Genomic DNA, 59,720 nt, shown 5'->3' with positions numbered 1-59,720 from the left:
TTTTCAAAAATAATAACAATAATATTCAACCTGTGCAAAACAAAATGAGTGCAGATATGTGAGCATCAACTTGTATCAGTATTAGTGGCTGCAGTGAGCTCTACAAATCTTGCACTACAGGAATAGACTCTAGAAAATGACAATAAAGACAAATGGAGCCAATTAACAAAATGTGTTTGTCTCTCTGTTTGATTTTATTATGTGTGAAGAGAGGGCATGTGAGCTCTTTTCACTGTGATTGGTCTACTTTGATTAGAGGCTGCTGCCCAACTACGTGATTTGCATCATTCTACTTTGAGTAAAAAAAACAACCTGCAGCCAGATCCTCTAGTGTGCCAGTTTAACATTAACCAGTGACTGGTGAACTGAACCAGACCGGGGGGTGACGGCATGTTTCATCACATTACGTTTTTCACAAGCAAGTCTGAACTGTAACGGAACATAAGGTAACTTTAACGACAATACACAACCCAAACACGTTAGCTAACATGATAGCAAGCTGACTAGCTTCCATTAAAAATAAGTTTGAGGGAAATGAAGACACTGTCGACATCTTAACGCTGATTGGCCAAGACTCGACACGTCACATCAAAGATGTTCTATTGTGAAGATCACAACCTCAGCTTTTCTCCGTGTCTCCCTCTAATCTCAGAAACACACGCACATGCACAGATAAAGTGAATTAGACAGTGAACTTCAAAAAGAAACTCATATTATTCATTTCCCTGTTACACAAAAGCCCAAATTAGAGAAAGTAAATCACTTTTAGCGGAAATGTTGAACGATTAATAGAAAAAGAGCTGCGATGTCATGAGAATGCAGTGAACAACCACGTTCAGAGAAAAGGAGACTGAAGACATATTGAAGGAAATAATTGTCTTGGCAAAATTAAAATAAAAACAATACAGCAAACAAAGCTTTCTAGCTGATCTAATTCAATTGAATTAGATCCATGGCAGGGATCGTGGCTGTGTTGTCACTTAGGCAACAACAAAACAACAAACAGAAGATAAACATTCAACTTCAACGTTCATTTGTCCCTGAAGGGGGTCCCTGAGGTTTTGGTAGCAACACAATAAATAAATAAAGATCCTGTATAGAGTAGTATTTACGGACTCGGGGTCCCAGCTGGACCTTCTCATCATACAAATTGCACACATAAATAAAGAGCTGAATTTCGGGACATTAATTCCAAGATCAACATCACAGAGACAACCCCCTAACAAGGACGAGTTCAACCACTTTATGAGAACAACTTCGCCGACACCGTCATCATAAACATAGAACATCGTCAGACCGCATCCATGGCCTGAGTTCAGGAGGGAGGTGGTGGTGGGAATCTGACCCAGGAGCTAGAAGCTGAAACATCTCAATGTGATACGTGAACACGGTGTACTTTCTCATTCCGACAGGGTGGTGCCGTCTCAAATCAAACACAACTGCTGTACCGGAAATGACGATCGCAGCGCTGAACCACTTCTCGTTCTCTTTTAATGCCAAATTGCGACCGGACGGAGCTTTACCGCGAAAATGTCTGCCGTTTTCCTCGGCCGCCATTTCCCCCAGATTGTCTCTCCTCTTTCGCTACGTAGCCAGGATGGCGACCACTGAGGGTGAGACGTGTCCATTGGAGTGAAGGAGATGGCCGATGACCGGGAGGGCTGGGAATCACCAGAGGTCCCACGATTCAAGTTGATCACGATACTTGGGTCTCGATTCGATACATTAAGACATAAATTAGACATTACAGTCTACATATTCACTTCATTATTACAGTCTATATAGTGACTTCATTATTACAGTCTACATAGTCACTTCATTATTACAGTCTACATAGTCACTTCATCACTACAGTCTACATAGTCACTTCATTATTACAGTCTACATAGTCACTTCATTATCACAGTCTACATAGTCAGTTCATCACTACAGTCTACATAGTCACTTCATTATCACAGTCTACATAGTCACTTCATAACTACAGTCTACATAGTCACTTCATTATCACAGTCTACATAGTCACTTCATCACTAGTCTACATAGTCACTTCATTATTACAGTCTACATAGTCACTTCATCACTACAGTCTACATAGTCACTTCATCACTACAGTCTACATAGTCACTTCATTACTACAGTCTACATAGTCACTTCATCACTAGTCTACATAGTCACTTCATTATTACATTCTACATAGTCACTTCATCACTACAGTCTACATAGTCACTTAGTCACTACAGTCTACATAGTCACTTCATTATTACAGTCTACATAGTCACTTCATCACTACAGTCTATATAGTTACTTCATTATAACAGTCTACATAGTCACTTCATAACTACAGTCTACATAGTCACTTCATTATTACAGTCTACATAGTCACTTCATTATTACAGTCTACATAGTCTCTTCATCACTACAGTCTACATAGTCACTTCATTATTACAGTCTACATAGTCACTTCATAACTACAGTCTACATAGTCACTTCATTATTACAGTCTACATAGTCACTTCACTACTACAGTCTACATAGTCACTTCATCACTACAGTCTACATAGTCACTTCATCATTACAGTCTACATAGTCACTTCATCATTACATAGTACATAGTCACTTCATTACTACAGTCTACATAGTCACTTCATCATTACAGTCTACATAGTCACTTCATCATTACATAGTACATAGTCACTTCATTACTACAGTCTACATAGTCACTTCATCACTACAGTCTACATAGTCACTTCATTATTATAGTCTACATAGTCACTTCATCATTACAGTCTACATAGTCACTTCATCACTACAGTCTACATAGTCACTTCATCAATACAGTCTACATAGTCATTTCATTATTACAGTCTACATAGTCACTTCATCATTACAGTCTACATAGTCACTTCATCACTACAGTCTACATAGTCACTTCATCAATACAGTCTACATAGTCACTTCATTATTACAGTCTACATAGTCACTTCATCACTACAGTTTACATAGTCACTTCATTACTACAGTCTACATAGTCACTTCATCATTACAGTCTACATAGTCACTTCATCATTACATAGTACATAGTCACTTCATTATTACAGTCTACATAGTCACTTCATTACTACAGTCTACATAGTCACTTCATCAATACAGTCTACATAGTCACTTCATCAATACAGTCTACATAGTCACTTCATTACTACAGTCTACATAGTCACTTCATCAATACAGTCTACATAGTCACTTCATCAATACAGTCTACATAGTCACTTCATTATTACAGTCTACATAGTCACTTCATCATTACAGTCTACATAGTCACTTCATTATTACAGTCTACATAGTCACTTCATCACTACAGTCTACATAGTCACTTCATCAATACAGTCTACATAGTCACTTCATTATTACAGTCTACATAGTCACTTCATCACTACAGTTTACATAGTCACTTCATTACTACAGTCTACATAGTCACTTCATCATTACAGTCTACATAGTCACTTCATCATTACATATTACATAGTCACTTCATTATTACAGTCTACATAGTCACTTCATTACTACAGTCTACATAGTCACTTCATCACTACAGTCTACATTGTCACTTCATTATTACAGTCTACATAGTCACTTCATCATTACAGTCTACATAGTCACTTCATCATTACAGTCTACATAGTCACTTCATCATTACAGTCTACATAGTCACTTCATCATTACAGTCTACATAGTCACTTCATCATTACAGTCTACATAGTCACTTCATCATTACAGTCTACATAGTCACTTCATTATTACAGTCTACATAGTCACTTCATCATTACATAGTACATAGTCACTTCATTATTACAGTCTACATAGTCACTTCATTACTACAGTCTACATAGTCACTTCATCACTACAGTCTACATTGTCACTTCATTATTACAGTCTACATAGTCACTTCATTATTACAGTCTACATTGTCACTTCATTATTACAGTCTACATAGTCACTTCATCATTACATAGTACATAGTCACTTCATCACTACATAGTACATAGTCACTTCATCATTACAGTCTACATAGTCACTTCATTATTACAGTCTACATAGTCACTTCATCATTACATAGTACATAGTCACTTCATTATTACAGTCTACATAGTCACTTCATTACTACAGTCTACATAGTCACTTCATCACTACAGTCTACATTGTCACTTCATTATTACAGTCTACATAGTCACGTCATTATTACAGTCTACATAGTCACTTCATTACTACAGTCTACATAGTCGCGTCATTCGAGCTGGATGTGCCGGAGAGGGGGCGGGGCTTGTCTCTGTGCAAGCAGTTCATTCTTCTTCTTTCTGCTTCATACTTGTTGTGGAAATGGAACAGCAAATGCCCTTGTGTCTATGGGTTCATAATGTATCCGTAGCCGCACACAGCTCGGTGGATTTCACGCGAGGAAGTGCATCTGAGTGATGGTCGCTTCCAGCCGGCGCTACGAGTGACAGGAAGTCAAGACATTTGATTTAAACGCGGACGGCGCAAGGTGCAATATTCTATTCTAACTGTGCAATATCCCCACATAACTTTCTTCCACCTCTCAAAATGTGCAATATTCCCATATAACTCCCCTTTTCCCTCTTTTCACAATCCAGGAACAGCACTCAGGACTAGCCTATTTATTACTGTTATTTCACATGTGCCCTCTTCTTTGTTGAGAACTTGTTTTTAAAACTGTATCTAAAAGTGTACATATTACCACCTTATGTATAGTGTTTTTATATTTTATATTTTTCTCTTTCTTATTATATTGTGTTTTTATTTCCTAAACTGTTGACTCTGAGCCCTGCACAATAATTCCAATGTGTCTGGACTGTTGGTCTATGAACAAATGGCAAATAAAAAACCATGAACCTTTGGAAAGAGTACTTTAAACCTTGATACTGAGATCGCCATATCAGCAGATTTCAGAAAATGTTACGACAGACCCAATGTAGGCTTGAGAAACAGAAACAGGGGAAGTCAGTGATTGGCAGCTGGTGTGGGCGGGTGGAGAGCCTCAGGATGACTCCCTGGCTGCTGCCAGCAGCAGGATCAGCACCTTGGAGAGCGCCGCGGCACACAGCCCTGACACCCTGTATCATGCTCACAATAAATCAGTGCTCATGTTTGATCCCAATATTGCAATAACATCTTCACTGAAAGTGGTCATGATGAGAAGAATAAACAAACCCACCACAGGCCACGTTAACATGTACATCACGCTACAGGTGCAGGTGTGCGCAGACTTTGGAAGGGCCGGTCCCAGCACTGGGTCCCGCTGCAGTGCGACTGACCCTTCGCTAAGTCCCGCCCTCGAACGCAGACTGGCCAATCATAGCGGAGCATCAGCCAGCTCCGACTGGGGTCTGGCAACTCTCCGGTCGGAGGACGTCCAGAGACTCTCATGTCAGGGTTTCACATGTTCTTCATGTTCAGCTGCTTTAGTGGATTTGGAGCTAGTCAAGTTTAACCCTAGAACACGTTAAAAATAGTAACACCATCACCAACGTTGGGTATATTTCCCCTGATATAATGTACCTGATAAAATATACTTCTCATAAAAATATATTAAAATACAACAATACAAGGCAAGTTCAAGTACTCTTCTTTTATTGTACCCTGTAGAACTTCTCATGAAACCATAAACCTTATGGGGTATCATCGGGGATCCTGAAAAAAGACTCAAAATCGGGTGAAAAATTATGGAATCGTCAATAAAACATGATTAAAAAGATAAATAAAGGAGCTATGAACTTGTTATTTGGTCCACATGTTCCTGGACATGTGAGTCTTGTCCTGTGAGGGAAACGTTTCCTTCAATGTTAAAACACATCCGGAATGTTTTCACTCTCTATCACTAACGTCGGGTGAAAATCACCAGAACACGTATACCTGTTAGTAAAAACAGGGATTGGAGCAGAGAGACACGCCCACCTTCAATAAGACACATCTACCTTCAGTAAGCCACGCCCACCTTCACTAATATACGCCCACCTTCAATAAGACACGCCTACCTTCACTAAGACACGACCACCTTCAATAAGACACTGCTACCATCACTAAGACACGCCCACCTTCAGTAAGACACGCCCACATTCAATAAGACACGCCTACCTTCACGAAGACACGCCCAACTCCACTAAGACACGCCCACCGCCAGTGAGACACGCCCACATTCAGTAAGACACGCCCACTTCCAATAAGACACAGCTACCTTCACTAAGACACGCCCACCTTCAATAAGACACTGCTACCATCACGAAGACACGCCCACCTTCAGTAAGACATGCCCACCTTCAATGAGACACGCCCACATGCAGTAAGACACGCCCACCTCTAATAAGACACAGCTACCTTCACTAAGACATGCCCACATTCAATGAGACACGCCCACATTCACTAAGACACGCACACCTCCAACAAGACACACCCCTTCAGTAAACCACGCCCACCTTCAATAAGACACGCCCCTTCAATAAGGCACGCCCCTTTCAATAAGGTGAGCAGCATGAAGCTACACAAGGACTCCGCAACTCAGACAAAAGCAACACAATGAAAATAACAGAACCACCATCGCTGGGGGGGCAAATCACTGATTGGTTGGTAATGTTGTCGTGTAAAGGTCTTACGGCGCCTCATGCTCATGTTGAAGCTGGAACAGATTCCCTCTGTGTGCAGTCTGTGATACACAGCCGCGCTGGAGAATCTGCAGGTGCTTCTGTATGTGAAGCTGACAGGCACCAGTGTGGAGATGCACATGGTGTCCCTGAAGGGGCCAGCAAACATAGTTAAGTATGATTTAGATCTGTAAGACAGTCTGCTTTAGTTTGAAGAGTCTAATATTTTGGGCTGCCTGAGATCAAATGTATGAACTCTGTTTTACATTCTTGTCCTGAAGCTAAACATAGTGATGAGTTGCTGCAGCCTTCTGATTACCGGTTTTAACCTGTTCAGGTCACTTTTTTGGGGCCTCCCCCAATAACAGAAATAGGAAAATATTAGCAACTGCTCTGGAATTTAGAAATATTGTTTCCCAAAAACTAGGACTGTTACATTTGGCTGCAACAATGTTGCAGTTATTGTATTTTGTACTTAGCTTAGTGCCAAACACTGTGAATGAATGAATGTCTGACAGTGAAACAATCACTCCTTCACCTGCGTGGCTGGCTTGGAGAACAGCTGCCGTCATCCATAACGTGACTACAGGCCGAGACGTATCGAATGTTCACGAATCAGACTTCAAGGCTTCAGGTCTCTTTTGTCCTCTGGTCCAGCTGAGGTGCCACTTGTCGGAGGACATCCTCAATTGCGTGGAACATAAACTAAAATCCATTCTCTACGATGCTGTACAGACGAGGATCTTTTTAAAAATGATTTATGTATTTCTGTTAGCTTACATGACTTCCAGGTGAACATTTAAATATGATACCAAACACCGACAGTAGTTGCTTAGAGAGGAGTGATCTCTGTACAGTCTGATTCTGTTGAGGCCTGAACTGGAAATGCAAACTAAAAACTAATATGTTTTGCCGTTCTGCCTATATCTGTCGTACTTTGCACCTTTTAAGAATAGTGCTGCAGTCGTGCTGCCGACGAGAACCATGTCAACTTTCCAGGAGGCCCTGACCGCAGTAACCCTGTTGTTGTGTCCCACTAGCACAGCTGTGTCTTGAGGTCTAAGGACAGAGGGTGTCCCATGCTGAACTCTCAGTAAAGCCCCTTGGGGCACATTTGTGTCTAAAAGAAATTCACCTGATTGTTACTCAATGAAATTGTTGCTTGGTAGTTCAGCCCAGTGCCTCGGTACGATGAGGCCAGAGCACTGAAGAGGTGTCAGAACTGACTGGTGAGATCCAGATTGGTCTTAGTCCACTTCATTTGACTAGTGTACACATACTGTTGTGGTAAAAGCTGAGTTACAGTATGTGAACACAAACACCACTTCCTTCTGTTTCCTGTGAGAAGCGACCTCTGACCCCTACATCTTGCTCCCAGCATCGAGTCGGACACATGGCGTCCCCTGGGAGCCCGGCGGCCTGTGCTCTACAAGGTCCGCGCTTTCCTTTTGCTCGATTCTCTGTATATTGTTTTTAACTCTGAAAGTCTAAAAATACGCTTGAGTGCGGATGTTGCTGCTGCTGTTACATAAGCATTTGAGATTGAAGTGTCAGGAATAAGAGGTTGTACAGAATAGTTTCTGGGTCTCAGTTCTCGTAAAGTAAACAACCGCGGAAGAAGGGACAGTTTCCTGGAACAGCTTCACAGAGGAATATCTACTCAGAATTCACTCGGAGCGTCGTGTTTTGGTCACTTTTTAATATGCTTGAGTAAAAAATGTCATAGGTTTCCCGGACTCCACTTTAAAAGCTAACACTAACATCAATAAAGTAAATTACTAAAACTGGACGGTATTTAATCTATAATCTACAGTTTTATGTATCAGGGGAAGAAAATGTCCCTTTGTCCCGACAACTGTATCCTGCACTCCGTCAAGCTTTCTTTCTTCTGCATTCCTGATGTAACTGCAGGGTTGAGGACAAAAGAACAGTGGCGGGCCGTGCGTTTTCGAGCTAGGCCTTCAGTGCCGTATAGTCCACATCAGGGGCGGACTGGAGGAAAAAAGTGTCCCGGGAGGTACTGTCACAGACCGACCCACTCAATACACGGCGCGTTCATACAGTCCACCATGTGTGGCCAGCAGACACCCAGGTGGACCGACCCACGAAGCTTCAACCACCATGGCGATGTTGTGCATCCTGACTGACACACCTGATCAGCCCGACCCGTAAAAACAGCACCATAGACACAGCAACACAACGCCACCGCAGATGAAAAAACACAAAAAGCAGGAAACTTGCCAGATGCTGTTCATTAAAGACAAATCCATCCGCTCTCCGTAAAAAAAAGTTCAGGTTGTACAGTTTATTGGTGCGCTTCAGTTCCAGAGTGTGTATATGAGACACACTGACCAATCACAGCGCACGTCACGCGGGCCTGTGGCAAAACAGATGCTAGAAAGCCTTCTCATATAGTTTAATCAGCTCTCGAGTCCATAGAGAAACAGAAGTGAAATGTGATTGGATGAGCTCTGTTAACCAGATCATTAAACAGCGGCCTGCAGCAGGCTGAAGGCTGAAGGAAGAGCAACAGAGGAACACAGGAGCTGTGCAATGAGAAAATAAGCTAATAGGGAAAAAAAATTATAATACATGTAGTGCATTTGTGAAAAACAATTAAATTTAAATTTAAACTTTGTGATTCTGTTTAGGCCAGCAGAGAAGGCTTAGCAGGCCCTGACGGCCCGCCGCTGCAAAAGAAGGACAGTTGGCTGCATGTCATTCTCCTGTTCTCTTGCCACAAATTTCCTCTCTCTCTACACTGTCACTGTCAAATAAAATCAAATTGCCCAAAAACCCCCACAACTATTCATCATATGTGTTAATATACATATTGTTCCGCCTGGGGGAAATGGCAGTCTTAGAAATGCAACAATGTTTGACAGGCTAATGGTTACAGGAGCTGTGAACCTTTTAGAAACCCTTCCCCCTGAGCGATTGTTAAATAAAACTATAAATCATAGCTTGCTTTATGAAAAAAAAGGCCCACATTGCTGTATTTCGATGTATCGAACACCATTAGTAATACACAAGTGAAATACATGGTTTGGTACATGAGAAAATTCAAATGTCACAGATGTGCGCAAATGTGACCCAATGCAAATGTTTTGTTTTCTCTGTTCTAAACCCTCTCTAACTTTGTTCTGCTTCACTTTATCAAAGTCAACCTTTGCAGAGAAAATGTTCATGTATTGAGTTATGATTTGGGTTAGAGAATGTTCACATATTGAGTTATGATTTGGGTTAGAGAATGTTCACATATTGAGTTATGATTTGGGTTAGAGAATGTTCACATATTGAGCTATGATTTGGGTTAGAGAATGTTCACATATTGAGCTATGATTTGGGTTAGAGAATGTTCACATATTGAGCTATGATTTGGGTTAGAGAATGTTCACATATTGTGTTATGATTTGGGTTAGAGAATGTTCACATATTGTGTTATGATTTGGGTTAGAGAATGTTCACATATTGTGTTATGATTTGGGTTAGAGAATGTTCACATAGTGTGCTATGATTTGGGTTAGAGAATGTTCACATATTGAGCTATGATTTGGGTTAGAGAATGTTCACATATTGAGTTATGATTTGGGTTAGAGAATGTTCACATATTGTGTTATGATTTGGGTTAGAGAATGTTCACATATTGAGTTATGATTTGGGTTAGAGAATGTTCACATATTGTGTTATGATTTGGGTTAGAGAATGTTCACATATTGTGTTATGATTTGGGTTAGAGAATGTTCACATATTGTGTTATGATTTGGGTTAGAGAATGTTCACATATTGAGTTATGATTTGGGTTAGAGAATGTTCACATATTGTGTTATGATTTGGGTTAGAGAATGTTCACATATTGTGTTATGATTTGGGTTAGAGAATGTTCACAAATTGAGCTATGATTTGGGTTAGAGAATGTTCACATATTGAGCTATGATTTGGGTTAGAGAATGTTCACATATTGTGTTATGATTTGGGTTAGAGAATGATCAATGATGGTTAGAGTTGGACCTTACAGCTGCATCATTTCAAAGAAATAATCATCCTGAAAGTGATTTTTTTATAGGTGGTCCTGAAACCTTTTCATTTTTTTCTGTGTGTCATCTTCATTTACTCTGAACCAGTAACATATAGACTGATATTTACACATCTGAACAAAATCTCACATGTGTACCTTTTATTATCACCAACATTATTAAAATAGCCCTAGTGGTTGCAGAGATACTCCCTTTTTAGTTTGGGTATGCAGTTTTTGAGGAAAGGGCCTACAAATAGGTTGGTTTCCAAAAGGTTGATGCAGTCAGCGCCACACAGTGTACAGGACAAGTTAAACAGTTAAACACTGCAGCACACTGCTACAGTCCGGACCGGTGGAGGCACAGGGATGGATGGATTACTGAACGGGCCAACGGGGCCCAGGAGCCCAAAGGGCCCCCCGGTCTTCACCTACAAAATGTTGTTCAAAGAGACACGTAGCAACCAGGAAGAGACTCAAATTTGCCAAAACGAAACAAAAAGGACTCCAAAGGGACAGAAAAGGACTACAATGACACCAAAACAGCTGCAAAGATACACAGAAAAAAAAAGAAACGACTATGAAAATGAGCAAAACAACCAAAAAGAGACACAAATCAACTGAAAAGGGACAAATAAGATCACAATTACTATGAAAAGGGGGGGGGGAACAACCACAAAGAGACACACAATGACTACAAGCTACAAGCAAGTTCAGCTTTTCAGCTTTTCTGCTCCACATATCTGGAACAAGGTCCCTGAGAGCTGCAGGTCTGCTGAGACCCTCAGCTCCTTTAAGTCCACATTGAAGACTTTTCTGTTTGCTGCAGCCTTTAACTGAACCAGATTCAATTGCTGCATCTCACTACTGCATTTTATTTCTTAAACTGCACTGCAACTTTTATTCAATTTTCATTTTTTATTTAGCTTTTTGACTGTTTTAATGTTTTCTTAACTGTTTTAAATCCTGTTTTCTCTGCATTATGTTTTGTTGCTTTTAATAGTTTCATGTGAAGCCCTTTGAATCGCCTTGTTGTTGAAATGTGCTGTACAAATAAACTTGTCTTGCCTTACAAAAAGACTTTAAACAGAGAATAAATGACTACAAAAAGACTGACACAGTTACTAAGAGACATCAAATGACCACAAAGAGACACAAAACAACTACAAGGACACACACAACCACAGAAATATGCGTAACCTTTACAAAGTGACACAAAACAACTATTATAGGCCATACAAAGCTGAGGAAATCTCTGTGATTTTGCACGTACAACTATTTGATGTGTTCTTTCACTTCTATAAGTCAGCAACTTAATGTGGTTGGAATGAAAAGGAATCAGGATGTGAGGCCCCAGGACATTACAACACAGATGTGTGGGGGAAAGAAAAAGAAAACTGTCACATTGCCCAGAACATTGTTTTGTCCCTGGAAACTCAGGCAGGAGCTTCTCATCCTCTCTTCATTCTGAGAGTCAATGGGGAGCTCATTCCAGCATCGAGGAGCCAGGACAGCAAACAGTCGTGACTTTATTGAGTGTTTAGCTCGGTGACGGAGCTACAAGCCGATTGGCCGATTTTTATGAAATCGTTTGTTTTCAAAAAGCGTGAATCACTGACTTCACGAGGGGTCCTTCGAGCACAGTCATAAAAAAACATAAGGCTGAAGGGTCCAGCGGTCTGCGAGATTATCCGTGGACAGACAAGGACAGACACAGCACCCCGACGACTGAATACATAATCTCCTGGCGGAGATACAAGATAGTTTTGATGTTGTGACTTTCAAAGATAGCGGAGTGGAGGAAAGAGCTGCGGGACGGGTGAAGAGTAACGGGCCGGCAGAAGTTGTCCTCAGATCTGAGCATTATCATATCATATCATATCATATCATATAGAGCAGTGTTTTTCAACCTTCTTTGAGCCACGGCACATTTTCTACAATAAAAAAATCCCGCGGGACATCAACAACCAAAAAAGGACAAAATGCACATTGTAGCATAATACAGCATACATGGTCATTATTAATGTCACATTGTAGCATAATACAGCATACATGGTTATTTTTATTAATGTCACATTGTAGCATAATACAGCATATATGGTCATTATTAATGTCACATTGTAGCATAATACAGCATACATGGTTATTATTATTAATGTAACATTGTAATATGATACAGCATATATGGTCATTATTATTAATGTCACATTGTAGCATAATACAGCATATATGGTCATTATTATTAATAATGTCACATTGTAGCATAATACAACATGTATGGTCATTATTATTATTAATGTCGCATTGTAGCATAATACAGCATATATGGTCATTATTATTAATGTCACATTGTAGCATAATACAGCATATATGGTCATTATTATTATTAATGTCACATTGTAGCATAATACAGCATATATGGTCATTATTATTATTAATGTCACATTGTAGCATAATACAGCATATATGGTCATTATTATTATTAATGTCACATTGTAGCATAATACAGCATATATGGTCATTATTAGTAATGTCACATTGTAGCATAATACAGCATATATGGTCATTATTATTATTAATGTCACATTGTAGCATAATACAGCATATATGGTCATTATTATTAATGTCACATTGTAGCATAATACAGCATATATGGTCATTGTTATTATTAATGTCACATTGTAGCATAATACAGCATACATGGTCATTATCATTAATGTCACATTGTAGCATAATACAGCATATATGGTCATTATTATTATTAATGTCACATTGTAGCATAATACAGCATATATGGTCATTATTAGTAATGTCACATTGTAGCATAAAACAGCATATATGGTCATTATTATTAATGTCACATTGCAGCATAATACAGCATATATGGTCATTATTATTATTGATGTCACATTGTAGCATAAAACAGCATATATGGTCATTATTATTATTAATGTCACATTGTAGCATAAAACAGCATATATGGTCATTATTATTATTAATGTCACATTGTAGCATAAAACAGCATATATGGTCATTATTATTATTGTCACATTGTAGCATAATACAGCATATATGGTCATGATTAGTAATGTCACATTGTAGCATAATACAGCATATATGGTCATTATTATTATTAATGTCACATTGCAGCATAATACAGCATATATGGTCACTATTATTATTAATGTCACATTGTAGCATAATACAGCATATATGGTCATTATTATTATTAATGTTACATTGTAGCACAATACAGCATATATGGTCATTATTATTATTAATGTCACATTGTAGCATAATACAGCATATATGGTCATTATTATTAATGTCACATTGTAGCATAATACAGCATATATGGTCATTATTATTATTAATGTTACATTTTAGCACAATACAGCATATATGGTCATTATTATTAATGTCACATTGTAGCACAATACAGCATATATGGTCATTATTATTAATAATGTTACATTGTAGCACAATACAGCATATATGGTCATTATTATTAATAATGTCACATTGTAGCATAATACAGCATATATGGTCATTATTATTAATGTCACATTGTAGCATAATACAGCATACATGGTCATTATTATTAATGTCACATTGTAGCATAATACATTATATATGGTCATTATTATTGTTAATGTCACATTGTAGCATAATACAGCATATATGGTCATTATTAGTAATGTCACATTGTTGCATAATACAGCATATATGGTCATCATTATTATTGTCACATTGTAGCATAATACAGCATATATGGTCATTATTATTATTAATGTCACATTGTAGCATAATACATTATATATGGTCATTATTAGTAATGTCACATTGTAGCATAATACAGCATATATGGTCATTATTAGTAATGTCACATTGTAGCATAATACAGCATATATGGTCATTATTATTATTAATGTCACATTGTAGCATAATACAGCATATATGGTCATTTTTAGTAATGTCACATTGTAGCATAATACAGCATATATGGTCATCATTGTTATTGTCACATTGTAGCATAATACAGCATATATGGTCATTATTATAATTAATGTCACATTGTAGCATAATACAGCATATATGGTCATTATTATTATTAATGTCACATTGTAGCATAATACAGCATATATGGTCATTATTATTATTAATGTCACATTGTAGCATAATACAGCATATATGGTCATTATTATTAATAATGTCACATTGTAGCATAATACAGCATATATGGTCATTATTGCGCTCCCTACTGGCATGGAAGAGTATTTCATTACTAGACCAGACACTATATTGCAGCTCAGACGCTCAACAATGGAACATTATTATTTGCGGCAACTAAATCATATTTTTTGGGACCGATTAAGTGAAATTGGACATTTTCCCACGACACACTGATGATCTCTCACGGCTCACTGGTTGAACACCACTGGTGTAGCACACACACACACACACACACACACACACACACACACACACACACACACACACACACACACACGCTTCTGTTGACATATGGGGCAGTTGTTTGGGAATGTATGCGCCATGTAGTCATTTCTTGTACACGCATCACATCTGCAGTGATTTGTAGCCCTTGGCAGAGAGAGGAGATGTCGGGTGTGGACCGGGGCGGCGGATCCTGTAGCGATTACAGTTGAGGAGAGACTGAGGGAGCGAGGGAGGGCACCTCGCGTTCATCAGAGTTTTATCGTTGTCTAAGTTTAGATCTTGGCTCACAGGCGGCTTCTCGAGTAACAAGGCCGCCTCCAGCCGCTGCACACTGAGACAGAAAACACACGGAGCTTTAAAGGGAGGCGAGCAAAGCCACGGAAAAGTGGAAAGTCGCAAGAGAATCAGAGGAGGAGAGGAGAGGGGGCCTGTTCACGCCAGATGCTATCAGAGAACGTCTGTCTGTGACAGGAGATACAGACTGGGAGAGGAAGAGGAGGAGAAGGAGGAGCACAAAGCGGACTATTCTGTTAGGAAACATCTCCTCGCCACACCAGGCTCTCTCTGCTTTCTACCTGGACGATGGCAGAGGAAGCAGAAGCGGGAGTCGACCCCTCTCCGACCTCCGGGTCTGAGCCACAGGCCCCGCACTTTCTCCAGGATGTCATCTTCCACGGCAAGTTGAAGGTGAGTGTCCACAAGAGACAGAGACGCAGTTAGGAGAGGCAGAAGTGTGAGTTGTAGTATAGACCGTCCACAAATACTTGGAAGACAGGAAGTATATTGGGAATTTGGATATTAGGGTAGAAAACACACACAATGTCCAACATATGTAGGTTATTTTAGGTAAGAGCTAAATTATGAGGGTTTTTTTGTGACAGAATGTTTGCATTTGATGGAACTGAAACTTTTCCAAAAGAACTAATATTTTCTAGTTTACATTTAGTGGATTTAGATGAAGTCCATGACACAGGCAGTACAAAACAACGAGTATTAAACAATGCAGCACCAAGCAGGAATTAAGTGAAATATAAAAACAAATGCAAATATTCCTCAGCAACTGATTTTCTTGCCAGTTGTTCTGGTTTGTCTCGACCCAAACGCTCAGTTATCGCCTGTGTTTGGGATAAAAAAAACACAGCACGATAATCTAATCACTTCCAGCATTTTAGGTCTTGTATGTCTTCAGGATTCCTGCAGCCTTTTAACTCACAAACACAGAGCTGCAGACGTAAAGTACGTGACCTCCTGGTCAGCGTTGATGATACATTGATGACCCCGGACAATCCAAGAGGGAGATCCAAAGAAAAGGTCATTCTGCTCACTGACGGGAGAAGTCCCCCTGCACTTAGCTGCAGTTAATGCATGAGTCTCCTCTGGTGGTCTGGGCAGCAAGGGGCTCATAAAAGAAGAGCTGGAAAAGAGCGCCGAGAAAATGTAAGGGACCTCACAGTGTGTACGAACAAACTACGGCTACGGATGCCCTGAGAGGGAAGTGAGAAAATAACTATGGGGATCCATTTTATAAGTCAGATATGTTCTCTCCTGTGACTTAAAAACACGGGGGGGGAAGTTTAGCCAGGATAATTTTTCTAAGTTCCTTTTTTATCTGTAAAAGCGGGTGAAAAAGACGTTTTTGTTTGTTGTTGTAATACTAATAATGGCCACAAGAGGCTGAAGTGCACCAATACACCGTGTTCTAAATAAGACAAGGTGAGCTTAATTTCACTATGCGCTCTCAACAAAAGGTGTGTGTGATTATATATATATATATATATATATATATATATATATATATATATATATATACGTTACTCCTCGTGATACACTTTCGCAGTACTATTATATAACGTGTTACTGGGTAACATTTAACACCTAATGATTAGCAAGTTATGTACCATTACAGTCTCGTCTTTCTTTTGACAAGAAATGTATTTTAATTGCTTTTACTTTTGGAACGTCAACAAAATACAAAATAATTTCTGCTGTTTCCACGGATGAAGGAGGGGTGGGAGGAGGGGTCTTCAGTTGGTTGCAATCCCCAATATCACGACTAGATGCTACAAAATATGTTGTAGTGCGTATACTGTCCCTTTAAGTCATAAAAACAGGAAATGGCAATGGGCTGTACTTGTATAGCGCTTTTCCAGTTTTCCAACCACTCAAATGACTGTGTCATTTATACACTGATGGCATGGGTATGCATGAAGCACTTCAAGGGCTTGTTGTCCTGGTCATGAACTCAATCTGGTTCATAACTGCAGTGGAGCTGAATGTAAATTACTGTAAGTGTTCAGAACAATACATTTTGACCTTGTGGTGAGGTTGTTTTGTCTCTTTCTCCCAAATGGCTTCTTCTTTCCTTCATAAAAAAACGGTCTGTTGGCTTATGTGACATTAGAAGATAGCGCATGGCATGACACAAGTCTCTATTTTTGGCACACTTGAATATATCATTTGAGTTGTTAAATACCCGACTCTGCCTGGTATTTACAGTGGAGGGTTCTCCGGCGCTGCAGGTGTGTCCACAGTGTCTCCAATGATCAGTGTCCTGTACTCTGTCCGACAGCTGGCAGGTTTTTTTGGGGTTGCTAATTTTAAGCAACACTGCTATTTACACTTCCAAACATGTGAAACACAAGGCTGTTGCCCTACTGCTTAATTATCCACACATCCAAGGAGTTTACCTCGGTCAGGGTTGGATGAAGATCTTATCTTATCTTATTCTTTAATGAAATTAATACTACTTTTTATTGCTAATCTCAAAAGTTGGAGCAGACAACAGAGAATGCATCAAAGCTACAGAATAAAAAAAAGAAAGGTCAGAATTGGAGCCCCCATATCTGGATTTTTAGTCCCTATTATGGGTCAACGTCTAAGAACACTGGATCCTACAATACCCATAAAACAACTAATTGCATATTTTAATTAGACAGTCCCAACCTGGTGAATATCTGAGTCTTTCGTTCTTTGTAAAAGCAAACATTCCGCGAGCTAACATAGCTAACATGGCTAAGCCAGTGTATTACGGGGAGTAAGCAGTTCTCTTGGTAAGAATTCACATCTTTTAGCTGAGTTGTGTGTTTTCTTGATAAGTAATTAACTAAATATATATACGTTTTAAGTAAGTATGACTTCAGTTGTATAAACTAAAGCATACATATAAGGAATTAAGGAAATGCTGGTTGCGTTGCTGTGTGGTTTGCTAGCGCCAGGGTTTTACATGTGAGGCAGCTAAGAGGAATTACTGTAGTAATATCAAAGTTACTGCAAAGTCGCTCATTTTGAGTTGAAAAAGACACACACTATCCGAGCAGATGAACGTGGATTTTAATGGATTTTTGTTCTTATTTACTCAGAGCTCTGAAATGTTTTGTTCTCCTCAACCTGAGGTGGTTGAAGTAGCAAGAACAAGGGTTTTCCCAATTTAAGGGACATCATAAGGGGAAGAAAGAACTGAGAACTGTACGAGATTTAGTGTAACTGTTAAATTAATGTCAGTTTTATGTTCTGAGAAATCTAAGCAGGTGTTCTGGTGTTTTCATTCCTTTTTTTTCCCTTTAAAAAGTGCTGAAGTTATGCGCTTTTTGCACCCTCTGAATGTTTATGGCCGAGAACTGGATCCAACATGGGAACCAGCAAGGACCCAGCCCTACCCGGCACCAGTAAACTGATCTTCAAGTGTAAAATGGGTGGAGTTCCCTTTCAGATGTTGTTGCATGCTCTCTGTGTAGTTTGATCCACAGACACCTTCCCTAAGATCTGCAGCCAGACCGTTATAAGTAGACGTCATAGAGAGAAATACTGTAGGCTCAGGTCAGTTCACAGCTCAGAATTCACACACTATTTATGTCTCACATAGAGTTTATGAGGAAGCGCCACAGACTGATAGCATAGATCCAAATCATCATTTGGATCTATGCTATCTAAATTATGGAAAGGTTTTGGAAATTCAGAAGTCATACAGCTGTTTTAATTTTACACAAGCAGAAGCTGGACTGAAAGTAAAACAGGTAAACTTAACAAGCGTGTGCTTAGGAAGTCTGAATCCACAATTCATCAGGTCCACAAAGGGCCTCACGTTGACTTACTGAGCTTCTAGGGTTCTTCACTTGGAAAATGTCCCATAATCCATTGTAATGGAGCAAGTATTTCTGAAAAGTTTCTTTGTAAAAGAATGTATGGAATCAGGTTTGACGATGGACATTGAGAATATGCACAAATTGATGGTTTGGATTAGGTTGTTATAATCTGCAAAGAAGAAAAAAAGAAAGTGGAGCATTTAGAAGCTTTTTCTCAGGGGTTACTGACTTATATTCTAACCCATTCTTATTTACAACTGACTATTTAACCACCCAGTGGCCAGAAACGACTCTAAATGAATGCTAATGTTGCTCTGTGTCAATAGACAACTGTTTGCTAACAAGTTCTAGTAGCCTGTTAGCAGATTAGCACAATGACTGACTATGATTTGCCTGTTTCAGAGATGCCAATTTAGGACTGAAATAGTTCTTTTCCAAGGTCATATCAGGGTCACCCTGAACAGGATTACATCTAAACATTTCAGCAAACCACCAAATGAGAAGATTTTATGAGAGTTTGAACACAAGGACATTTTTAAGCAGCTGCTGTCTTGATCTGTTTTTTGAAAATAATTTGAACATTCAAAATAACTCATGGACCACAAAAAGTAAGGTGCACATGACCTGCAGAGTGTATTAAACCAAATACATTCAAACTTAATGTTAACTAAAATGTTTTAATTGTGGGCTGTGACAGCATCTCTATAGATTTTGCTGCAGAATATTGCGCCTCGATAACTGAAGGAGAATAAAATAGACTTGAAGCCTTCTCAGTGAATGACAGCATCTCTGGTTTGAGTCTGGCTTTGTATAATTCCCCATCTCCCAACTGTCAACTCTATTAAAGCAAAACACATTACAAAAAATGTATAAATTACATTTTATGTTGTATTGATAATCACCCAAATTGTACTACATTTTACAATATAAATAACTCGTGAAGTTTGCCTGTTCTCCCATGGCAGCCTGGGTTCCCTCTGGGTTCTCCGGCTTCCTCCCAGAGTCCAAAGTCCATGCAGCTCAGGTTAATTAGAGACTCTAAATAGCCCATATAGGTGTGAATGTGAGTGTGAATGGTTGTCTCTATATGTCCCTGTGATAATCTGAGACCTGTCCAGGTCAAGGTCAGCTGGGATCGGCTCCAGCCTCCCCGTCACTCTGAATAGGATAAGTTTGGAGAATGGAATAACTTGTGAGGTTATGGATATTTTCTGCTCAGCCAGGTGGAAAGATGTACTTTGCTAGAACACATCTGGATGTTTTTGATCATAACAACATGTCTCCCTGTCTGTCCCCGCGCCGCCAGCTGCTGAAGGCTCTAACCCCCCAGGAGAGCACCCAGTGCCAACACGGCCTCTTCTTCCTGGACGGTCAGCGGCGCGTGGACTACACCCTCACCTACCCCGTGAAGAAGCCGACCACGGGCCGCTCCGGCCGACAGGCGGCGCACCTGCTCACCGAAAACGCCGTCGCCCGCAGCCTGCGGCGTGGCCCCCAGAGTCGCCCCGAACACTCCCGACATCACCAAGCTCAAAAGGCGAGCGACGCGTCGACCTCGCTGTCGTCAGCGGGGGGCGACGTGGAGATGGGCTGTCCGACAGAGACCCTCAACGGCCAAGAGGATCACAAGATTCTCAGGAGGGAGGAGTTTGAAGAGAAGCTGAGGGACATGGGGCTGGAGCTGGAGAAAGACGAGGACGTGAGTTTACTTCTTTACTCATTCATACTTTACAGAAACACTCTGGCCTCCACATAATAGCTGTACCCGATACTTCAATCCAATTCAATTCAATTCAGTTTATTTTGTATAGCCCAAAATCACAAGTACAAATTTGCCTCGAGGCCTTTACAATTTCTACACATAACATTCTGTCCCGGGACCTCACATCGGATCAGGAACAACTCCCCAAATAAAGATAGTAAAAACCCTTTCACAGGGAAACAGGAAGAACCTTCAGGAGAGCAACAGAGGAGGATCCCTCTCCCCGGATGGACAGAAGAATAGATGTCATGTGACCAGAATGAACAACGTAACAGAGTTACAGCACATTACATGAATATGACAGACATTATTCATATAATGAGTAGTATACGCATGGACTGCGATTCAGATAACCCGATCCATGAAGCAGAAGGAGGGAGAAAGGATGGTGTTGGGGATGGTGTCTGTAATCTTCTTTACAGACATATTTCTTTAAACATTTTTAATTTGCAAAGGACAAGTGAGCACAAGTCAAGGTACCAAAGTAGGATAAACTGTTGAAGAGTAAACTAAGGATTTGGGAAGGAGGAAAAAACAAAGCTGAACTGGCCTCTCAGGGTTACAGCAGCTGTGAAGGTGGGGATGTGATCTGTTGTACTGTGACGGGGCCGGTCCTGTGGGGAATAAAAAGCATGTTGTCTCCACTGGTTGGCAGTGCAAGCCAAATGATGACCACCAGCTCAGTTAGAGATGCAGAGAAGCAACACAAGGCTTTTTGGATGTGATATAAAGTACCAAATTATCAGTTTTGCAGATTCAGATATGCAACAAATAAATCAATGAATAAACTATGATGTATTATTATGTACATAAAGTATTTATAATGAGCTCCACCTTTACCCGCTGCAACATAAGGTGGAGGAAGACCCCTTGGTCTTGAAGGTGCCGTCACTCTATCCTGCGCTTAGCCCTGTCAAGACAATTGTCATTTGTTTTCACGAAAATACAAACAAACCAGAGCGTTTATTTCTCCCCCTACACCAGAATGAGCCAGAACTTGGCTTGACTGTGGCTCAGTGGTGAGCAAGGTTGTCCTACAATCAGAGGATCGGCGGTTCGATCCCCGGCTCCGCTAGTCCATGTCCATGTGTCCTTGGGCAAGACACTTAACCCTAAATTGCTCTTGCAGCTGTGCCTCTGGTGTGTGAATGTGTGTGAGTGTTAGTTAGTCCTGATGGGAGGTGGTACCTCGCATGGTAGCTCCTCCCATCATGGGTGTGAATGGGTGAATGTGTCATGTAGTGTTAAAGCGCTATACAAGTACAGTCATATTTAAAGGTCCAGCTTTCTTTAGCACCGGTCTGGAGACAGGTCTCATGGAGATAGGTGGTCTGGAGACAATTCTCCTGGAGGCAGGTCTCATGGAGATAGGTGGTCTGGTTACAGGTCTCCTGGAGATAGGTGGTCTGGTTACAGGTCTCCTGGAGATAGGTGGTCTGGTTACAGGTCTCCTGGAGGCAGGTCTAGAGACAATTCTCCTGGAGGCAGGTCTCATGGAGATAGGTGGTCTGGTTACAGGTCTCCTGGAGAGAGGTCTCATGGAGATAGGTGGTCTGGAGACAATTCTCCTGGAGACAGGTCTGGAGACAATTCTCCTGGAGGCAGGTCTCATGGAGATAGGTGGTCTGGTTACAGGTCTCCTGGAGATAGGTGGTCTGGTTACAGGTCTCCTGGAGATAGGTGGTCTGGAGACAGGTCTGGAGACAATTCTCCTGGAGGCAGGTCTCATGGAGATAGGTGGTCTGGTTACAGGTCTCCTGGAGACAGGTCTGGAGACAATTCTCCTGGAGGCAGGTCTCATGGAGATAGGAGGTCTGGAGACAGGTCTGGAGACAATTCTCCTGGAGGCAGGTCTCATGGAGATAGGAGGTCTGGAGACGGGTCTCCTGGAGGCAGGTCTGGCCTGATGTGAGACGAGAGCACAGACATGATTTTAGCACAAATGGAACCATATTTAAAGAGGATGTAGAGAAAAGTGGAGATACTGAAAGAAGATAGAGTTCATAAACAGAGGTTTTGTGTGGGGTTATGCATCACAGGTCAAAGTCCCTGCAGTCCTGCATGCTCAGGCCACAGCTGTGTATAACGTTATACACATGTACAGTATGTTATAACTCTCTCTCTTACACTGATAAGTAAACTCAGTCTCTTCTTAGGTGGTTCCCTTTGTCATAAACACAACAACACACACAGACCACAGCTTCTCTGGTGGTCTTTCACATTTATATTTGTGAGTAAATGTTCTGCAGTCTGAATAATGAAAACGGCAAGGCATCAGTAAGCTTGTCAAATATATTTGAGTGATAATTGCAAGTGACAAATATTTGTCTTATGGTTTTAGATAATCATTTTCCAAGATGTTTTACTGGCAAAAACAAGAGGGAGTTTTAAAGCGTGAAAATCATTTGAAGCATAGTACCAATACAGCTTGACCCTGGCTAGTTCAGACACATTTGGGTTCCCTCCAGACTTCCTGTGTTTGTAGGAACAGGTGATGGACAGTGTGCAGGCCTTCAGGATGTGACAGTGATCTGGTATCTCCCTGCAAAGGTTCAATAAAGGGACATGGAAACCAAACCTCTCCTGCTCTCCTCTCCTCCTCTCCTCACTTGACTTTCACTCTTCCATCCTCTTGTCTTATTTCTGTCTATCAAGGTCAACAAACACTCAGTAGTAGTGTTATAGTTATTTTTTTAGTGACAACAATCTAGGTTTGGGGGATCTGGCTTTGCAGCTAGAGTGAGAAACATATGTAGACAGGAAGTTGATGTCTGCAAAGCAGTGCCAGAGGAAAATGTGAAGTACTTTTCACAAGTAGACTTCTTTAGTACCAACACTTTGACTGTAGGCGTGGCTTCAGCTTTGAAGTCTGAGACGTCCACTTCTAAATGTCTTCAACCGTTTAGGACGGAGACAATTTTTGCTAAAGTATTTGCAGGGTTGCAGCTTAGATATATCTGTGTATCAGGCGTGTAAAAGTGTCAAGTGATATTCTGCCTATGTATAAGATGTCCTGATGCCAGCATATAAATAGAAAATAAGGCTCTCCACCGCGGGCACTTGAAATGGCTGACCTGAGCTGGCCTGTTCATAGAAGGCCTGGATTTATATATTTCCGGAAACTGGGCACGAGGGCAACCCCAAACTCACATTGTAATCACACACACACACACACACACACACACACACACACACACACACACACACACACACACACACACACACACACACACACCCCTTTTCTGACCTTCGTGTACTATTTTCGAAATACATTTCAGTAAAAAATAAGTCATTTCTGGTTCATTTCTGCTCTTTCACATTTTGCAATATGGCGTGAGAATTTCCAACATGTGATGGAATACAATTAAGACTGTTGAGTGATGATCGCCCTCCAGCCAGAGAGCTGTTGAGCTCTTGAGCCTCCTCGAACATGATGCTCTCCTGTCGAGACATTGCAAAGGATGTGTCTGCGACAATGTTGGCAGTGAACTGGCTTCCTGGTCCCACAGAAGGCTGAACAGAGTGATGGTCCACATTGCTCAGTGGCTTGTTTTGCTTGTCTCACCTCGAATGTCATCTCTTAGATTTTTGACATGTTGTATTTATTTTGGAAAGTTTCTATGTTGTATTCCTGATGACATCAAACCATGTATGAGTTGTTTACAACGGAGTGGTATTTGTTTGCTGTGTGTCTCTTAGACCAAGATCCCAGGAGTGGGCTTTGTGAAGATTCATGCTCCGTGGAACATTCTCTGCCGAGAGGCCGAGTTGATGAAGCTGAAGATGCCCACCAAGAAGGTAAGACTCGGGGTCTCGTCCCACTTTCTGTCGGGTAAAGAATGATGAAGCCACTTTTCTTTTAACACTATTCAACAACCCATCTTTGCTATTGTCTGAGCTCAGAGTTGTGGATGTTTAAGTGAAAACGTGTTTTCCTCCATGAGTTCTGATATGTGTCTGTATATATTTTGTGTGCAATGTAAAAAAGAAAAAACGTGCTGGTTGCAAAGTCATAATTTTCCCACTTAGTAAGTGAACCCATGTTGGAATTTTCTCTTGAAAAGACACATGCATGTATTGTCCAGAACCAGTGCTCGAGGGGTACGTAGAGAATTGTAGTGTGAAGCGTGGGGCCACATTGGCAGAGTTGGGAGTCTCTGGTTTGGTGGAAAGAAAAGCTACGGGAGGGTGTTTCCCACCTCTGAAATAGTTTGTGCAGCTGACATAAAGGAGAGACCCGCTTCTGAAATGTGTGTGTATTTTTGCTGAAGAGGGAGGCTGCTGAACAAACACTGACCCAAATATAATCAAATAGCTGTTGCTGCAGTGTAATCGGAAGGCTCACAACGGCCAAAGGCAATATATAATCAAACGTAACACATACATTTAAAGAAGTGCCAAATATAGCTTTAGAAACAGAAGAACCTCCATGTTTTCAATGGATTGTGGATGAGAGCAATGTAAGAACAATTTTAATTCTGTAAATCGTTTAATCTGGAAAACACTTTGTATGCTGGAAAGGTGCTATGTAAATATTTGTAATATTATTATGTGTCTAGGAATAGGGTTCTATGCTCTGATCTCAGGGTTTTATTCTCTGACCTTAATGGTTCTATGCTCTGTTCTGGGGGGTGGGGATCTTGTTGGTGAGGAACTTCTATAAATCCAGTTGTTTGAAGGAGATGTTGTCCCAGCAATATAAAAATAGATATTAGAGATGAATTATGAGCTGTTTAACTTCCCAACACTAGCTCTGAGCAGCACATAATAAATACTTCATTGAAACTAATGACACGATATAAAAAAAGGAACAAAATTCGTAATTAGTTTTCTACCAATCTATTTGGTGTTTTTAAAATACCACACAGAAGTTAACCTTGATTAAAAAGTGTTTAATTTTGTGTGTGTGTGTGTGTGTGTGTGTGTGTGTGTGTGTGTGTGTGTGTGTGTGTGTGTGTGTGTGTGTGTGTGTGTGTTCTGTGGGTCATTTCTAGGTGTATGAAGTCAAGCAGTTGCGCGGTGTGGTGGAGAAGATCAGCTCCCTGATCAGTAAAGTCGTGGAACCTCTCCACCCTCAAGTTGAGGAACATCAACCCAAGAACATCAAACACCTGTCGCACACGTTCTCTAGAGAGAAACAGCACCTGTAAGTCAATCTCTTACTCTGATGGCAAGAGGTTGGATCCTTGTAGCCTGAAGTTGATCCTTGTAGCCTGAAGTTGGATCCTTGTAGCCTGAAGTTGATCCTTGTAGCCTGAAGTTGGATCGTTGTAGCCTGAAGTTGATCCATGTAGCCTGAAGTTGGATCCTTGTAGCCTGAAGTTGGATCGTTGTAGCCTGAAGTTGATCCTTGTAGCCTGAAGTTGATCCTTGTAGCCTGAAGTTGGATCGTTGTAGCCTGAAGTTGGATCCTTGTAGCCTGAAGTTGGATCCTTGTAGCCTGAAGTTGGATCCTTGTAGCCTGAAGTTGGATCCTTGTAGCCTGAAGTTGGATCGTTGTAGCCTGAAGTTGATCCATGTAGCCTGAAGTTGGATCCTTGTAGCCTGAAGTTGGATCGTTGTAGCCTGAAGTTGGATCCTTGTAGCCTGAAGTTGGATCCTTGTAGCCTGAAGTTGATCCACATAGCCTGAAGTTGGATCGTTGTAGCCTGAAGTTGGATCCTTGTAGCCTGAAGTTGGATCGTTGTAGCCTGAAGTTGGATGCTTGTAGCCTGAAGTTGATCGTTGTAGCCTGAAGTTGATCCTTGTAGCCTGAAGTTGTATCCTTGTAGCCTGAAGTTGATCCGTGTAGCCTGAAGTTGATCCTTGTAGCCTGAAGTTGATCCTTGTAGCTTGAAGTTGATCCGTGTAGCCTGAAGTTGGATCCTTGTAGCCTGAAGTTGATCCTTGTAGCCTGAAGTTGGATCCTTGTAGCCTGAAGTTGGATCGTTGTAGCCTGAAGTTGGATCCTTGTAGCCTGAAGTTGGATCGTTGTAGCCTGAAGTTGGATGCTTGTAGCCTGAAGTTGATCGTTGTAGCCTGAAGTTGATCCTTGTAGCCTGAAGTTGTATCCTTGTAGCCTGAAGTTGATCCGTGTAGCCTGAAGTTGATCCTTGTAGCCTGAAGTTGATCCTTGTAGCTTGAAGTTGATCCGTGTAGCCTGAAGTTGGATCCTTGTAGCCTGAAGTTGATCCTTGTAGCCTGAAGTTGGATCCTTGTAGCCTGAAGTTGGATCGTTGTAGCCTGAAGTTGGATCCTTGTAGCCTGAAGTTGATCCTTGTAGCCTGAAGTTGGATCGTTGTAGCCTGAAGTTGATCCATGTAGCCTGAAGTTGGATCCTTGTAGCCTGAAGTTGGATCCTTGTAGCCTGAAGTTGGATCCTTGTAGCCTGAAGTTGATCCACATTAGCCTGAAGTTGGATCGTTGTAGCCTGAAGTTGGATCGTTGTAGCCTGAAGTTGGATCCTTGTAGCCTGAAGTTGATCCTTGTAGCCTGAAGTTGGATCGTTGTAGCCTGAAGTTGATCCATGTAGCCTGAAGTTGGATCCTTGTAGCCTGAAGTTGGATCCTTGTAGCCTGAAGTTGGATCCTTGTAGCCTGAAGTTGGATCCTTGTAGCCTGAAGTTGATCCACATAGCCTGAAGTTGGATCGTTGTAGCCTGAAGTTGGATACTTGTAGCCTGAAGTTGGATCCTTGTAGCCTGAAGTTGGATCCATGTAGCCTGAAGTTGATCCTTGTAGCCTGAAGTTGATCGTTGTAGCCTGAAGTTGGATCCTTGTAGCCTGAAGTTGGATCGTTGTAGCCTGAAGTTGGATCCTTGTAGCCTGAAGTTGGATCGTTGTAGCCTGAAGTTGGATCCTTGTAGCCTGAAGTTGGATCCTTGTAGCTTGAAGTTGGATCCTTGTAGCCTGAAGTTGGATCCTTGTAGCCTGAAGTTGGATCCTTGTAGCCTGAAGTTGGATCCTTGTAGCCTGAAGTTGGATCGTTGTAGCCTGAAGTTGATCCATGTAGCCTGAAGTTGGATCCTTGTAGCCTGAAGTTGGATCGTTGTAGCCTGAAGTTGGATCCTTGTAGCCTGAAGTTGGATCCTTGTAGCCTGAAGTTGATCCACATAGCCTGAAGTTGGATCGTTGTAGCCTGAAGTTGGATCCTTGTAGCCTGAAGTTGGATCGTTGTAGCCTGAAGTTGGATGCTTGTAGCCTGAAGTTGATCGTTGTAGCCTGAAGTTGATCCTTGTAGCCTGAAGTTGTATCCTTGTAGCCTGAAGTTGATCCGTGTAGCCTGAAGTTGATCCTTGTAGCCTGAAGTTGATCCTTGTAGCTTGAAGTTGATCCGTGTAGCCTGAAGTTGGATCCTTGTAGCCTGAAGTTGATCCTTGTAGCCTGAAGTTGGATCCTTGTAGCCTGAAGTTGGATCGTTGTAGCCTGAAGTTGGATCCTTGTAGCCTGAAGTTGGATCGTTGTAGCCTGAAGTTGGATGCTTGTAGCCTGAAGTTGATCGTTGTAGCCTGAAGTTGATCCTTGTAGCCTGAAGTTGTATCCTTGTAGCCTGAAGTTGATCCGTGTAGCCTGAAGTTGATCCTTGTAGCCTGAAGTTGATCCTTGTAGCTTGAAGTTGATCCGTGTAGCCTGAAGTTGGATCCTTGTAGCCTGAAGTTGATCCTTGTAGCCTGAAGTTGGATCCTTGTAGCCTGAAGTTGGATCGTTGTAGCCTGAAGTTGGATCCTTGTAGCCTGAAGTTGATCCTTGTAGCCTGAAGTTGGATCGTTGTAGCCTGAAGTTGATCCATGTAGCCTGAAGTTGGATCCTTGTAGCCTGAAGTTGGATCCTTGTAGCCTGAAGTTGGATCCTTGTAGCCTGAAGTTGATCCACATTAGCCTGAAGTTGGATCGTTGTAGCCTGAAGTTGGATCGTTGTAGCCTGAAGTTGGATCCTTGTAGCCTGAAGTTGATCCTTGTAGCCTGAAGTTGGATCGTTGTAGCCTGAAGTTGATCCATGTAGCCTGAAGTTGGATCCTTGTAGCCTGAAGTTGGATCCTTGTAGCCTGAAGTTGGATCCTTGTAGCCTGAAGTTGGATCCTTGTAGCCTGAAGTTGATCCACATAGCCTGAAGTTGGATCGTTGTAGCCTGAAGTTGGATACTTGTAGCCTGAAGTTGGATCCTTGTAGCCTGAAGTTGGATCCATGTAGCCTGAAGTTGATCCTTGTAGCCTGAAGTTGATCGTTGTAGCCTGAAGTTGGATCCTTGTAGCCTGAAGTTGGATCGTTGTAGCCTGAAGTTGGATCCTTGTAGCCTGAAGTTGGATCGTTGTAGCCTGAAGTTGGATCCTTGTAGCCTGAAGTTGGATCCTTGTAGCTTGAAGTTGGATCCTTGTAGCCTGAAGTTGGATCCTTGTAGCACACACCACAGTAAGATGCCCAAGCTTTAACAGTAACGAGTGTGTGCTTTTGTGTGTTTTTAACAAACAGGTTTGACCTCTCAGACAAAGAGTACTTCTTCGACAGCAAAACCAGGAGTTCAATAGTAAGTCCACTGAAGTTTGTCTGCGATGTATCTACCAAGACCAAAATATCCTTCCTGTGGTTTTTAGCCAACACATTTTTCTGACAGATTTCATATCATTTTTAACATATCAAGTGAAACCTTGTTAGGTATATATATATATATAGGTATGTATTTTCTTCTACCGATTGGTTCACGCTTAAAACATCTGGAAAGTGATGTTCATTTGTGACGAATATCTTGCTGAACAAAACGTGTTGTAAATGTTTGCTTGACAATGACAATTTCTTCACAAGAATCCTAAATCCCTTTGCTTTTTGTCGAGGGAACCAGAGTGATGCTAACTTCTGGGGTTTGCCTCCACAAATAGGTCATCCCTGCAGCACTCTATGTTAACTTTAATTTATGTCCGTAACTTAAATAAAGTAGCAAACATAATTGTTTTAAGCTAAACCATGATGGTTTTCTAAACCCAAGTTGTTTTGTTGAGCTTTTGTTTTAATTTACTACGTTAACCACGTTAACAGCGACCGTAATCCAGAGGAAAAAAAAAAAATAAAGTTCAGTTCTTCTGTTTTTCATTTCCTTTCAGGTTTTTGAAATACTAAAACGAACAAAATGCAAGGCCAAGTACAGCATGGGTGAGTCTGGATGTCTCTCTCAGGCCTCCTTGTGTAGACTGGCTCACTGCAACCCGTCTTTGCTCTTTCCTGTGTATAGCAGCCATGTCACTTCAGTAGCCAGCTAGTGGGGAAAAGTAGCTACGGGGTCCTGGGAGCTTGAACGCACCATAATTGACAAAAATGCAACCTCCGTGGACGTGAGCTGTTAGCTATGTAATACGCAGGGCTGTGAGCAGAACAGCTGATCTCTGGGGTTACTGCATATACTGCATGCATGTGAATGAAGTACAATTTAATAGGCCTACGTTTTTGATGAAGTTAGGTGGTACAAATGTTGCTCTGCTGTTAGCTGTGTTATGTAGCCAAGCAAGACTGTTCTGCCAACCGGCTAACGTCACCTGGCTATCTCTGCTCCTGCGTCTTTCAACGGCTATACAAAATAAACTGAATTGAATTGACTCTTCAGTGTGGTGAAGCGTCATTCTATGTAGAATAACTGGTAGCTTAGCTTACCACACTGTACAGGTAGCTTGCCCAACACTGCTTATTATCAGTAATATAATTCAGAGGTGTGCAAGCCTAAATGAGGTAACAAACTATGCAGCATCGTGTTGTTGTTTTATTAATAAAGTGAAGTGTAGGCGCAAGATAAACCCTCGGCTACATAACTACATGTGACTGGTTCTTGTTGACGTGAACTACATGCATTGTCCATTAATGAGGCAGCATCCCGTCATGCACGTATTTATGTAAACAATAGGCCTAGGCCTAGGTCTAAAATGCACGGCCCGCCACTGGGTAACAATGACTGTAAGAAATGTACAACCCACACTAACTCCTGTGTTTGTTTTCTCTGGGCAGGGATCACCAGCCTCCTGGCTAGTGCTGTCTATTCAGCAGCTTATCCTCTCCATGATGTGAGTATCAGCACCAGGACTGTAGAGTCCTGGTGCTGATCGTTCAATATCATCGGCTGTACTAGTAAATCAGGTTCATATAATTGTGTTGAAGCCGCTGTAATCAGTTAGATTTTTGTCATCAGTAGAAGATGAGGTGAAAAGAAGTCAGTGTGCACGGTAACTAGCTGCCATGTGTCTCTTTCCTTCTCCAGGGAGATATTAATGAGGAGAGCGCGGTGCCCAATGACCGAAAGGTGAGAACATCGTTTCTAAACTTATAGAAAGGCTCAGTACAGTGTTAGCCCTTCTATGCTACGCTAGCTGCTGAAGGTATACTGAATGTCTACACACGCTGCTTTTGCTTTTTAATGACTGTAACAGTGAATAAAGATCTACCGGCTTCACAGGAACACAGTTGTTCTTCAGTCTCGAGCTCCAGCTGGTTCACCTTTCACTCACAGGAAAAGAAAACTCTGTCCAAAGACAAACATGGCAGCAGGAAGTCTAAAGGCATGATACAAATAATGCAACAGAGTACTTTCCATTGTCTTCCTCAGCTCTTATATGAAGAGTGGGCGAACTACAGTGTCTTCTACAAGTACCAGCCCATCGGACTTGTGCGGTAAGGAAATGTATTTAGATATTTAATTTACTGGCAATGACGTCCATGACAGACGCCCATGTCCTGAGAGCATCATTAGCTTTATCTAAGTAATCAAATGATTTGACTCTTTCCTGGTTCGTGTCCTTTAGGAAGTATTTCGGTGAGAAGATCGGTCTGTACTTCGCCTGGCTGGGTCTGTACACCCAGATGCTGATCCCTGCCTCTCTAGTGGGGGTCATTGTGTTTCTGTATGGATGTGCAACAGTCGATGACAACATACCGAGGTGAACACACACACACACACACACACACACACACACAGCCTCTGAACTCTTTAACCACTCACTCTCTGCTACTGTTCGTCTCCCTGAAGCTATTTTGGAACGCTTTGCCTTTGGGCGTCAATCTCATTCGTTGTGACAATATTTGACTTTGTAAACCCAGAGATCTGAGGGTCTGCAGAGGAATCTCTCATCTGACATCCAGAGACTTCTCTAGAATAGTTCAACACATATTGTAAATAACCCTTAATGTGACGGCTTCAAGGGACACTTCCACATCTTGGGAAGTCCTCAAAGATGGAGTCTGTAAATCATTTTTTGGTGGGCGGGTAAATTAAATATTTTGAGTCAACAATGACGAAACGGCTGTAAATGACAGTAAAAAGGACTCTTTTGACTCTTTAGTGGAGAATATTCCATGTTTCCGTTTCGTCCCTGATGTGTAGGGCTGAGTATCGGTACTCTATACCTTTAGGGAAGCCGGTCCCAAGTAGGATCAACACATCCCAGCAAGCCTCCTTGGGTTTAAAATGACGTGTAATTGGTCCATTGGCCTCCAGAGAGGACCTGGTCTGGCAGGGACCCTCCAGGGGTCAGAAGGTCGGGTTCAATGCTTCCTGGTACATGAAGCACTTCCTGCCCGGCTCAGCTTTCATCAGCGCAGCACACGGAGGACTGATGGCTTCAAACCTTTACCGTCGACTGATTAGACAGCCACAAGAAAAAGAAGAAAATCCGTGGATGGAGATTTAAATAGAGAGGGAGACAGAAGGAAGAGATTCGATGACTGAGGAGGGGAGCTGGGGCCTCTTCCCCTTCCTCCACCTGCTTCTCATCATCCACAGGATATTATGACACCCGCCGACGGCACACCTTGACACTCCACACAGTGACAGACACACACACACACACACACACACACCACACACACGCTCAGCACAAGTGAAGTGTGGGAGTCTCACCCGGACACCGAACCCCACAGAGACAATCCAGACCCCCGCCTGTCACTCTGTGGGACTCAGGAGGCCCGTTGTGTCGTTGTGTTCTGCCGGATGGACATTCACATGGAAACTAACATTGCAGGAGGAATAATAGCCGATATTAATCTTTTATTTTTTCACATCTTGAAGACACCAACTAAATGGATATAACCGTTTTATTGAATGAGATTTTAAAGGTTTTACATACAACTAAAACTCTTTTTTTCTGTTAGACCGAGGACGTTTTCTCTCCTTGAGAGACCCTTAGCTCATACGCTCACTGCTAAAACGTTACTGCATGCTTCGTCCTCATCAGTTCTTCAATGCTCTCTCTCTCTCTCTCTCTCTCTCTCTCTCTCTCTCTCTCTCTCTCTGTCTCTTCATTTCCAAACATATGACATTGTTTCATGACTAATAGGACTTCCCTTTGTGTGGCGGCCTCACACACGTCTACGCTAAAAGACATTCTCATCACTCTGACTCCTCTGTCTTCATGGGATGTAGCGCCCTCTGCAGGCCAATGGATCACAGTGCAGACCAGGGATGACGCACGATTATATAGTGGATCGCGCTGAAAATCAGTTTATCGTTATTATGATGCATGTCTGTTATCGGAAATCGTAAATATTGTCAGGAGTGACTTTTTTTAGAAGATGGAAAAAAAAATAGTTTTTAGGAAAATGCTGAATAAAATACTGGATTGATTATGTAAGTATAACAGTATCACAAAATGTTGTATTTATCCTTTATTCATACATGGACACTGATGTGCAATTGTTAGTTTTTAATTTTTTTTTCTTTTTTGATTTTTTCAGTTAACAAAAAACGCAACAAAATGACAAAAAAACTGAAATAAAAAGGAAGTTCTCTACAACACAAATATTTAGTTACTAAATGTAAAGTCACGTGATTGCTGTATATTTCCATGCCATTTTAGGAGTTTTGAGCATATTTCGATAATTATCTGGATAATATTGTTAATCTCAATTATTTTGGCAGTGAATATTCACATCGCCCTACAAGCCAGACTGAGTTGTGGAGGCGTGATGGTGACTCTTCTTCCTTCTTAACATCCACCCTCTTTGTTGCAGCAGAGTAAAAGTTAAATTACGAATATTAGAGCGATCACTTTATGAATATGAACGTGTTGATGTGTGAGTGTGTGTCCGTGCACACATGGCTTGAGTGTGTGTGTGTGTTGTTTTCCAGCATGGAGATCTGCCACCCGAGGAACAACATCACCATGTGTCCTCTGTGTGACCGGGTGTGCAGCTACTGGAAGCTCAGCACGGCCTGCGCCACGGCGCGGGCCAGCCACCTGTTTGACAACCCGGCCACCGTCTTCTTCTCCATCTTCATGGCTCTGTGGGGTGAGGACACACACACACACACACACACACACACACACACACACACACACACACACACACACACACTCACACACACTCACTCTCGCACACATACACACACACACACACTCACTCTCGCACACATACACACACACACACACTCGCACACATACACACACACACACACTCTCTCATACACACTCACACACACTCACTCTCGCACACATACACACACACACACTCACTCTCGCACACATACACACACACACACTCTCGCACACATACACACACACACCCTCACACACACAAACCTACACACACCCTCACTCTCACACACACTCACTCACTCACACACACACACACACACACACACACACACACACACAAACCTACACACACCCTCACTCTCACACACACACACTCACTCTCACACACACACACAAACCTACACACACGCTCACTCTCACACACACACAAACCTACACACACGCTCACTCTCACACACACACATACCTACACACACTCACACACTCACAAAAACCTACACACACGCTCACTCTCACACACACACATACCTTCAGACACTCACACACTCACTCACACACTCACTCACTCACACACACACTCACTCACTCACACACTCACATACACACAAACCTACACACACGCTCACTCTCACACACACACATACCTACACTCACTCCCTCACTCACTCACTCACTCACTCACTCACTCACCTTCATGTGTGATATTGTGTGGTGGACATGGACAGACAGATCTCGGTTAAAAGAACAGTTATGTTAGAGGACGAGGGCTTGGACCCAAAAACCCTCCTTTAAAAAAGCTACACTGTTCATCTAAGCCAAAAGCTGTGAAAACAGACATTATCGTGGGATTTTCCACTTTCCAGCGGTCCTCGAACACATCATGTGTGAGGAAAAGCAACCAAACAGGAGCTTGCGTTCGTAATATTATGCAATTCTGTGCTCATCAGCGCAACTTATGACCCAGTATTGAACTATCCAAATATTAAAATACAAAATATATCAGAGACGCTGATAGAAGGTATTTAGCACCAGTCTTCACGATAGTACAACACTATTAAGATGAATATGAATGCAGAGTGTGGACGTGCAGGACTAGATTCTGGCATCAGAAGCGTCCTGGTTTCAGATTGCAGTCAGAGTTGTATCGACCAATCACATGCGAGCGGGCTTTGGCTTCATGCAGGTGGAGAGAGCTTTGCATTAGCTAAAACACAACAACAGTTAACCGAGTGTGAACTAGATATGTAATGAGACTGTAAACAATGAGAAGAGGAGGTGTAAAGGATTTACCAGCGTAACATGAAGAGTGACTCTGTGTTGGTCTAATCCTCTACGTCTGGTTCAAAGCTGCCATGTTCATGGAGCACTGGAAGAGGAGGCAGATGAGGCTGAACTATGAATGGGACCTGACGGGGTTCGAAGACGAGGAGGTGAGTGCTGACCAGATAACAGCAGATTGTTCATCTTGGCACACAGGAGCTCAGTTGGGTGCAGTCTGCATCCTCACCACTAGACCTCACTCTCCGGTAAAACAAATGGGAAGCCAACCAGGAACAATGTCCAGGAGAGCTTTGAGCTGCTGAAGACGTATCTTAAAATCACATTTAATCCTTCTTCTGTGGATACATGTTGGGAAATCAATGTAATAATCTGATGCTGTGGTTTTTACGAACATAAATATCTCTCTCTCTCTCTCCCTCTCTCTCTCTCTCTCTCTCTCTCTCCCTTCCTTGGATTTGTTTTTACAGGAAGCTCTTAAGGTTTGGATGAATCCATTTTACTTGATAAAGTCTTCTTTTTAATCTCTCAGTCTTCCTGCTGCCGCTGCTTTCAACCTCAGATCATAACAACCTCAGATCATAAACCTCAGATCATAACAACCTCAGATCATAAACCTCAGATCATAAACCTCAGATCATAAACCTCATATCATAACAACCTCAGATCATAACAACCTCAGATCATAAACCTCAGATCATAAACCTCAGATCATAACAACCTCAGATCATAACAACCTCAGATCATAAACCTCAGATCATAACTCGTCACACAGACTTATGTGTGTTACTATGAATTCTATTTGCAAATGGAGTCTTTGTTCTGCTGCCATGGTGCACAGCATAACTGAGGTTTTCTCCATCAGTGTAGCTATTAGAAGGATCAGAACATGTCCAGCTTCAGTCAGACGTCAGGCCCCTGTTTCTCGTACCTGGCTAAACAAAGTCAAGCAAATGTCCTAATCTCCAGCTTAAATTAGCGAGATGATTGACATCAGGCTGTCTGGGTTTCTTCACGGCTGATCCGCTGAAACGTCTCGTTCATTCTAGCCAGACGTCAGTCATCTGGATAAATGCGCCGCTCCTCTTCAGAAGGATAATAATGGAGCACTGACACCACCATGTTCTAACAGTACAATGGACAATAAACTCAGAGGAACCTCTTTTTATTTCTCTGCTGAGAAGCAGGAGATGATCATCAAGGCAAATGAGGAAGTAAATACCTTAATCATTCACAGCAAACGCGTTGCGAATATTCCAACGTTTTTGCAACATTGTTGCCGTGAACGCAACTTTAACTCCGCCCCCGCTGAGAGACATAAGCGTCGCAAATATATCAGACAAGTTAAATGCGTCAGTGTTGAGAAAATGTATCGGCTAATTTGACGTGCTTCATCACCCAAATCAATCAGATTATATTTACGAATAAATATATACTTATGAGGATATATGTACTGTATGCACGTATGAATCATGTACTATATATGTGTATATACATGTATGTGTAGATTACCATATAACTAGGAGTTTGAATATGTGTATGTATTATTCATAATCAGAAATTCAATCAATTGAAGCAGTGAAAATAAATTGTGTGTGATTCTCTGTATTCTTACCACGATCACATTAATCATGTTCTACAATAATGATATGTACGGTGTACTAATAGCACTGTCATATAATTATCAGTGCTTTCAACACATCCATAAGTTTCTTAAGAGCTAAATAAACTTAAGAACAGCGTCATGCAGCGGCTGATAGTCTGTGTCTGAGACGGTCAGCTGCGTCTGTGGTGATCAATGTCCGCGGCTCGAGAAGCTCTCTAAATAAATAATTTCTTGCCGGCAAAATCTATATCGCCGCGTACAGGAAGTCATGATGATGTAAAGGATGGATCCTGCGATCTGAAAGAACTCTCTCCCTATAAAACATATATAACTAATATCGCTCCTTCATCAATGAGGAAGGGAGCTGCCTCTTTTGTCCGTGGGAGTGTCCAGCTTATCCAGTGAAGTTCAGTAAGCCTGCCCGGGAGCAGGTTTACATTTTTGGCTGTGTTGCTATGGTGATTAATCTAAGCTTGCTTCGAGAAACCGAGAAAGCCTGACCTATGTCATCTTATAATGACAATTAGCCGCTAACTCAGTAAGCCAGGTACGAGAAACAGGGCCCAGACTCCAACTGATCCAACATTAATGCACACAGAAAGATGCATACGCATGATTCTTGTCAGAATTGTGAAGCTGTGCTCACACACTGTTCTGATTTATACATCTGTCTCATTATACCACTGTGCACACATGAACAGACCTGATATCTAATCCCACATGTAGCCGTGCCTTAAAGCAGAGCTCATCTCATGTCTGGCTCTGGCTGGGAGATCCTCCCTCAGAACCAAGGACTTCATGCTCGCTTCCCTCCCCGTTGCTTCTCTCTGACGGTCACACTGCATGGAGCCTGGGATGATGCCAGGAAACTCTTTACCTTCACAGGAGATGGACAGAATGAGGAAAATCACATTCACATTTCTGTTCAATTCAACATGCAAACTACAGACAGAAGAATGTTATTAATCGTATTAATATCAGAGATTGTGCAAACTGTCAAATATATCTGATAATTCCATGAATTCACCGGTCATAACCCATTGTCTCAGGATAATACTATGAGTAGCTTCATTACATAGTAAGTCCCACTCCCAGGTTCCATAAACTGCTGCTGTCAACCTTTACAGCGCGATCACGTTATTTCCTGACCTTTCACCTCAAGCTTTTTCTTTTTCTTCTCCTGCTCACGTTTCTTCTAGCTGTGATTGTTCCTTTCACTTTCTTACAAAGGTTGTAATGTGATGTCTATGTTGTGTTTAATCCCCAGTGCTTCAGGTGGTGAGTAGGGACTCTGACAGCATTTGATGAAACGTAACAATTGCACCAAAAGGTTTTTTACGCTCACTTGACTTTTTGGGGTTTTGGTTGCCTCTGTTGAAAAGAGTCAATGTGCTTCATGGATGACGTAAAGGGGTTGCAGAATAAGTTCTGGCATAAGGCAACATGACTGTCTCTGCTGTCGGCGTCTTCTTGGATCGTGCCGCTGTCTCCGGATTGCACACAGCGCCTGATAGCAGCTGATCAGTGTCTTCTTCCACAGCCATAAATATCCATCACTTATGTTTCTCTGTCCATGTCTGTGTTGTGTGTTTGGTGCCCCGTCACAGGACCACCCCAGGGCCGAGTATGAATTCAGGGTCATGCAGAAGTCTCTGAGCAAAGATCAGAAATCAAAGCACAAGGTAACTACGTAGGTTACAGGCCTGCAGTTGTTTTTCAGTTCCAGTGAGCGTGTGTTGACATGCTTCATTTCTGATTTGTATTTCTGTATTTTAGATTGAAAAGCTCACATGTCAAGACCGCCTCCCGGCCTACATGACTAACATTGTCATGATGCTGTTGATGGTAAGAAGCTGCATAAAACAAGGTAGAACGATTATTCTGTTTGATAACCCTGAAATCCTTTTCCTCGTCAGATCGGCGTTACGTTTGCCATCGTGTTTGGCGTGATCCTCTACCGGATCTCCACCAAAGCCGCCCTTTACATGAGCTCCAATCCGGTCACACGCAGCAACGCTCAACTGACGGTTAAAACCACCGCGGCCATCATCAACCTGGTGGTCATCCTCATACTGGACGAGGTGTACGGCGCTGTGGCACGGTGGCTCACTGTGCTAGGTGAGGCTAGGCTACTAGCTCACACGCCTATGAGAAGAGTCAACATCGGTCACAGCTCAGCATCATAAATCAGGAAGTATAAAGGCTGCAAAAAGCAACACAGGGTGGAACAGAGGGGAGGTGGGCTCTCACCAGGAGGCCGCTGTTCGTTCCCCATGTGTATCAAGAAGTACCACAACCTCTTCCTCAACATAACTAAGTTGTTTCCTGTAAAGAAGGAGACGTATTTTGAAGAGACTGTAAGCTTGCAACAAGCAGGTGTTGCTGGAATTTAGTAGGAAAATGCACGCAATTATTTGTATTTAAGATAAGATAAAATAAAATAATCCCTTGCAGGATTACAGCAGCATTGCACACAAGAGACACATGGTAAATAAAAATGAAAAAACAAGTAATATAAAGAAACAGTAAAAACAGTAATAAAAACAGTAAAGAAAAAAAATAATCCACAATAGCAATATTATATATACAGACGGAATAAAAAGTATTTAAAATGTATTGATATTGCACGAGTTAAAAATAATTAAAGTGACCAAAGTGATTGAAGTGTTACTAAATGTTGTTGTGGTCTACTGGGAGCTCAGCTTGTTGTGCAGCCTGACAGCAGCAGGAAGGAAGGACTTTCGGTTCCTCTCCTTCAGACACCGGGGATGAATCACCCGTTGTCTGAAGGAGCTGTGCAGCGCTGCCAGAGTGAGCTGCGTGGGGTGGGAGGTGTTGTCCACCAGGTGATAGCTTAGCATCATCCTCCTGTCTTACCACCTCCACCAGGTGATAGCTTAGCATCATCCTCCTGTCCCCCACTATCTCCACCAGGTGATAGCTTAGCATCATCCTCCTGTCCCCCACTATCTCCACCAGGTGATAGCTTAGCATCATCCTCCTGTCCCCCACTATCTCCACCAGGTGATAGCTTAGCATTATCCTCCTGTCTCCCACCACCTCCACCAGGTGATAGCTTAGCATCATCCTCCTGTCTCCCACCACCTCCACCAGGTGATAGCTTAGCATCATCCTCATGTCTCCCACCACCTCCACCAGGTGATAGCTTAGCATCATCCTCCTGTCTCCCACCACCTCCACCAGGTGATAGCTTAGCATCATCCTCATGTCTCCCACCACCTCCACCAGGTGATAGCTTAGCATCATCCTCATGTCTCCCACCACCTCCACCAGGTGATAGCTTAGCATCATCCTCCTGTCTCCCACCACCTCCACCAGGTGATAGCTTAGCATCATCCTCATGTCTCCCACCACCTCCACCAGGTGATAGCTTAGCATCATCCTCCTGTCTCCCACCACCTCCACAGTGTCCACAGGACACCCCAGCACAGTGCTGACCTTCTTTACCAATTTGTTCAGTCTCTTCCTTTCACATGGCTGATGCCACCACAGAGTCAAAGAAGGTCTTCAGGAGCTCCCTGCACTCCAAAATACCTCATTCTCCTCAGCAGAAAGAGTCTGCTCTGTCCCTTTTATAAAGTGTGTGTGTGTGTGGTCTTTATTAAGATATCGCACAAACCGTCGTATCAGGATACGTTGTAATAGTGGACAGTGGGACTATTTTAACAAAGGAAATCAATGAAAATTGAAACACACATATCACGCTCTCACATTGTATTCTATAAGTTCTTACATCGTCTCACAACAAGCTCTTGTATTTTACAACATACATGTGGCCAAATAGTGGCTGTTATTGCCTGTTTTTCACAGCAAATTACCGCAATGTTCTCTTTGTTTTCAGAGGTTCCTAAAACCGACAAGAGTTTTGAGGAACGACTGATCTTCAAGACCTTCATTCTCAAGTTTGTCAACGCTTTCACCCCCATCATCTACATTGCTTTCTTCAGGGGAAGGTTGGTCTCCTCATTGTATTTCAAAATTTGATTTAGTCATTCTAATATGTTTAACCACCCGTATATAATTTAAGTAAATGTCTAAAAATGATAAAGAACATTTTTCAACCCGTTCATTCCTTTCCCTTCTAGACTGGTCGGCAGACCAGGCAGCTACCTGTATGTGTTTGAATCCTACCGAATGGAAGAGGTCAGTTCACCCCTTTACAAGCGACCATCAAGGCGAGCAGTATTTTCTGACCTAAGGCCTTTACACAACGAGGGGGCGTGGCAAATAAACGCCACGATTGATTGGTGCAGAGGACCGACCAACCAGCCGCTTCCCTACTGACCCAGAGCAGCGTCAGTCAGTCTGTCTGGGCTAAACTGTTGTATGGTCTAAAGCTACTGTAAGATATTTTATTGAGCTTCAGTTCATTGAAATGCTGAGTGAATTTGAGTTCCCTCAGGGAATCAGTTACGCACTTTACAAGTCAAGGGCTTTTATTGTGAAAGGTACGACCAGAAGCAGTGCTGCCTTTGTCAATAGGCTCGTTCGAGATGAGCCAGTTCTGCGCAGACTCGATCGGCGGCGATCGGCATGCAATGCATGCTGGTTAGATTTGTGTCTGACTTGCTCCAGACTTGCTCTGACGTCATGCACGCGTGGTCAACGATACTCTCACGAGATCAAGCCGGCCGTCGATTCAGGCGCTGCAGTAGCTCTCCACGGACTGCGTGGCCCAGTGCATGATGGGAAATGCCTGGCTATCGCCACATCGGAGAGCTGATTGGCTCTTAGATCTGACAGCAAACACCACGTGTTGGAGAAAATCCTTATTTTATGTGTAGTTGTAATACTTAACGCTGGATTGTTGACTATAATCGTATTTATACAACACATATCAAAATGAGTCGTAATGTATTTCACAGGCAGACATAAAAAGCTACACACACATTTTTACATAAATATATATTTACAAACACATGTGAATAAATCCAAATGTGATCTGTAAACTACAAGTAGACAAAAGTTCAGCACTAACAGGAAGTCATTTTTTCTGTGACTTCCTGTGTTTACTTTGAAGTCAGCCAAAAACTGTCCGACTTGATCGCAGTTTATTGTCAACGCCTCCTGCTGCTCTCGTCTGGGTTCCAGGCGAGGTGCAGCTCTAACGATGAGCCTAATGTTGAAAGGACTAATAAAGTTTGCTGTCTTGGTTCAGACTTCCTCTTGTTGTTCCACACTATAGTGTACATCTATATAATATGTTGTAACGTACTTCATCACTCCAGTGGGTCTCTGCGGCACAAAAGGGCAACAAGCTTTGGATTTGCGGGTTGTTAATATACTTTATTGATCGGTCTCGGCTCCTGGAAATCAGCTGGTTCGACTACGTCGTCTCTGCTCCAACCCACTCTTCTCCCATGCCGACTGTCTTTTAAAAGGAAGAGACACACACAAATTGCACACAGCTTAAGCTGATTATCCCTCATCCCAGCACCTGTTCCCTGAATCGCCCCTCCACTCTCTCTCTCTGCAGCTGAGCCTAAACCACACCCCCGCCACCATATTTGTCTTTTCCGCACAACAGGATTGTTTGAGGCCTTTATTCGCAATATGAAAGCTCAAAATGATCGCCCTTGTTGCGAGAAGAAAAAAAATACAGTTTGAAAACGAGTGAATAAGTCTGACAAAAAGGTTTAAACTGTACAAATATGACTATTAAATATTTCCTCCAGCTGAGAGCTGAGCTTGATCTTACTTAATAGCTAAGTGGTACTTGGGTTTAATTTGTTTCAGAACAGAAGTCGTAGCCAAGTGCTAAACGCCTCGTTGACATTTTGCTCTGTTTTTCCCAGTGTGCTCATGGAGGCTGTCTGATGGAGCTGTGCATCCAGCTGAGCATCACCATGTTGGGAAAGCAGCTCATTCAGAACAACCTTTTTGAGATTGGCGTACCGTAAGTATGCACCACTTTGAACTGGCCGTCTGTCGTCACAAATCCAAACCGTAATGCGTGGATGCATAGCGTGAACGTGAAAGAGAGACATGTGCAGGCTTTTGTGTTCACACTTCATGTGTGTTTGTGCGTTCCTCAGCAAGCTGAAGAAGCTGATCCGCTACATCCGGTCAAAGCAAGGCGCCTTTCAAGAAGAGGAGAGGCAGAAGAAGCTGCAGCGATATGAAACGGACCACTTCCTGGAGCCGTTTGCTGGGTTGACACCTGAATACATGGAAATGAGTCAGTACCACCCTCTGAGTCCTCGGCACCAGGCATCACAGACACTGAGACAGCATCAGCATACCTGTGTTTTCCAGTGGCGGACCGTGCATCTGATTGGATAAGAGCCTGGAAAAAAGCTGCACTGGAAGCATTGCTGCAGGCTGGAAGCAGAGCAACAGAGGAAGACACGAGCTGTGCAATGAGAAAATGAGCAAATAGAGAAACAATATTATAATACATGTAGTGTATTTGTGATTTTTTTTATTTATAAAACAGCTCTAGATTTTTGATTCTGTTCAGGCCAGCAGAGAAGGCTTTGCTGGCCCTGACGGCCCACCACTGGTGATTTCACTGGTCAGCTTAGCGATAAAGGATCCTGACACCAGAGGCTAGATGCACAAAACTGTGTTCAGATTCAGGACTTAAACTCACACAGAATCATCACACGAGTGTCACGCTTTGTGGAAGTGGGCGCACGTCAACACGTCTGCCTTGACGTGTCTGTTAAAAGATCAGTGACGGGGAAAAGATTTCATCACGTCTGAGGCTATTCATAACTCCCGTACCGCTTATTTGTATCGACCTGTAAACCATCAGCAGCGGTCATATCTCAAACATCTTTATTAGCACCCGAAAAAACAATCGGTGATCTTGTTTATAGCACTGAAATGTGCAGATGTGACAAAGGGCTCCACAAAAATGGTGAAAAAGAACAAGAGATATCTCTTTCTTAAGACGGAAATGTCTATAATGTATTATGAACATACTTATAATCTGCTTATCACACTGTATAATTATAGTTATTAGCACCCATAAAAAAAACCATAATGCTTTAACCTTGAAAACTGTGGAGCCCATATAACGGTATAATTCACTTCTTCATTAACTCATAACCAGTAACATATAGACTGACATTTACACAGCTGAACACACAACTCACATTATACTCTTTTATTATAACACAACATTATTCAAATAGCCTAGTGGTTGCAGAGATAAACCTTTTTCAGTTTGGGTAGGACATTTTCGAGCATAGGCCGAAAAATAGGTTGAAAACGGTTAAAACAATTGTATACAGATATTCTCTCTTCCTCCATGTCCAGTCATCCAGTTTGGCTTCGTCACACTGTTCGTGGCCTCCTTCCCTCTGGCTCCGCTCTTCGCTCTGCTCAACAACATCATTGAAATTCGACTGGACGCCAAGAAATTTGTGACTGAGTTGCGAAGACCAGTGGCAGCAAGAGCCAAAGACATCGGTGGGTTACACTCAACACATCGTACACAAAGACGTAACATGTATGAAAGTACCCGATAGTAAAGGTGAGCTCTTGGTGAAATGTGCTCATAAATGTTCCTTTAAAAAGATTCCTTACAACAAACAAACGGCAGGGTTTCCTTCACCGAAGAAAAATAAATTGTATTTGTGAAGTCCAGCTGTTGATACGTATTGTTGTGTCTACAGGTATATGGTACAACTTACTAAGAGGGGTTGCAAATGTGGCCGTCATCATTAATGTAAGTAAAACATGCATGTATTCATTCTATTGACTGTAATGCATGTAGTGTACGATGCAGGTATTCTTCATTGTTTCGAAACTTGCTTTACTTAGAGAGTGTTTACATTCACGTCCACGTATGAACTTTCATCCCTAAAGTAAAATAGTCAAATTGAAATGCTATTCAGCACTGGCCAAAGACAGAAGCAAGACATCGTTTGGCTGAATCTCCCATGTATGAGCTGAAACCAGCGCAGTCTCAGTACATCTGTATGACACCACCAGGCTTTCAACTAACTCCACTATTGAATGGGAGCAACAGACCCAGACTTTCACCCAGGAGACCCGGCTTATTTTCCCTTACGTTCGTCACGTACCGTACGTACTTAACTACGTCACCTAAAAGATTGCCCTCAGGTGTGAATGCTAGTTTGAATGGTCTGTCTTTGTGTGTCAGCCTGCGATAGTCTGGAAACCTGTCCAGAGTGAACAATATAGGGTTCCTGGAAAAGCTGAAAAACAATTTAACTGGTCATTAAACACACAAGATGTTCTGGAAAATCTTGTTCAGTCGTATCTATCAGAACTCAGCAAAATGGATAAGAGTATACAGGGTAATATTAAAAGGTTAAATGGAAGTGTATTTTGAATATGCATGGTTATGTTTGTTGAAATGCTGCGTCACGTCACAAGCTAGCACATACAGGTTTGGATGACATTACATACTGTTGATTTCTTCCCAACTTCTTTTAAATTGTGGAATAATGTGAAATTGGTTAGCATGTTTGGTTAAACACTGGTTAAAGGTTTACGGTTATGATTCAACTCAATGGTTTCAAATGTGTGTTCATGAGAGAGCTGGATATCAGTCAAACACCAGCTACACGCTACCTAACGGTACTTTAAAACGGTAAAGAATGGGAAAATCTCTATAAAAGAGTGAGAGCATCGTCATACTAACTATGTACTTTGCACAAACGGAAACAGCATATTTAATGGTATTTTTATGTTAACATAAATGCTTCTGACGGGGTAGAGGACAGGTTACACTTTTTCCAACTTTTTGCTTTTTTATCGTCATCTGTAGTAGTTATTTGCAGAAAACGCAGTTCAAATGAATAGGAAATTAATTATAGCTTTTTTTATTTGAATAAATGCTTTGATGAAAAAAGACATCTTGGCACGCCTGAGCACCACCAGTTTGAATGATGTATTGTGAGCTGCTTAAAGCTAGTAGTGTCAGGACGTTAAATAAGCCATAATTATTCTGTAATATCTATTTCATATCGTTGTGAAAACATCTACTTCAGATAAAGTGTATATATTCAAGTTTCATTTTACAAGATTGCATCTGAGCACATCATGATAGCTTTATAATTTACCCTCGCCCACTTCATGTTGACTGAACAGACCATGAACTCATCACACTGTAACTCAACAGAACCTCAGTATGTTAGCTGCTAGCTCTGCTGCGGCTAATGTTAACTATCTCTCCGCCTGTGGATTTCCACATGGACTTATTGTTCACAATGGAGCATCATCAGGGTTTGGCCAATAGAAAGCATTAATGCTGATGTCCTGATCATATATTTTCAATATCAGCCGATAGCCAACATTTTATTTCAGATGGTTAAATTGTGTAATTAATTAAATTGTGTGCCGAACCCCAGCTGCTCTGTTAAGGTGTGGAATAACCCGAGCCACCTCAGGTGCCACCTCTTTGTCCTAAACTAGGATTGTCTGCTTGGTCAGAAAACCGGGCTTTAGAGCAGAAACAGTCCCGTCCACACAGGTGTTTTAGCATCGTTTGCAAAAGGATTTCCATCCATACTAGGGCGCCTGAAAACAAATATCACATGACTATTCACGTACACTGGGCATGCGGGTAACGGTGTAAGCAGGAAGTAGATTGGTTGATTGGTTCCAGGAAATACGACAGAGTATCATCGTGCTTTTTAATGTTAAAAGGTATTGCTCCATAATTAACCTCTTTAATCTTCCTCTATGAACTCAAACGGACACATTTCAGAAGTTGTATTTGCCGGGTGGCTGAATCTCGTACTGGAGAGCATTAATGCCTTTGATCCTTTACAGTTTCTGTGTGAACTTCACAATAGTTGTGCAGAACTACAATGTCCATTGTCCTCCTTAAAGCCTCACACCGTGACTTCTAACGCTCGCTAATCGCTCCATAACAGCCGCTTCCTCTGCATGTCCGCAGTAGTAAAATTATAAAATGCTGAATTTAACTGCATAACAGCTGCTAGTAAAGACAAGCAGGTCAGCAAGGCCTGTAATCAGTTATCCATGTTGAATCAACCTGGTAGTGGATCAATAATCCAGGCTGTTGTTGTTCGTGATCTTCCGGAAAAGGATCACGTGATCAGGGCGTGACCAATCAGGGAAGGACACGTCGTGCCGCGAAGACCCAATCAAGTAGCGAACGCGGGCGTCTGCGTCATCGTGTTAAAACACCAGGAGGTAAACATCTCCCTCCTCCGGAGCGTTTATAAACGTATCCGTTTGTGGTGCTCCAAAACGGCGCCCTCGTGTGGACGCTCAGTGTAAGCGTAGTAGTCTAAAATGGAAACGTAGTAGTGTGGACATGGCCTTAGTTCAAATCAACTGGTTGACAAGTAAACCCAACTTTCATGTATAGGTGCAATTCAGTCTTTAACCGGAGAGTTTTATTAACCTGTGGCAGGTATCTTTTAAATTAAAATGTTTAACACATGAAAGTCAGATGAAAGTCATTAAAGTCGATATGAGTCGTGGAGACAGACATGGTGAAAGCTTCCTGGTCGTGTGTCTCAGCGGGTCGTGAACGGTGCTGACAGTAGAGGGTTCTACTCTCCTCCAGCAGAGGCTATTCATCTCTTGCATGAGTGGATTGTTTCATTCCAACCTGACACTGTATGTTGGTACATCCCACACTGTCTTGTTTGCACATTCTAACTCCCATTTCCTTCCCTCATCTCTGACTCCCTCCACCACCACCACCTCCCCTCCACCCAGGCGTTTGTCATCTCCTTCACCTCAGACTTCATCCCCCGGATGGTCTACCAGTACATGTACAGCCCCGACGGCTCCATGCATGGATTTGTCAACAACACGCTGTCCTACTTTAACGTCAGCCACTTCCAGCAAGGCAAAGAGCCCATGGACCCGATGTACCTGGGCTACCCCGTCGAGATGTGCAGGTGGGAAACCAGTCTCAGTTCACGACCGTCAATTTCATGATAAAACCTCGTTTAGCTCTTCTTAGGATAACTAAGATGGGACAACAATAACAACCTGTAAGCTGTATAATAAGTTATTGTTGGTTAAAAATGTCTATTATAACCAAATAATTTGACGAAAAGAAAAACAACAACTTCTATTTATGAGTATTATTGGTGTTTCCAAAGTCTGACATAGTTTATATGTCAAATAGCGTAAATTTGACCCCATCTGCATTTGTCACACTGAGGCTGGGCTGCACCAACAAGGATTCATATGTATATCTGGTTAAATCATGGTTTAACTTTAAATCATATTGCACTTAAGAAGTATTTGTAATACTGCTGCACCAAAACCATGGTTTTAATCTTCTATTAATTGGCCATATCACTCCAAATCCTAATATGTCTTTGTTTTGCAGATTACAGTAATATACAGTATTTAATCAAGTCTATGGAATGGAGGCATATGCTCTATCACCTCATGTGTATCAGAAAAGCATTTATGCAATGACAAAGTTAGATCATTTCTAAAGAAATTCATGGTTTTTCAGTGTGACTCACCTTTCATTAATGATGTGCGAATGTATTACCAAATCAAAACCTTTCTGCAACCCCATAAATTAAAGTGTGAAGTAGTCATCATACACAAATGTATCACTTTCATATGACCTGTACCTGTTACAAAGGATCCATACAGGTTGTAGGCGTATGCACTATTTCCACTGGCTTCTCCTTTCTTGTTTTCATAGACCCGAGCTCATTGAACTTCTCTCCTGAAGTGATTGGTCTCGAGCTAAGAAAGTACAGAGTTTGTCAGGCTGGGGTTGGATTATGTTATGGATTATGTTGGGCTGTGCATGGCTCCACTATAGTATGCACGAACAGAGGAGGAAACGCTACACACGGGTGCAGTGTACTATTGTGTGTAAACATGTCACTGCTAGTTATCTGTCACGATGAGCTAGATATTGATGAAAGACAACACGTTCAGCCACAACATACTAACATTCCACCTCTTACGGGAAAAGCCCTTGAAAGTGCAACGCCATATCTCACTGGCTTATCTATACTGATTTACAACGTCATGACAGAGGCGGCCTGAGGATCCGTTACAAACCACCGCCGGGTGATCCACCAGTAATCCCTCTCTTTATTTACTCAAGGAACTTTCTGAGGTCCTGTGGAACTCTGGGTCACTGGATCACACGCTGGATGAGATTATTAGTAAGAAACTTTGATCAGAATCGAAGATGAAACCAGAACATGTATTTTTGTCTCTGAAGGTATAAGGACTACAGAGAAGCCCCGTGGTCAAACACTCCATATGAGATCTCAAAGGAATTCTGGGCCGTGCTGGCTGTCCGACTGGCTTTTGTCATTGTTTTCCAGGTAAGATGAATCATAGGCAATAGATCACCATCATGCATTTTTAGAAATTGTATTTAACTCTCACATACTTCCTCACTTCTGCAACCAGTAATACTGTGATTGAGACCTCACTGTGATGGTAAAACCCCTCTGAGGAAAATGTTGGTCTTAAGTAAATTAAAATGTTTAAGAATGAACACCAACTAGCCAATTAGCTCAGAGCAGTGACGTGTGGTGAGGTTTATAGCTGGTGAGGCACTGACTTCATCAGAATCACATTTACAAATATATGCGCTCAGCGTAGATTATTTGCCATTTCATTGCCAGTAGTTTACGGGTTATGTTTAATTTCTGCATTCTTTACACATACAAACTGTAGCACTGTAGCACAAACCAGCACTTTCTGGTAGAAGTCCTCCTTATCTTCCTTCAGTTTTAAAAGTCTGTCTGTCTCAATGGAGATCACTGCCAGTGAAGAGAGCCTTCCTTGATCGGTCCTGTTCCGGCCGTATGCTTTGAGTCTTTTCAGTGCTGAGTGACCGCTCCACTGACGCTGTAGTAACACACTGTACACACTGAGCACTAGCTGGAGCAACTTTGTTGCCTCAGGAACAGTTGAAATAAGATCCTTCTTGGTCAAAAAGTTGAGGAGCTGGACAGGAGATTTACGTTCTTCCCTCACCGTTTTTGAGCTGTACAGTCCAATGAGATCGGTCTTTAGTCTGACAAATTCAAAGAACTTGGCATACTTTGACAGGCTGTGCAGTTTCGTGTCATCAAAATGTTGTGACATTTCACTGAATTTTGCGCAATCCACCAAACCAAGGAAATCAAGTTCATGGAAATGGTCAAACCGCGCCTTCACTTGATCACTGATGTCGTCAAGAATGTTACAGAACAGCGTCTCTGTTCCTCTGTAACCGACGGTCTGTCTCCACTCTGTCAAACCAAGTGCGCCGCATTTCTGCTCAAATCGGTCGTAGAAACTGTCAAACTCTAGTCTCATGCGCTCGATAACTGAGACTGTGTCGCGGATGCGTGCAATACAGTATCCAATGTCCATCATCTTGTTTTGTAGCACTCCGTAAAGTGCGTCGGTTTCGTTAAAAACGCCTCATACGCAGTAATTAGAAAGCATGTTGATGCTTTTGACAGCCACCGATCGTATCCTGCTGCCATCATCAGCGTGTCATTATCCCAGCTATCAGGATTTTCCATAATGATATGAAACACGGCAGGGAGATCAGTTTGGTGCATGCTTATTGTCTGCAGAAGCCTAGAATTAGAATCCATCTTGTAGGCCCTGCTCTGGGTAAACAACGCTTGACAACACCATCCAACACGTGAGTGCGCTTTGTGGACTTGCTGAAAAACGTCCCTAGTCCCTCAGCTGTTTTAAAAAATACGCGACACTTGGGCATGCACTTTGACGAGTGTAATAGCACTAGGTTCAGCTTGTGGGTAAACATGGCCTCAGGCACCTTTTCTTTAATTTTAGCACCCCTTAAGCTCTGATGCCATTACAGCTGCCCCATCGTATGTCTGAGCTACAAGCTTATCAACACAGCCATATTTCTCCAACACTCCCAGGACACACTCAGCCATGGCAGGAGCGCGTCTGTCCGTACTCACATCATCAAAGCCCAAACGCCTCCTTCACCTCACAGCCTGCTTCAGTTTTAGTCACACAGCGCAATCTGACAGAGATCTGAGCTTTGCTTGTGACATCTGTAGTCTCATCTACTTCTACAGCAACACATGGGCTTCACTGATGTCCTTTTTAATATCATTTCTAATGACATCACCGACTGCTTCAATCAAATCCTTCTGTATTCTATTCAGAAAATACAGTGGATGTCTTCAAATGTCTAGCTAGCCTGTCATCTTTCTCAGCTAAGACATGTAAGAGTTCAACACAGTTGCCGCGATTAGCAGAGCCCTACTCTCATCATTTCCACGAAATGCTAGCTGCTGTTTGGCGAGGGAGCAGGTCGTTGATGAGGTATTTTTAAATCTCGCGGTTCTCTTTTACCTTAGCATTGTGGACACTGACGTTGAGTCGCCGCTGTTCATCCAAAGCCAAGTCTGTCCTCCTCATGCCAAACGTTTATGGCGCATCTGGCTTTGAACATGAGCGACCGACCGCTCATGTTTGGTGAGGCTTCTTTGCAAATTCTTAAGGTCACAAAATCCCATTTGAGTCCACACAGTGCCACCAGTTCAAAAAAGAAGGCAAGGAAAGCAGAAAAGGCGGTTTCTCGCAGAACATCCACAAAGCCAGTCTTTTCGCGTATACCACTGCGTTTGGAAAGAGCGAGTAACTTTCCGTCCTGTTGATTGAAACAAACATTCAGCTCCGGCGTTGGTCTTCCTTTAGTAATTATCTCCTGCTTCGCTTGAAAGTCCACTTTAGAAAACTGTTAAAGTGAAGAAATACAGTCATCATGTTGAAAGTCGGGGTGCACGAGACGGAAAAAATAAATCGCTGCACTTGACTCGCTTACGGCGCCGTGAAGCCGAGTTTGTCGCTGTCGCTTCCTCTGAGGTCGTGGAGTCACAAAACGAATGTCTGGGATCATGAGCGCCCCCTGTCGTGAGGCAAGGGAACTGCTTGCCTCACCTCGGACTTTTTTTCTCTGCCGTTTTGATCGCTCAGCAGCACACAAAACATGTTACACACACACAGTTGGTGACAAAAAACACTGTACATTATATACATTATATACCCTGATTATTATATTATATATATACATTATAGACATTATATACCCTGACCGCACGTCACTGGCTCAGAGGCTGATTGCAGCATCCGAGCAGAGAGGGAAGACACACACTTTACAACAAAGAAAATATATTTCACTGTGATAATAGGTTGATGTGCCTTTGTCCACACAGTGTTATGAAGTGGAACTCATTACCTTTATAACATGGATGCAGGAGCACTGCATTCATACATAGATGTGATTCAATCATTTTTCTATTTGCTGGAATATGAAATGAAAGAATGATGGCAGTGTTGAGAAGCAAACATGAATAAAACATTGAAATGACAAATGAATACATTTCTTTCTACACGTGAGACAGTAAGTAGTATATACATATGCTCATGCTTTCATAATGAACTAGAGGAAATGATTGCGACACGATCCTCTTGCGTCCGTCTCTGCCAGAACGTCGTGATGCTCATGAGCGACATCGTGGACTGGCTGATTCCAGACATCCCAAAAGACATCAGCCTCCAGATCCACAAGGAGAAGATCCTCCTGGTGGACCTCTTCCTGAAAGAGGAGCAGGGAAAGGCCCGTAACCAGGAGAGCAGGGCCTGGACCGAGGGTAAGGAGAACTGCAGCAGGAGCAGCAACAACAACAGCAGCAGCAGCTCGGCCGCCCAGCCGCGCTCCGGTCTGCACGCCAGCAGCACCAGCAGCCTCTAGCGCTAGCGACAAAGAACTCTTCCTTCAGCGGAGCGGTTCTCCGTTAGCAAGTCTTGCTAGCAGCCCGCTAGCTCAGGCCGACCCAAACTGTGTTTTATGTCCTTGTTCAGAACATTCCAACAACTGGAGCAGCTGGCTGATGAAGTGCGAGGGAAGGTGAATGTTTTGGGGCCAAATATGTCGCAATGTGCGAGGAGAGTTCAGAGTTCAGAGAGTTTTAATCAGTACTCAGGCTTGAGCTACAGGAAGCCGTAGCTTTGCGCGCGTAGCAGCGTTTGCTAACGTATTTGACGATACGTAGAAGAAGAATGCGTGCTCAGAGTCTCTAAATGTGCATATGATTTATATATGTGTATAAGAACCTGTGAATGTGTACTCACTGTAAATGAACTTTTATTAATGAGTGAAAAGTCCAAGGATGTAAAAGAGAGCAGTCACACGACGGGCCACTTGCAGAAGAAATGGTTTTCTGTTGCTAAACCTTTTTGTTGAAGAGAAGACAGATTTGGAAATGTTTATTAATCTTGCGAGAGGCAGCTATAGGAAACATAAAAGGTAAAAAAAAAGATGTTGTGTCCACACATTCTCATTCCCGACTCGTCACATACAGACGTTTGGTCAGGACCTCTTTTCATGGTTGGAGTTTGTTAAAAGGCCGAGTGCCATTATTTGAGGCCGTGGGAAAGAGACTGGGCTGGCTCATTTTTGTACTGATATATCAACTGCACCCGAAAAAATTATGATAATAAACATAAACAAACGTTTATGATACCTACATGTTTTGTTCATCAAGAGAATCTTCACAAATGAACACCACTTTTATGATTTCTGAAGCGTAAATACAACCAGCAGAAGTAAGAAGCTAACGTTAGGCTATGAAGGAGCTCCACCACGTCTCCACCGCGGTCACGTGACCTCACGCCTCCACCGCGGTCACGTGACCTCACGCCTCCACCGCGGTCACGTGACCTCACGCCTCCACCGCGGTCACGTGACCTCACGTCTCCACCGCGGTCACGTGACCTCACGTCTCCACCGCGGTCACGTGACCTCACGTCTCCACCGCGGTCACGTGACCTCACGTCTCCACCGCGGTCACGTGACCTCACGTCTCCACCGCGGTCACGTGACCTCACGCCTCCACCGCGGTCACGTGACCTCACGTCTCCACCGCGGTCACGTGACCTCACGCCTCCACCGCGGTCACGTGACCTCACGTCTCCACCGCGGTCACGTGACCTCACGCCTCCACCGAGGTCACGTGACCTCACGTCTCCACCACTGAGCTAAAGGAAGACTGGTGCCCTAGTGAGGACCTTTATTCGTCTCATTTAGACCATTCAAATAATCCAATGCCTTGGAGACGAGGCAGGAAGTGCAGCAATGCTGACTCTCTATTCACAGACATGGTTGCTCATTACAGAACTAACACACATTAGGACGTAACTTTGCGACATATTTGGCTCCACGGTGTCGTACAGCGCCTGCAGCTGTGTGATGTGTACAATGCATATGCACCTTTTCATGTCACGGAGGATTGGAAAATGTCTCATTGTTGCAGGCGTCGCTTCATTTGCCGGTTTTCTAATGAGTGTAGCTCTGTATTAGTTCTCTATTCTTGATGGTATTAGGTTTGCCTGCAGCTGTAGCTTGCTATTTTTTAGCTGGCATTGAAAAAGAAAAGACTTGTTTCCAACTATTTTTCATTTACGCTGCATCATCTTGTACTGTGAGTGAAGCAATGACGCGGTCTCTCCTGCTTAATAAATGTGGAGGGGAGGAGAACGCGAGTTTCTATGTATACTCTGAATAAATATTGTATTTCTACAGCATCTTTACTCAGGACTGTATTTTTCTTTATTTACGTAGTTATTTCAAGCCCAACCGTGACGTTTTTCCTAAATCTAACGGCAGCCGTTAGCATTGTTTCGTTGCCTAAACATAACCCTCAACTGATTCACAGAAACGTTGTGGCATATGACAATATATATATATATATATATATATATATATATATATATATATATATATATATATATATATATATATATATACAAATATGTATGTATGTATATAAATGATAGTATAAAATGGAACCACTATTATGCTGAGAGTACTTTTTCTCTATTACTCTGGTCTATAATCAGTTTGTGGACATGTGTTTTGGAAGACCTTTGTTTTGAAGGATGAAAACAAATCTTCCGGAACACGATGAGGACGATGGAAGGGTACTTCCGGTACTTTGCTATAACAAACTCTCCGAGCCGTCCTCCGTGAGGTCCCTAAACGTCTCATGAGTGTCTCTGGATGACCCTGCCTGAACAGCCCTGTGTTCATGCGCGGTACGGTTAGCTTAGCATGCTAACTACAGGATAGCAACTGGATGAGGGGTGAGAAGCTCGCCGTGCTAGCGTCGCGTGAGTTACCCACAATGCCTCTCTGTGTACTGAGCAGCTCCCGAGAGGAAGAGACGCGTTTGTTTCAAGATAAAATGGATGCGGTCCAGGCGCTGAGAGGGTTGGTGACTCTGAGGCAAAGCGCGGCTGCGGAGGAGATACTGGAGCTGTTCCGGAGAACCGAGGCAGAGGACCGACATCTTTGTTATTCCACAGAGAACAACGGACATCATCTACTGACGGCCTGCGCCGCTTCACGTGGACCAGGTCAGTGCTGCTGTTTATTACAATTACTGCGTATGACAGAGATATTACTATGCTCATATTTATTACAGAGATATTACTATGCTCATATTTATTACAGAGATATTACTATGCTCATATTTATTACAGAGATATTACTATGCTCATATTTATTACAGAGATATTATTATGCTCATATTTATTACAGAGATATTACTATGCTCATATTTATTACAGAGATATTACTATGCTCATATTTATTACAGAGATATTATTATTGCTCATATTTATTACAGAGATATTACTATGCTCATATTTATTACAGAGATATTACTATGCTCATATTTATTACAGAGATATTATTATTGCTCATATTTATTACAGAGATATTATTATTGCTCATATTTATTACAGAGATATTACTATGCTCATATTTATTACAGAGATATTACTATGCTCATATTTATTACAGAGATATTACTATGCTCATATTTATTACAGAGATATTACTATGCTCATATTTATTACAGAGATATTACTATGCTCAGATTTATTACAGAGATATTATTATTGCTCATATTTATTACAGAGATATTATTACTGCTCATATTTATTACAGAGATATTACTATGCTCATATTTATTACAGAGATATTATTATTGCTCATATTTATTACAGAGATATTATTATTGCTCATATTTATTACAGAGATATTACTATGCTCATATTTATTACAGAGATATTACTATGCTCATATTTATTACAGAGATATTACTATGCTCATATTTATTACAGAGATATTACTATGCTCAGATTTATTACAGAGATATTATTACTGCTCAGATTTATTACAGAGATATTATTACTGCTCATATTTATTACAGAGATATTACTATGCTCATATTTATTACAGAGATATTACTATGCTCATATTTATTACAGAGATATTATTACTGCTCATATTTATTACAGAGATATTACTATGCTCATATTTATTACAGAGATATTACTATGCTCATATTTATTACAGATATATTACTATGCTCATATTTATTACAGAGATGTTATTATGGCTCATATTTATTACAGAGATATTACTATGCTCATATTTATTACAGAGATATTACTATGCTCATATTTATTACATAGATATTATTACTGCTCATATTTATTACAGAGATATTATTACTGCTCATATTTATTACATAGATATTATTATTATGGCTCATATTTATTACAGAGATATTACTATGGCTCATATTTATTACAGAGATATTACTATGGCTCATATTTATTACAGAGATATTATTACTGCTCATATTTATTACAGAGATATTATTATTATGGCTCATATTTATTACATAGATATTATTACTGCTCATGTTTATTCTAGAGATATTATTATTGCTCATATTTATTACAGAGATATTATTATTGCTCATATTTATTACAGAGATATTATTATTGCTCATATTTATTACAGAGATATTATTATTGCTCATGTTTATTCTAGAGATATTATTATTGCTCATATTTATTACAGAGATATTATTATTGCTCATATTTATTACAGAGATATTATTATTGCTCATGTTTATTACAGAGATATTATTATTGCTCATGTTTATTCTAGAGATATTATTATTGCTCATATTTATTACAGAGATATTATTATTGCTCATGTTTATTCTAGAGATATTATTATTGCTCATATTTATTACAGATATATTATTATTGCTCATGTTTATTACAGAGATATTATTATTGCTCATATTTATTACAGAGATATTATTATTGCTCATGTTTAATCTAGAGATATTATTATTGCTCATATTTATTACAGATATATTATTATTGCTCATGTTTATTCTAGAGATATTATTATTGCTCATATTTATTACAGATATATTATTATTGCTCATGTTTATTCTAGAGATATTATTATTGCTCATATTTATTACAGAGATATTATTATTGCTCATGTTTAATCTAGAGATATTATTATTGCTCATATTTATTACAGAGATATTATTATTGCTCATGTTTATTCTAGAGATATTATTATTGCTCATATTTATTACAGAGATATTATTATTGCTCATGTTTAATCTAGAGATATTATTATTGCTCATATTTATTACAGATATATTATTATTGCTCATGTTTATTCTAGAGATATTATTATTGCTCATATTTATTACAGAGATATTATTATTGCTCATGTTTATTCTAGAGATATTATTATTGCTCATATTTATTACAGATATATTATTATTGCTCATGTTTATTCTAGAGATATTATTATTGCTCATATTTATTACAGAGATATTATTATTGCTCATGTTTAATCTAGAGATATTATTATTGCTCATATTTATTAGAGATATTATTATTGCTCATATTTATTACAGAGATATTAGGAGGTATTATTATTGCTCATATTTATTCTAAATATATTATTGTTGCTCATATTTATTTCAGAGATATTATTGTTGTTCATATTTATTACAGAGATATTATTGTTGTTCATATTTATTACAGAGATATTAGGAGTTCTTATTGTTTTTCCACATTTATTCCAGAGATTGCTATCTCGGTAGAAACATTATTTCTCAATATCTACTGGTTCACACATCTTCATCTCCATAGATACTGCGCTGTATTGCTGCCATGTCTCTGTCTTCATGGTTCTTCATTCCTGTGATTGTATTTGGACATTAATGTCGCTCGTCTCCTGTGATCTCAGTGAGTCTGACTTAGTGTTCTCATTGTTAGTTTAAATACTACATTTTATCACTTTTTCATGTTTACACCCAGATTTCACTAAATGTTTGCTCATGGAAGTGTGATGATGATGATGATGATATGATGATGATGATGATGTCCTTCATCTGTCTGGTTTACTGTAACCACATCTATGTTTTACAAACTCTGAACAAATGTGAAGGCCGTGTTTTGATTCCTTATGTTTTACTTTTTTTATTAGTTGTATTTCCTCCATTTTTTACTTTACGTTGTCTGTTTGCTTTACTGTCACTTTCTTCTTTCAGATCAACACACACACACACACACACACACACACACACACACACACACACACACACACACACGTACGCACACGAAAATACTTGTTCGCTGATCCCTGTATAATAATCATCCTGTGATATTATTTTATAAAGCTGTTAAAATGTGATTTACTATTGGTTTTACGCCTCATGTTTTTGAGGAGGCTAAATAAATGGGATTCTGCAAAGCGAGGCAATGACCAGCTGTGCGTTGTGTCGTGTGTGTGTGTGTGTGTGTGTGTGTGTGTGTGTGTGTGTGTGTGTGTGTGTGTGTGTGTGTGTGTGTGTGTGTGTGTGTGTGTGTGTGTGTGTGTGTGTGTGTCCTGTTACCTGGTACCTGGAGCACGACAACTGTTTCTGGAGCCTCCACCGTCCCTTTAATAAGGAATCCCTTTAACTAGCTTGGCTCCACCAGACTTATCTGCTTATTGACGAGCTACAAAAAACATCAGAATATCCTGTTAATGAACTGATTAATGCTCCAATTTCTCTTAATCAGTCCAAAATAATATAATTTAGTTGCTGCAAATAATGTTTCATTGTTGAGCGTCTGAGCTGCAATATAGTGTCTGGTCTAGTAATGAAATACTCTTCCATGCCAGTAGGGAGCGCAATAATGACCATATATGCTGTATTATGCTACAATGTGACATTAATAATAATAATGACCATATATGCTGTATTATGCTACAATGTGTCATTATTAATAATAATGACCATATATGCTGTATTATGCTACAATGTGACATTAATAATAATAATGACCATATATGCTGTATTATGCTACAATGTGTCATTATTAATAATAATGACCATATATGCTGTATTATGCTACAATGTGACATTAATTATAATGACCATATATGCTGTATTATGCTACAATGTGACATTAATAATAATGACCTACCATATATGCTGTATTATGTTACAATGTGACATTAATAATAATAATGACCATATATGCTGTATTATGCTACAATGTCACATTAATAGTAATGACCATATATGCTGTATTATGCTACAATGTGACAATAATGATTACCATATATGCTGTATTATGCTACAATGTTACATTAATAATAATGACCTACCATATATGCTGTATTATGCTACAATGTGACATTAATAATAATGACCATATATGCTGTATTATGCTACAATGTGTCATTATTAATAATAATGACCATATATGCTGTATT

General features: G+C 41.3%; 1 protein-coding gene across 1 annotated transcript; it reads left to right on the top strand.

The window, feature by feature from the left end:
- Positions 1 to 15,541: 15,541 nt before the first annotated feature.
- On the top strand, positions 15,542 to 54,655 carry ano1b (anoctamin 1, calcium activated chloride channel b). The gene is made up of 24 exons (XM_079224210.1): positions 15,542 to 15,813; positions 20,515 to 20,907; positions 24,670 to 24,768; positions 25,965 to 26,116; positions 29,417 to 29,471; positions 30,043 to 30,091; positions 30,935 to 30,990; positions 31,185 to 31,226; positions 31,530 to 31,594; positions 31,726 to 31,860; positions 34,047 to 34,207; positions 35,581 to 35,663; positions 38,725 to 38,799; positions 38,894 to 38,962; positions 39,034 to 39,235; positions 40,980 to 41,091; positions 41,224 to 41,281; positions 42,934 to 43,034; positions 43,174 to 43,316; positions 44,402 to 44,554; positions 44,761 to 44,813; positions 47,810 to 47,994; positions 49,299 to 49,404; positions 52,554 to 54,655. The coding sequence occupies exons 1-24, from the start codon at positions 15,709 to 15,711 to the stop codon at positions 52,815 to 52,817; spliced, it is 2,916 nt and encodes a 971-aa protein (XP_079080336.1). The 5' UTR covers positions 15,542 to 15,708; the 3' UTR covers positions 52,818 to 54,655.
- Positions 54,656 to 59,720: the final 5,065 nt, after the last annotated feature.

This window comes from Taurulus bubalis, assembly GCF_910589615.1.
Source record: "Taurulus bubalis genome assembly, chromosome: 9".
NCBI classification, from domain to species: domain Eukaryota; kingdom Metazoa; phylum Chordata; class Actinopteri; order Perciformes; family Cottidae; genus Taurulus; species Taurulus bubalis.
Note: the sequence above shows the minus strand (reverse complement) of the source record. Positions and strands in the feature narration are given on the sequence as shown.

What these genes read in the sequence shown, in the direction of transcription:
- ano1b (XM_079224210.1), top strand. Translation starts at nt 15,709, where the DNA reads ATGGCAGAGGAAGCAGAAGCGGGAGTCGACCCCTCTCCGACCTCCGGG. An exon ending in CTTTTTGAGATTGGCGTACC is followed by an intron (nt 43,035 to 43,173) that starts GTAAGTATGCAC and finishes TGCGTTCCTCAG; the next exon opens with CAAGCTGAAGAAGCTGATCC. An exon ending in ATGTGGCCGTCATCATTAAT is followed by an intron (nt 44,814 to 47,809) that starts GTAAGTAAAACA and finishes CCCTCCACCCAG; the next exon opens with GCGTTTGTCATCTCCTTCAC.